A 69,549-nucleotide genomic window follows, 5' to 3' on the forward strand; every position below is an offset into this window, starting at 1 on the left:
TATTATTCAGACTTATTCACAATTATTATTCACAATTTTGTCAATATTAATTACATGAAAATGAAAATTTTGATTCCTCAAACTAAAGCCATACCTCTGCAGACTCCTTTCCCTGCATCCTTCCCCATCTCAGTAAATGGCTCTCTTACCTACTAACCATTCACCACAGACACTTGATTCCTCACTCTCTCCCTCACCCCACATCCTGTCCCTTTGAGGTTCTGCCATATCTACTTCTAAAACGAATCTAGAGTCCAACCACCTGCATTTGTGGCTGCTGCCACCACCCTAGGATAAGCCATCTCTTGCCTGAAATACTACAACAACCCTCTAATTTTTCTCTTTTCTTCAATTCCTGACTTTTACTACTCTATTCTCTATAATTTGTCCAGATTTCAAAAACGCACAAAGCAAAACATAGTATCTTCCTGCTTTAATACACACTGATAGTTTTGTATCTCATGTGGAATAAAATCCAAATTCCTTTTTAAGATTTATAAGGCCCCTCTTAAAGCACATCCCACTCTGATCTCTGTACCACCATGTTCTAGCCACACTGGCCTCCTCATGGTTCTTTAACTGGCCCAAGCTCCACTTCTCATATATGCCTCCTCTGCCTGAAACTCTTTCTCCAACTCTTCTCTAACTAAATCCTTGTCATCTTTTTTGTTCTCATCTGAATTGTCTCCTCAGAGGAGACTCCCCATACAACCCCACATAATTAGGATCCTCCCCACCCTGTCTTACACACATTTTTCTCGACCATCTCACCCCTTTACATACTCTTCATATACTTATCACTACTGGTAATTACTCAGTTCAGTCCAGTTCAGTTGCTCAGTCATGTCCGACTCTTTGTGACCCCACAGACTGCAGCACACCAGGCCTCCCTGTCCATTACCAACTCCCAGAGTTTACTCAAACTCATATCCGTTGAGTTGGTGATGCCATCCAACCATCTCATCCTCTGTCGTCCCCTTCTCTTCCCAACTTCAATCTTTCCCAGCCTCAGGGTCTTTTCAAATGAGTCAGTTCTTCGCATCAGGTGGCCAAAGTAATGGAGTTTCAGCTTCAACATTAGTCCTTCCAATGAACACCCAGGACTGATCTCCTTTATGATGGACTGGTTGGATCTCCTTGCAATCCAAGGGACTGTCAAGAGTCTTCTCCAATGGCACAGTTCAAAAGCATCAATTCTTCGGTGCTCAGCTTTCTTCACAATCCAACTCTCGCATCCATACACGACTACTGGAAAAACCATAGCCTTGACTAGATGGACCTTTGTTGGCAAAGTAATGTCTCTGCTTTTTAATAAGCTGTCTAGGTTGGTCATAACTTTCCTGCCAAGGAGCAAACGTCTCAGTTATTTATATTATTCATCTTTTCTGCCAGATTTTTCATTCCATGAAGGCAGGGCCATTTCTGTTTCATTCATTGTTGGATGTAAGGCTCCATCAGTATCTGGCACTTAGTAGGCATGGCATACTGTTTGTATACCATCCTTTCTCTGACTTTATCTTATGTTTTTGCTTTGATTTTTCTTTTGTTTTCATTTTCTACAACTTTCTGTTGTAGCAAGAGGAAAACTCACAAGTCCCAGGATCTACTCACAGTTGGGGAGGTGGAGCTGTCTCTGCCTTCCCCGTGTATATCGTGTGTATTGTGTGTCATGGGTAAAAGAAATGTTTTCTACTAGTAGTATCTCCTCAGGGAAAGTGGGAATTCACCTCAGAATGCCAGATAGGCCACAAACTATTGAAGGGGAAAGCCAGAATGCCTTTCTGGATTTAAGATTACAATTGCATAATAAGGTAACAAGCTTATTTTTCAATCACTGGGGACAGAGTGTTTCCTTAGATTAATATGGTGCTAGAAGGATTTTTTCTCCTCTGGCTAGGATTGGAAATGAGAAATATTTGGGCTGTGGATACTAGGGAGGAGGAGCAATGTTCAGCGCTCTTCTGCTTGTGGGAAGCAATGAGGGACCTTGAGATGAGCAGGAGACTACACCTTGAGAGGTCTTTAGGATCCTTCAGGAGAGAGATGGCTAGTAAGGGATATCCTGGGAGAATGAAGTCCTTAGCTCTTTTCTCCTGATTTCTGATCCTTGAGTGGATGGCACACAGAGCATCTTCCTTCCTTTTGTGGTACAGTTGTCATATTCCTTGGCACAACGCCCTTGGCCTTCCATATATTCTATTCTATTCAGAGCTAGTGGTTAGGTTCTCAACTGTGTCAGGAAATCCTGTATTGGCATCAAGGTTTCCGATGCTTCTTTTTCCCTATAGATACCACAAGCCATGATTTAGACACAAATGTGATTTGCCTGATTGTTACAGTCTGGGCCCACAACAATTTTAATTAACTGGAAAATGGTCCTCAATACACCGATTAGACCTCTTCAGGTACAGCAAGATAAAAGCCTGATAATTTGGATGGAGTACCCTTCTTAAATATCTACTCTATACACAGCAGCCAATGGGAAAGCCAGGCTTTCTCCCACCTGATCCAGTGAGTAATTAAGAGAGGGCTTTTTCTTCCCCACCTCTCCCTTCCACCCACCCCCAACTAAAGCTTAACAGGTTGGTGGTATAATCTGTAGACTTTCAGGGTGTCATGCTAGGAGCTTAGGCAAGAGACTAGGCATCTCTTCCCCAGCTTCCCAGGCACTGTCCAGCTGGATTTGAAAAGCAGGCAAGTGACAGGAGGAAAGAGGTGGAAGCCGGCAAAGTAACTACCATTTCTCAGCAAAGTTTGAGAGGGGCCTGTGGCCATGAGTGAGTTGGACACTCAGAAGACCTGTGATGGAACTGTTTCTCGTCTGCTCAATGTGGTGGAAAGTGAGCTTCAGGCAGGGAGGGAAAAAGGCGACCCTACAGAGAAGCAACTTCAGATCATTCTGGAGGATGCCCCTCTCTGGCAGAGGTTCAAGGAAGTCACTAACGAAATGATCGTGACCAAGAACGGCAGGTGAGATTATCTGTGGCTCTACTTGGGCTGGCGGGGCTTGGCAAGGGAGGCAAGGCCCCTTGAACATAGAAAAGGCTGCAGCTCTTCACTCAGAGGTAGCGGGGTCTGATTAAACACTCCCGAGGACAGTCTCCTACGGCTTTCCCCCAGCCAACCTAATTAATTTCTCTGAGATAGTCAGAGAAGTGGAGCATGAAGCCACCTGTTTTGCCTGCATTTTAAATGAAGAAATACTTTGAAATTACTGTAAAGGGGGGCATGTCCTGTGGGTTTGGAAAATGAACTCAAATGTCAGAAAATAATGTTAATTTTTGACTGACTGTACATCCTGGGGGCTTCCCTGGTGGCTCAGATGGTAGCAGATTACTATTCTTTGAACCCCAATTCCATTCAGATAAGATAAAAATAAAAGGCAACTTTCTCTGGAAGCTGGGTGATCTTGTCTGAAGTATAGCAAACTTGCAAGACATTTCTGACAAGCTGAAGATTCAGAGGCTAAAAGGCAAATTTAATCTCATTTCCTCTTACTACACTTGCTTCTTCCTGTGTGTTTGTGGTGAGTGTTCATTTGAAACTGTGTGTGTTTGTGACAGTATGAAAGCCATTGGAGTAATAGTAAATGAACCCATAATATACTGACTGAGAAAAGAGAAGATGCCTTCTGTTTTTTTCATTGCAACAAATTAGGGATTAACGGAAATGGAGTCTCTGTTGGCATTTCTTGGATTATATTAAATCTATTTCTGCCAAGTGACTATCTAAGGTAATATTAGGGGTTTCTGTTTAGTAAAGGAGATAAAAATATTTAGAAAGAAAGTATTGTTCCCAAGCTTAGCCAAACAGCTCTCAATATTAATGTGATACTGATCTTTCTGTTCACATGGTCAAAAAAGTACATTGAAAGGTATTTTCAATATGGTTAGTTTCAGCACAATCTCAAAGGTTGTGACTTTTGAGAGAAATTCTGCTTTCCAATGAGAGAACAGTACCAGCTAGCTGAAATTCTGGCAGGCTTTTGTCCTTGTGAAAAGCACTTTCATTTCTGACTTCTCACTTTTCCATTTCTGAATAAAATGCATGGCATAGAGAATGAACCATTCTATCTGGGAAAATTATGAACTTGAGTGTTGTTGTGTGACATTACAGTGCTTCGTAAATAAAAACTGTTCTAGAGATAATAGCCTTTCAATAAATTGTGATTACTAATAGTAGCAAGAATATCAATCTTGCTTGATGCTTATATTTTCTCTCTCTAAATGGGTCCCATATTTATTTCATATATAGAATTTGTTATTTTTAATAATTTTAATTGTAATTTCACCTCTTCTTACTCTTGATCTGTATTGACGCATTATATTCTGTAAAAAGAAATAGAAAACATGTTTGTCATTTCAAAGAAATATCCCCAATTCCTAAAACTAGATATACTTTCTTTCCTTTTAAAGATGAGTGATGATACAATTTTAAAAGTTTTATGATGTCTGATGACAGGTAAACCTTTCTGTTTATTATTCTTTTAGTTACACTAATACTTAGCCTCATACTATTTATTTGGCTGTCAAAGTGGTCATATATGATATTAAAATAAGTATAATCATCAAGTAAAAATAGAGCCCATATATTTGAATGAGGAATAAATAAAAAATTTGAAAACCATTATAAGATTCAACGTAATAATATGTCATATTGGTATATTCTTTTACAATTTTAGAAGAGCATTCTCTTGCCTTTCTGCACCTATATAATTTTCTCCATATTTAACGTTGAGAAGTCTGCACATATTTAAAGTCATTAACTATGTGAAAATTATTCTCTGTAGAAAAAGTCTAATTATGATCAATGTGATTATTCTTATTTTCTGTGGAGGTCCTGCTGACATGTTACCTCCTTGGTGAATTAAATCTTTTCTTAGGATCTCTGAACCCCTCCTGGTCAAGATTTTGCCAAGAGATAGTTCCCTTTGTATTTCGGATAAAGAAGGGAAGAGAAATCTCTAAGAAATGAATGCAGTTGGCAATGAATGAGTGTGATCTGGAATTACTCTCAGTCTGTTTAGTTTCTCAGAAAAAAACTGTTAACAACACTTTTCTGCTCTTGATATAGGCACATCTTTCTTGTTTTGCTGTCTTCTTTATTCTCCTCTTCATCTCTCTTTTCCCTCTCTTTTTCTCCTGTGTCACTCCTTTGGATCCATTTTCTTCTGTCAGTAGACCCACAATGTCTCCTCCAGATGCCCCATCCTTATCTTTCATACCAACTCCTGAGCCTAAGGCAGATGGAACTGTGGCCCTTCTCTGGAAAGAAGAACATTCCTGGTAGTTAATACCCAGTCTTGGCCCTTTTCATTCATGTTACCCTCCTGCCCCTGTAGTCAGTTAACTTTCTGACTTTTCTAAATCTTTGATGGGGTTAATCAGATATCTCCTGTACTCTAGAGCATAATTGTCCTCTGTAATAGCAAATTTTAAAATAGCATAGATGGGATGATGAATGAAAAGGCTCATTTTCAAATGAGCATCTATTTATATGCATATAGAGATTTTCCCTGAAAAACAGTGAATTATCCTCAGAAACTGGGATTATGATGGTTCTTCATTCCTTCCTCTCCTGTCCCTTCCTCGTGCTGTTTGACTGCTTCTTTTCTCTCTCCTCTCTTTTCTTCCCCTCCTTTTTTATTGACAATGCTTAGTTATTAGTATTCAATAGCCTTCCAGACATAATAATAACAATTATAATACCTCCTTAGAGCTCATTTGAATCATCTCTAGTGCATCAGCTTGTAAATACTTCCTTTCATTTCCATCCTTTAAGCTAGGAACTTGTATTTTAGGTTGCACAAAAAGATTTATTTCAGATTTCAGTGGCAAATAAGTGAAATCTCTTGTAACTTTTGTTTTCTCTACAGTAACATATTTGCCTTGGGGGGAAAGCTATATTTCATGTGTATTTCCATGCAGTTGAATAATTTGATTTCATTCAGATTAAATTTGCCTTGAGAAGATTTTAATAAACTGGAAGAATTTCTGATGTAATTGGTGTATCCATTTATTATCATAAAATGTTAGGATCACTAAGTTGAACTTCCCAGTGATTTAGAGATGTTGGTTCGGTGAGCTAATGCTCATAGTGGGAGGCAACAAGGGCCCTGAAGGTATAGTGGTGCAAGAGGAGAGAAAACCAATGTTGCACATCAGGAAAGAATTGTCCATGTCCCTGTAGTCTATGGAGGTTTTTCTCTGAAGTTTACAATTGCGGTTTATGAGGATCATATGTTTTTGTGTGATCTGCCTCTAACCAGGCTACTTTGGTTACTTGCTCCTTCTCTCATCTTCACATAAGTCTAAACATCCATGCCCAATGTGTCTGCATAAACACACACTCCAAAACCCTGATGAATGCTTTATGATTATTAAAATTTTGTGGGGGGAAAGAGAGAGTTTACTTCCTGAATTTTGCCTTTAACCATCTCTGCTGTTTCCCCACCTAGGAAATCTGCCTTGTTTGCCCTCTCTCTTCCTATAGATCTCAGTCCTCACAGCCTCTTTCAGCAGTGCTGGCTCTCAAGATCCCCTGTAAGATAAATAAAAACTGAGAAACTAGCCTCATAGCTAAACACTACAGAGTTCATGGCCAATCTTGAGTGTGCATGGTTCCTCAAGCACGGTTTTGGGCAGTGCTTATATTCCCTACTGCATTTGCTTCTCTCTCTCTGCTATAGGGATTGGTTTACATATTTCTCAGCTTCTCAAAGATTCTTGGCCATCTCTGCGGTTAGCCACAGAGATGGAAGAAAAGGGAGAAAAGATCAAAGAAGTGCAGCTCATCCCTGAAAACAGCCTGGTCATGAGTGTTGCCCACAAGTAAAGAGATATCACATCCCAGTCCTTGTGAGGCTGGAGAAAGAGGCAGAGGCGAGCAGGAGGTGCTGAACTTGGCTTGGAGTCAGGGTGGCTTCAAGTGCTAGTTATAAGACTTTGGGCAAGTTGACATTTATTTACATTGGTGACATTTATGACATCATTGGTATAAAGAAGATAAAAATACATAGCGTATCAGTTCATTTCTGTAGTGATAGAAAAGAAAAATAATGACAAAATTCTCAGCAAATGAAGTATTAGAGATTAAAGCAACAAATGGTCCTACCATGTTTTACATGTGTTCTTCTAAGAACCAGGATGCTTCTTTACTTTTTTACTTTTTCTTTATTTACTTTTTTTGTTAACAGCTTTATTGTGATAATTTACATACTATACAATCCAAAAAAACTTGTTTAAACTATACCATAATGTCTTCATGGTTCAACTGTGTTGTAGCATTTTTATTGACAAATAACAATTCACTGTATAAATATACTTCATTTTATTTATTCACCCATCAATGGACATGTGGTTGTTTCCAATTTTCAACTGTAATGAATAATGCCACTATGAATGTCTGTATATAAGTTTTTATGTGGTGTATGTTTTCATTCAGTTCAGTTCAGTTCAGTTGCTCTGTCGTGTCTGACTCTTTGCGACCCCAAGAATCGCAGCATGCCAGGCTTCCCTGTCCATCACCAACTCCCAGACTTCACTCAGACTCGTGTCCATCAAGTCAGTGATGCCATCCAGCCATCTCATCCTCTGTCGTCTCCCTCAACATTCAGAAGACGAAGATCATAGCATCTGGTCCCATCACTTCATGGGAAATAGATGGGGAAACAGCGGAAACAGTGTCAGACTTTATTTTTGGGGGCTCCAAAATCACTTCAGATGGTGACTGCAGCCATGAAATTAAAAGATGCTTACTCCTTGGAAGAAAAGTTATGACCAATCGAGATAGCATATTCAAAAGCAAAGACATTACTTTGCCAACAAAGGTCCGTCTAGTCAAGGCTATGGTTTTTCCAGTGGTCATGTATGCATGGGAGAGTTGGACTGCGAAGAAAGCTGAGTGCTGAAGAATTGATGCTTTTGAACTGTGGTGTTGGAGAAGACTCTTGAGAGTCCCTTGGACTGCAAGGCGATCCAACCAGTCCATTCTGAAGGAGATCAGTCCTGGGTGTTCTTTGGAAGGAATGATGCTAAAGGTGAAACTCCAGTACTTTGGCCACCTCATGTGAAGAGCTGACTCATTGGAAAAGACTCTGATGCTGGGAAGGATTGGGGGCAGGAGGAGAAGGGGACAACAGAGGATGAGATGGCTGGATGGCATCACTGACTTGAAAATTCTGAAAGAGATGGAAATACCAGACCACCTGACCTGCCTCTTGAGAAAACTATATGCACGTCAGGAAGCAACAGTTAGAACTGGACATGGAACAACAGACTGGTTCCAAATAGGAAAAGGAGCACGTCAAGGCTGTATATTGTCACCCTGCTTATTTAACTTCTATGCAGAGTACATCATGAGAAACGCTGGGCTGGGAGAAGCACAAGCTGGAATCAAGATTGTCGGGAGAAATATCAATAACCTCAGATATGCAGATGATACTACCCTTGTGGCAGAAAGTGAAGAGGAGCTAAAAAGCCTCTTGATGAAAGTGAAAGAGGAGAGTGAAAAAGTTGGCTTACTCATGTACATAACACCCAGGTGTGGAATTGCAGGGTCATATGGTAACTCTGTATTTTAACTTGTTAGAGGAATTGCAAGACTCACATTTTTTCCAGAGTGGCTGGTCCATTGTATATTCCACCAGCAACGTATGAGTGTTCCAATTTCTCCACATCCTCACCTATGCTTGTTGTTATTCACTTTTTATTCTTATTATAGCCATCTAGTGAGTATGAGGAATGATTTCAAATGTAGGTTATAATTCAGTTTGTTAGGTGTCAACTCTCACTCTTCCTGAATACATGGACTTAAGTTTGTTTACTTAAACTCACCAAGCTTCATTTTCATTATCTTATCCAGCCTCTGGTACTCAAAGGTACTATCTATTTGCTATCTATTAAATGCTTGCTAGGAGCCATACTGTGGTATAAACCTTGGTTGGTGTAAACTCCCCCAGGTTCTTTGTATTTTGCCATGAGTTTTGAAGTGGTCTCTAAGACAGGGCATTTAGAAAAGAGGGGCTACTGAGAACAGATCCCTGTTATTCATACACAGCTGGAGGACTAAGTTGGAAGAGGACCCAGCAAAGGAGTTGGAAGGAAGTATTGATGAAGTGATGAGCCAAGGGGAAAAATATCCTGTCTGTCCAGAGTGTTCAGGGAGCCCATGTAATTTAAGCTCAGAAGACTGAGGAGCCTGGATGGCTTGAGTCCATCTCTAGATCCAGCCCTTGTTATCTGTTGGTCAGTTTCTTCGCTTTCCATATGTGACAGTTCTTATTGTACCTCCTTTCAAAACTAGGCACTACTGGGCACAGGAGGATTCCCTTGGTGACCCTCCAGTCCCTCATCTATACCCATTATGCTTTTAATATTTCCATACCTGGCGTCCTTGGACTCCTTCTTTTAGCAATGGACATACTCAGTTTTCCCTTTTTTATTCTCTTCCCAACCTTAATGGAAGCACAAATCCTCCAAGTGACTCCCCTTACTCCCTTGGATGTCTCCTTAGTTGCTATCTTAAAAGCTAAAGATACCCTAGACCAGTACATTTTAAGCCATAAAGTTCTGGTGACTTAACTGGAGATTTTGAAAAGCACAGATTTTGATTATGTATGTCTGGAGTTTGATCTGAGCTGCTGCATTTCTGATTACTGCTGCTGCTGAGTCATGAACCGACTCTGAGTAGCAAGTGTTTGGACCCTAGTTCGTTAGCTTCTCAACTTGGAGACTCAGATTTTCAAAGATGAATTGACAAATAAGATAGCTTCTGGGGCAATCGGGAGGTGGTAGGGGTGTCTGTATGGAAACTAGGTCTTTTGAGGAGATTGGAGCAATGTAGAGAGCTTGGTGAAGGAAAAATAAGCTAAAGAGAATCAGAAGCCAGGTGAGATGGCTTCTCCAAATATTTGTGAGAGTAAGCTTGCTGGTATTTTCTTGGAGCATAGGAGCTGCTGCTGCAGCTGTTTAGGCTCTACCACATGTCCGGCTCTTTCAGGGACCTGTGGACTGTAGCCAGCTAGGCTCCTCTGGCCGTGGGATTTCCCAGGCAAGAATATTGGAGTGGGTTGCCATTTTCTTCTCCAGGGGATCTTCCCAACCCAGGGATCAAACCCACGTCTCCTGCATTGGCAGGCAGATTCTTTATCACCGAGCCACCTGGGAATCCCCCAGAGGGTGGGAGAAGGACCAATAAATTCAGATCATCATGTCTTAAAGTATACATCTTCCTTTAAAAATTATTTATTTATTTTTGGCTGCACTGGGTCTTTGTTGCTGCGTGCAGGTTTTCTCTAGTTGTGCTGAGTTGGGGCTACTCTCTAGTTGCGGTTTGAGGGCTCTATAGCATGCAGGCTTCAGTAGCTGTGGCTCATGGGCCTATAGCATGTGGAATCTTCCAAGACCAGGGATGGAACCCAAGGAATCCCATTGGCAGGCAGATTCTTAACCACTGGACCACCAGGGAAGTCCTCAAAGTGTATTTCTTGAACACAAATTCCCATAAGATGCTCAGTGAGAAGATCGTTGCACTGGTACACAAGTGCAGAATGCGGAATCCCTCTTCCCTTCTCAAAGTGCACACAGGTGAATTAAAGCCTCTGACAACTCCTGCAGGGAAGGAACTGGTCTAAATATGTAGAGTCAAGGGTCCCCTTCACTGCCTTTACCACAAACCGTGTTTTCCGTATTAATACTGTTACTATTACTTAGAACTGTTTTGTGATACAGAGAAGGTCTGCTCTGTGGCAATAGTGTGAAAATCTGACGTATGCTGAGAGAAAACCTTTGAAGGAAGCTCTGTGAAGACCTGGTACCTGCCTGTCTATAATACCTCAAATTTCAGGAGGAATTTCATTCTAGTCAAATGGCTAGATCAATGATTTTCAGATTTTAAAACAGAGCACAACGTTTAAAAGTAAAACCTCAATATACACGTGTTCCCCATCCTGAACCCCCCTCCCGCCTCCCTCCCTGTACCATCCCTCTGGGTCATCTTACCTCCAAGTAAAATAAATAAATTTATATTTAAAAAACCTCAATATAAAATACATTGGTAAAAAGAGGCTTGGCTGACTTCGAGGTTGCTGGCCTGGCCCCTCTTTAATTTGGCTTCCCCCTGTACATTCTCTGCACCACCAGAGCCCTCCAAGGACAGTCTCCTCTGAGCAGAGAGAGGGCTGGACAACTAGAGAGATGTTCCTAACATTCTAATATCCTTCTTGTGGCTCAATTTCTGCCTTTTCTTTTAGACGGATGTTCCCAGTCCTAAAGATTAGCATCACAGGGCTGGACCCCAATGCCATGTACTCACTCCTTCTGGACTTTGTCCCAACGGACAGTCATCGCTGGAAGTATGTCAATGGAGAATGGGTGCCTGCAGGCAAGCCAGAGGTCTCCAGCCACAGCTGTGTCTACATCCACCCAGACTCCCCCAACTTCGGTGCCCATTGGATGAAGGCACCCATCTCCTTCAGCAAAGTGAAGCTGACCAATAAGCTCAACGGAGGTGGGCAGGTATGCTCGGTAGCCTGGCCACCCGGCTGCCCCACAACACCCATCAAGAAATATCAAGGGTGCATTTAGGCAATTAGGGGGTCCTCACCGACCTCTTCTCTCACAGAAGCCAATTATTCCCCAGAGTCCAAATGTGAACAGGAATAAACAGCTCTTAATTGGTGCTTTCAGTTTTTAATGGACTTCCTGATGTTAAGAGAGAGTGAGAGAGTGCAGTAGTTTACTTAATCATCAGGGGCCTTTCAGAGTTTTGCCTTGTGTGCGGTGCTTTTTACCAAGCCTGGGAGGAGGGAGATGTTTGTGGGTACCAGGGTTTTATTATTCCCTCCCCCCCCCCGCCTTTTTTTTTTTTTGGTGTAAGTGGCATCTTAATAAAAAGCTGCTCCTAAATGAAATAATTGCTCCCTCTACTTGGGCATTATGATAATTATCAATAGAATGAATCAGCTTTGGGTTTTCAGAAAAAGAATCCAAACAAACCTTAAATGAAGAGGGTTTTATTTAAGGTCTCCAATTAGAGTAAACAAGATTTTGAGGCTTTTTGCTCTTTTGTTTTCTCTGGTAGGATTGTACATACTAGTGTGCTGTGCAAGGTTGCTATTTGCTTTATAAAATGTAGACTGTTTGGAGGGATTAGACCCAAATGGGGAAAGAGGTCTTATTCCCTCAGATTGCACTTTGGTCAGTCTCATAAGCCCTTAGACGTTTCACCCCTTCTCTGATCTCTGTGCTTATCCAGCTGGGATGTAGGGGTTCTTGTTTTAAGAATGGTAAGTCATTTTCCTAAGTCTCTGCAATATTCAGAAGTTTCCAGTTCTTTACTGAATCAGGAAATTGAAAAGTAAACTATTATTCTCTCCCAGTTTTCACGACAGGAGACTTTCAATAAACCTTTGATTTGAATCACAAAGAGTGGATGTTATATAACCAGCAGATGTCAGCTATCATTACTTTTTAGGTAATTCAGCCCTTTGTCAGGATTTTGAGACAATTAGGAATTCTTACTAGGGGGCTTCCATGGTGGCTCAGATGGTAAAGAATCTGCCTGCGATTCAGAAGACCCAGGTTTGATCCCTGGATCAGGAAGATCCCCTGGAGAAGGGAATGGCAACCCTGTCCAGTATTATTGCCTGGAGAATTCCATGGACAGAGGAGCTTGGTGGGCTAGATTGGTTGCAAAGATTCAGGCATGACTGAGCTTCTAACACTAACACACTTTCTTTTTAAAAAAAATTTTTATTTTTACTTTATTTTACTTTATAATACTGTATTGGTTTTGCCATATTTATCAGCATGAATCCACCACGGGTGTACATGAGTTCCCAAACATGAACCCCCCTCCCACCTCCCACCCCATATCATCTCTCTGGATCATCCCCATGCACCAGCCCCAAGCATCCTGTATCCTGCATCAAACATAGACTGGCACTTTCTCATAGGAAGAAAAACAGTATGTTTTAACAGAGCAAAATTCATATCGTTGTGCTGAAAATAGGAGGAAAAAAAAAAGGAAGCCAGGATTTTGGCAGAAAACCGAACACTGTTTAGACCAGCTCTTCTCTGGCAGCCCACCCTTCACCCTCTTATGTGTGTATGTGCCTAGTCACCCTCACAAGCAGCTCCGAAGTTATTCTCCTTAAGAGTTTCTAAAAAAATCTCCCTTCAATAATTTCTCAGAGAGACAGTGGCAGCTCAGATGACTGGGGATCAATATGTGTGGCCCTAAATGAGGTGGGTGTTAACCTTAGGACTAATCAGAGATGCTGAGTCATCTGTAACCTGTGATGCCCCAGGCTTTGTGTGTTCTCTCTCTTCTTCCACCTAAACAGATAATGTTGAATTCTCTGCATAAATATGAACCCCAGGTTCACATAGTGCGTGTTGGAGATGCCCATCGAATGGTGATGAACTGCTCCTTCCCTGAAACCCAGTTCATAGCTGTGACTGCCTATCAGAACGAGGAGGTGAGTGTGTGTGTGTATGTATGTGTAAATGTCACCTGGGGGAGTGTAGTGGGACTAGGGGGTGGTGCTTTTATTGCTAGGACCAAACTTGGATGAAAGGTAGGTTTTCTAACATTCAGATACACTCAGATAGACTTGGTAGAGACAAAGTTAAACAGTGTGGTAATCACTTTCCACCTCCTTCTCCCTGCTTGCCAAAGCTCCATCAGTGTTTCTTCTCTTGGTGCCAATAAGGCACAGTGGTGTATTGTAATACAACCAGCAGAAATGCAGGAGTCTTTGTTTCCAGGCCCTGGACCTGACAAAGCTCGGCGTCTCTCCTGCTCTAGAGCAAGTCTGTGGGAATTGATCCAACCGTGCACCCTCTGGGTTTGTGTTATACTATCTGTCCCACTTGTTAGCTCTTTTGGGGCCATATGTAGATCTTTTCCTGCCTAACTTGGGCCACACTAATGGTTACAGCTAAGGAGCCAGCATCTGGCCTCTGTAAACTCTGTGGGAGCAAAATATTTTTGGTTCATCCACATACTATAGGAGTTTCCAGGACTGCTGGTCACCAGGATACCTGATCAGTTGGATTCTTTTTGCTTAAACTTTAAAAGATTATTAAAAATTGAAGTATAGTTGCTTTACAATGTTTTTATTTTCTGCTGTACAGCAAAGTGATTCAGTTATACATAGATATATACATATTCTCTTTTAATGTTCTTTTTTTATGGTTTATCTCAGAATATTGAATATAGTTCCCCATCCTATACAGAAGTATCTTGCTGCTTTTCCATTCTATATATTTAATAGTTTGCATTTAAGCCTAAACTCCCAGTTCATCCCTCCTCCACCCTTAAAAATTTTTTAAATGGTAATGATACATGTTTATTAAAAAAACTTCACATGATAAACAAATAGTATGGAAGTATATACAACGAAATGAAAAGTTAGAGGCAAAAATTTACTCTTTCCCTATTTTGTGAATCCTACACCCCAGGTACACTACAAATAATAGCTTAGACTGTGCTTTTTTCCCACGCATATTCTGTTCATTTATAAATATGCACAGGGTATAGATTTCCTCACACAAATTGGCTCATGTTCATAATAGTATGCAATTTCTCCCCACCCCCTGTATTTAAGAGTACGTTATGAATATCTTTCTATGTAAATTGGATTAGGATTTATCTCCTTTTCTGAAATTATTGCAGAGGATACACTATATTTCAGGCAATCAGTTTCCCACCTAAATGACGTTTAGGTCATTTCCAGTTGTTTTATTTTCTATGATAAATAATACTGCAAAGAATATTAAGCACTCAGAAATGGAATTGTTCTGTCAAGGATGGAATTGTTCTGTCAAGGAGAGTGTATGTTTAGAACTATGATAGACAAAGCCCCATTGCCTTCCTCCAAAGAACGTATCCATTTATAATTCCCACACCAGTTTCAACACTGGTGATTACCTACATTTTCAGCTTTGATAATTCAATAGGGTAGGAAAAATGGTATCTTACTGTTGCTTTAATTTGCATTTCTTTATTTGGAAGCTTTATAAGATTTTTAGGCTCCCATCCAGCTAACTGAGTCAGAATCTCCAGGGAGAATACCCAGAATCCAGTTTTAATAGTCTTCTTAAAGGATTCTGATGATCATCCAGGTTTGGAAACTACTGCCTTAGTGCCTACAGATGATGTGCAGGGAAATGTAATTTCTTTTCTATAGCTAATCTGGTCTCTCAGCTGAACCCTTTAGCAGGTCAGTGGAAAGAAAAATTAACCAAATATCTGAAAATTTAAACAGGCCCTCAAATACTGTTCAGTTTTTATAGGCTGACACATTTTGTTTCTCAGATTGCCTTTCATCCCCTTTTACGCTCTGTAGGATGGCCTCTGGGTTTATGAAGGGAGAGTGGGCTTTTGCAACTTTGGAAAGTGAGGAGGAGTTGGGGGCCACATCCTGGCCTACTCTGTTCTCTGGATAATGTCCCTTATCCACTGACGTGCTGCCTGCTCTCTCAGTCCATGGCAGGTGGAAACTGTCATCTCGTTGCCCTCTGGCTAAGTGCTCAGATTTTCCTGGACACATGCAGGAGGGTTCCCTCTGAACTAGCAACAAGGCTAAGGCTATGTTTTCAACAGGCTACTAGCCTGATGCTGTAATTCTGGTCTTGGACATGCCGCAAGGGAATCAAACCTGGGAAACTCTAACCTCGGAGCCTCTGTCTCCTGACAACGTATCTCTGCCAATGTAAATGCACCCTGAGAGTGGGTACAGGGGTGGATGAGGGAGCCAAAAATCTTCTTTTATCCAGCAAATATTTGTTGGGTATTACTACAGGCTGGATGTTTTCCTACAGGCTGGTAATGCTGCACTGTACTCAAGGCACTTGCATCCCGGTGAGAAGAGATGAAAATGATAAATATATGTTTGGTCAGATGGCTCTGAAGGAATATGAAGTAGGCTAAGCCTAGGGGAGATAAAGGGTGAAAGTAGGTGGAATTGATAGTTTGTGTGTGTGTGTGCGTGTGTGTAAACATGGCCCAAAGGGTAAGTGATTATTTAAGAGGTCAGGGAGTTGATTCTAGTCTGTACTTGAGAGTCTAGAGACAGGTGTTCATCAGTATACTCTCCTTTGTGTCCCAGTGACTAGAAAAGTAACTGACAGATGGTGGGTGTTCAATTACTGTTGAAAAAAATGAATGAATAATAGAATAAATGCTAGATTTAGCACATCAGGTTTGTGCAATTTTGTTGCTTTATTTCTTTGCTCACTTTATGCTGCATTTGCCATTTTCACCATATGTGACAATACAATGCTTCTTGTTGGACAGTGCAATAGTGATTTTGTGCAGAAGGAAGCAAAGAAACGTGGAGAGGGAGAAAAAAAGAGAGAGGAGAATTATTCTGATTTTACAGAAATTCACAGGTGAAGATAAAGTGTTCTGTTCCCCATGCATATTCTACTTTCACTAACACTTCTTGTCTTTGTAAATACAAGATAACAGCTCTCAAAATCAAGTACAACCCTTTTGCCAAAGCCTTCTTGGATGCTAAGGAAAGGTGAGTAGAGAAATTTCAGGGAAATCTTATGATCTTTGCAAATATGAAGTTTATAATAATCTTGGAAGGAACCATTTGCATTACCTTTGATAGAAACATGTTTTTAATATTTAATTCAGTGTCCAACAAAATCAGCAAGATAAAACAAATTTATAATTACTTGCCATTTATAATAGGGGTCCAGGAGAAACTGGGGCTTCCCAGGTGGCTCAGGGTTAAATAATTCGCTTGCCAATGCAGGAACTGTGATTTGATCCCTGAGTCAGGAAGATTCCCTGAAGAAGGAAATGACAACCGACGCCAGTATTCTTGCCTGGGAAATCCCATGGGCAGAGCAGCCTCGTGGGCTACAGTCTATGGGGTCACAAGGAGTTGGACACGGCTCAGCAGCTAAACAGCAGGAGGACCTGGAGCTGGCCGTGTTTCATCTGCCCTGTCTTATGATAGATTCTTAAAACTAACATGATCACATTAAAAAAAAACTAAGGGATTTAAATTTTAAATAATTCAATCTTCCTGTACCACAGTTGTCTGAGTAGTACGATTTCAAAAAATTTTTTAAAGCTAGATTTCACCCAGGAAAGGTGAGTAATTCATAAATGTGAGAGGCTCATGTCTTTCAGAAGTCAGAGACTTCTGGGGGTTGTGAATGATTTCCTTTGAAGTGTTGGGATTTTGTTGTTTCTGTTTCAAATCTTTACACTAATTCCGATAACTTTCGAATCTTTCCTTTTCATCATAAGGGCTCTATACTAATGGACAGGTATTTATAATAATGTCACAGGGGTCTGTCCTGTCAATATTTGACTTAATTTTGATGATGTAGAAGAAATGCCTTTTTTCAGATAAGAAAAGTCATATAATAAAAATATTTAAGACTTTGAGAGAGAGAGATCCTGGCTTTTGAGTCCTGGCTTTACCATTTCCTGACTTGCATAAGTCAGTTTGCTTTTCTGGGACCCACTTTCTAAATCTGCGAAAGCATGTAGTAATATTCTATCATAGGATAATTGGTGGACCTAGCCTGTCACAGATGTGACTGTGCCCTGAAGTTCTATGCAAATCTTAGCTGCTGTAATCATTGCTTGAATTTTGGCAAGCAGAAACACTAACCACAAATCAGTAAGATCAAGCTGCATAGTGATAGGTGTAAATAAGGTAAATTGGATTGACTATAAAGTTGCAATTCAAAGAGCAATTGCACAAGAACATAAAGTAGGAGGAGAATGGGGGAAAGATAGTAGTTTGAGGGGAAAAAAGTGTTTTATTTTCTTATTTCAAGAAATTTATTGCTCTCCAAAGACAATCTTGGGTGTACTTGATGCTGGATGTGAATGGTAAGCTGGACAGCTATGGTGCACTTTCATTGCTCTTTCAGGAACCACCTCAAGGATATTCCAGAAGCTATGTCTGAAAGCCAGCATGTGACCTATTCTCACTGTGAGTTGGGTGAACCCTGGATAGGAGGGGCCTGGGGCTACACTAGGAGCATCTCCACCATGCTCAGACTTTTTACCTGTCATGACTGCTTCAGGCTTGTTTCCAATATTCTATCAAGACCCAACAGTTATTTCTTCCACTCAAGACAAGTATACGCCCTTTCACGAATTCCCAGAGAGAACCACTGCTCCTGGGGGAGTGTACACAAATCCAAGGCAGGAGAGAAAAATGGAAATTGTGGATTTCTTTGACTCCCATTTTTGTGTCAGGGAAGCTAAAGAGCTCATCAAAGTGCATTCTGGTTTTAGGCTTTACCCTGATACTCCACTCCTGCTTCGGGGTTTCCTTTTTCTTAGTACTTTCTGGTTTTTGAGTTTATCACCATTGCCACGCCTCAGAAAGGCCACAGCTTTGCACATGAAGGAACTTCTGTATTTGTTGACTGGAAAGCTATAGTATTAGTGGAGTCATATACCTGGAATTCTGCAGGTGGACTGGATGCACCTGATAGGGTGCCACCCTCTCCATGTCTCAGAGCAGAGAGGAGGCTCCACAGTGGAGCAAGTCCTCTAAAGCTGCAGCAGTAATCCAAGGGCAGTAGCATCAGTGTCTGAGATACCCTTTAATTTAGAGTATAATGGTTTGCTAAGATCCCTTCTGCAGTTTTCCAGCTATGAAATTCTTTACTCCCTCCTTCCCCTAAAGTTCGCTGCATTTTTCATTACAGAAGTGGCAGTACAGCCACATAAAGAGAAACAACTCTCAGAAAATAACTTTAAAAAAACCTTTTCTCAGAAGTCTTTTTTTTTCCTTTGTCTAGTTACCATCTGTCACCATACAAAGTTATTACAATATTATTGACTATATTCCCCATACTGCACATTTCATCCTCATGACTCATTTGTGACTGGAATTTTGTACCTCTTAATCTCCCTCACCTGTTTATTTCCTCCCCACCATCTGGTAACTACTTGTTTGTTCTCTATATCTATGAGTCTGTTCTGTTTTGTTATGTTTGTTCATGCGGCTTGTTTTTTAGATTCCATGTATAAGTGAAATCATATGGTATTTATATTTTTCTACCTGACTTATTTCACTTAGTATAATACCCTCTAAGTCCATCCATGATTTTGAAAATGGCATGATTATTTTTTATGGCTGAATAATATTCCATTGTATGTGTGTGTGTGTGTGTGTGTGTATATATATATATATATATACCTTCTTTATTCATTTATCTCTTGGTGGTTTGCTTCATTTCCTTGGCTATTGTAAGTAGTGCTGCAATGTTATTTTTTGTTTTGCTTTGTAACTTTCTTTTTGTGGTGCTGTTGTCTGGTTTTGGTATGATGGTGATGCTGGCCTCATAGAATGCATTCAGGAGCATTCCTTCCTCTTCAGTTTTTGGCATAGTTTGAGAAGGATAGATGTTTACTTCTTAAAACATTTGGTAGAATTCAACTTTTGTTTGTTGGGAGTTTTTTGATTATTGATTAAATTTCATTGTTGGTAATCAATTTGTTCATATTTTCTATTTCTTCCTGATTCAGTTGTGGGAGATGGCACATTTCTAACAATTTATCCAGGAAAAGCACTTTTTAACTGACCTGGAATGAAAAGCTATTTTGCATAGGATAGGATCACATGTGGAACCACACCGTTTCAAGTTCATGTGTTGCAACCTTCTCAGTAAACATCCTTATATGTGGCAAACTTCATGAATAAAAGTCTGGTTCTGCCTGGCTTTGCTTACTGAGCACCTGAATCTTGATTCTGTCATTCAGATAGTGATCCCTTGTGCCACATGTCTATACAATAAAGAGAAAATGAAGATAACAAAATGATTTATTGAGAATGACTGACCTACATTTTGTAATATGAATTCTGTACAATTTGTTTACTTATACTTAAAAAGTATTAAGCAAATGGTTTTAATAAAAGTTCTATTTCCATATCACAAAAGTGTTGGTGACAATCCCTAGTCAATATTCTTAAGAACATTTCTGGTCCTGTCTGAATCTTTATCTGTGGGCCCCTCAGTTGAGAGATGGTTGGCCAAAGGATGTGCTTCTTTTTCTAGGGCCTCTCTGTCCTTTCCCATGAATTCACCTGAAGTAAAGCCTTTTCCTCATAATACTTATTACATTTTTTATTGTGGCTTAAAACCATAATATAAAATGCACCTTCACAAGAATTGTATGTATAGTACAATATTGTCAATCACATGCACATTTTGGTTCAAAAGATTCCCAGAACCACCTGATTGCCCCCTCTACCCCGATTCCTGCATGTTAAAACTACATATACTCACCAAACTTCATCTCTTCACATCTCCCTCCCCACAAAGCCCTTGGCCACCACCATTCTACTCTATACCTCTGTATCCATAGCCTTTAGATACCTAGTATGAGGAATCATGCTAGGTATATATATTTTATGACTGGCTGCTTCTGCTTATCCTAATGTTCCTCAAGGCTCATCTGTATAGTACCATACGACAGGATCTCCGTCTTTTTAAGGATGAAATAATATTCACTTGCATGTATATACCAAATTTGCCTATCCCATAATCTGTTGATGGTCATTTAGGTTACTTATACCTCTTGGCAACTGTGAATAATGCTGCAATGAACATAAATGTGCAAATGTCTTTAATTCTCCTGGATATATAGCCAGAAACGAAATTGATGGATCATGCAGCACTTCTATTTTTAATTTTTTAGGGAAACTCCATAGTGTTCCCATGCCAGTCGCACGGTTTTACATCCCCATGGACAGTTCACAAGGGTTCCAATTTCTCCACATTCTCACCAACACTTACTATTTCCTAATCTTTTTTGGATAATGGCCATCCTGGTGGCTCAGAGGTTAAAGCATCTGCCTGCAATGTGGGAGACCTGGGTTCGATCCCTGGGTTGAGAAGTTCCTCTGGAGAAGGAAATGGCAACCCACTCCAGTATTCTTGCCTGAAGAACCCCAAGGATGGAGGAGCCTGGTGGGCTACAGTTCACGGGGTCGCAAAGAGTCGGACACAACTGAGAGACTTCACTTCACTTCAATAGTATGAGGTGATATCTTGTTTTGATTTGTGTTTTGCTAATGAATAGTGATGTTGAACATCTTTTCATATACATATTGTCTTTTTTAATATCTTTGAAGAAGTGTCTGTCTGTCCTTTGCTTGTTTTAATTAGGATTTTTGTTGTTTTATTGTTGAGTTATAAGAGATCTTTACATATTCTAGATGTTAATTCCTTTTATAGTTCTATAGTTTATCGATATTCTCTTCCATCCTATAGATTTCCCTTTCACTCCGTTGATTGCTTCTTTTGCTGCGCAGAAGTTTTAAAGTTTGAAGCAGTTTGTCTATTTTTGCTTTTGTTGTCTGTGCTTTTGGTGTCATATCTAAGAAATCACTGCCAAATCCAATTTCATGAAGTTTTCCCCTGTATTTCTTATAGGAGTTTTATAGGTCTTACATTTATTTATTTAAAGTTAAAATTTTTGTATGGTGTAATATGAGTTTATTTCTAATACTGTTCACTGAAGAGACTATCCTTTCCCCATCGTGTAGTCATGGCACCATTGTTGAAGATTATTTGACCGTATAAGTGGAATTTATCTATCTATTTTTTGCCATTGGTCTATATGTCTTTATGCCAGCACCATACTAATTAAGGGGCTTCCCAGGTGGTTCAGTGGTAAACTATCTGCCTGTCAGTGCAGACACAGGAGATTGAGTTTGATCCCTGGTCAGGAAGATCCCCTGAAATAGGAAATGGCAACCCACTCCAGTATTCTTGCCTGGAAAATTCCATGGACAGAGGAGCCTGGCAGGCTACAGTCCATGGGGTTGCAAAGAGTCAGACACAAATGGGCAGCTGAACACATACTATTTACTGTATTGGAGCTTTGTAATGTGTTTTGAAATCAGGAACTAAGAGGCCTCCAGCTTTATTTTTATTTCTCAGGATTGTTCTATTTGGAGTTCTTTGAGAATCTATATGAATTTTAGTATTGCTTTACGTTTCTGACAAAAGTGTCTTATGGATTTTGATAGAGATTTCTTTGGGTAGTATGAACATTTTAATAATACTAAGCCTTTCAATCCATGAACATAGGATGTCTTTCCATTTATTTATGTCTTCTTCAATTTCTTTCATCTATATTTTATTGGAGAAGGAAATGGCAACCCACTCCAGTATTCTTGCCTGGAGAATCCCATGGATGGAGGGGTTGCAAAGAGTCAGACACGACTGAGTGACTTCACGGAATTTTAGTATTGCTTTGTGTTTCTGACAAAAGTGTCTTATGGATTTTGATAGAGATTTCTTTGGGTAGTATGAACATTTTAATAATATTAAGCCTTCAATCCATGAATGTAGGATGTCTCTCCATTCGTTTATATCTTCTTTAATTTCTTTCATCTATATTTTATAGTTTTCAGTGTATGAGTCTTTGCCATGTAGGTATATTTTGTTCCAAGGTGCTTTATTAACTGTGGTGCTATTCTAAATTGGATTGTTTCCTTAGTTACTTTTTGGATTGTTCATTGTTAGTGTATAGAAATGCAACTGATTTTTGTGTGTTGATTTTGTATCCTGCAACTGCTGAATTTGTTTATTATAAAAGTTTTTTGTGGAATATTTAGAGTTTTCTACATATAAGATTGTGTCATCTATGAACAGAGATAATTTTATTTTGTCATTTCCAATTTGGATGCCTTTTCTTTCTTTCTTTTTCTTTATTCCTAATTGCTCTGACTAGGGCTTCTAGTGGAGAAGGCAATGGCAGCCCACTCCAGTACTCTTGCCTGGAGAATCCCATGGATGGAGGAGCCTGGTGGGCTGCAGTTCATGGGGTTGTTAAGAGTCAGACACAACTGAACGACTTCACTTTGGCTTTTCACTCTCGTGCATTGGAGAAGGAAATGGCAACCCACTCCAGTATTCTTGCCTGGAGAGTCCCAGGGACAGGGAGCCTGATGGGCTGCTGTCTATGGGGTAGCAAAGAGTTGGACACGACTGAAGCGACTTAGCAGCAGCAGGGCTTCTAGTACAATGCTGAATGGAAATGGTAAGAGTGGATATTCTTGTCCTGCTCATGATCTTGGAGGAAAAGCTTTCAGTTTTTTTACCATTGAGTATGGTGGTGAAATGGCAACCCACTCCAGTATTCTTGCCTGGAGAATCCCAGGGATGGGGCAGCCTGGTGGGCTGCCATCTATGGGGTCACACAGAGTCAGACATGACTGAAGTGACTTAGCAGCAGCAGCATGGTGTTAACTGTGGGCTTGTCCTATATGGCCTTTATTATGTTGAGGCAATTTTCCTATATTCTTTATTGAATGCTTTTATTATGATAGGGTATTAAATTTTGTCATATGCTTTTTCTGCATCAATTGAGATGGTCTTTCACAAACACATTTCTGTGAAATATTTCGCAGTTTTCCAAAATGTTTTGCAAGATTCTTATCAATTTGTGCTAGCCATCTCCCTCTCTTTTTCCCTTCAGAATCCTTTTTGTTGAGTGGTGATGGGAGGCATCATGTCTCCTCTTGCTTGGAGCGAGAACTAAAGATATTTTCTCACTTGGCAGAAACAGGGAGGGCTCTATTCTTTCTGGGTAACCAAATTAAACATTCCCTAGTAGCTATTAATTAATGATTAACATATCATCTGACACCTCCTTCTTGGACTGACTTTTAATCCAATTAAGTCAGAAGCAACTTAACTTTTGTATTTTCTGTTAACTTATACATTCAAATAATATTTTATATAGCTGTGATTCCAGCATTTCTTAAGAGATTTTCCAAACTTGATAGGACCTGTCATCCATCTCCAAAGAAGCCAACTTTGCTGCTAACGTGGAAGGGGAGTAGCAGCAGAGGTGGTAGTATCTAACTCCACACAGGTAGACATTGTCATTCACACAGAAATATAACTATGCAAAGTGGCTGGTAACCTGATTTTTGGTGTGGAAGTTCACAGAGTCTTCCTCTGTGTCTTCCTCTTATCTCTTCCAGTGGGAGGCTGGATCTTTTCCAATCCGGATGGAGTGTGCACTGCAGGAAACACCAGTTACCAGTATACTGCTCCTTTGCCTCTGTCTGCTCCCCACACCCACCATGGCTGTGAGCACTATCCTGGCATCCGAGGACACCACCGGCAGGCTCCCTACCCTTCTGCGTACATGCATAGAAATCATTCTCCCTCAGGTGTGTGATTCTGCTAACAATACCCTTGGGGGGTGTGGATGGTGGTAAGAAGTAGATAAACAACTAGTAGAAGTGAATATCTGAAGATAGAATCCATCTTATCTAATCTATGTAATATTATTATATATTAAAATTTTGATGTTTATATACTAATAGTTAACTATGTCGTTATAGCATTATTAGTGTTTTAGAATTATTTCAAATAATTACAAAAGCTGAGAGACAACCAGTCTCCCAATTTCTAATGGGTGTGAAAGTCCTCCTCCCAGGGCACTGGTGTACTAAGCAGTTTCAGGCTGCATCTCTAAAAGCCAAGTTAAGTCGTGGAGTTCTGAGACCCTCAGCTCATTCCCCTCACATGACTCTTTTCTACAGTTGTAATACATGGCTCAGTCCAGAAAATACTGGGCCCAGTTCGAAGAGCCATTAGGAAGTTTTGGGAAGCTAGCTCACTCTACATCCAGGCTTTGGTCTGATTCGGCAAATATTTATCAAGGGTTGACTTTGTGCCAGGTTTTGTCCATGAACAAAATAGATTACAGCGCCAATCATCTCACAGAGATTCTATTCTCATATGGGGACACTAACACTAAAGGAAACAAGTAAAGTTCATGGTATGGGAGACAGAGGAGTGTGTTAGGATACCAGGGACATCCTGAGCTTTGTACCTGCAGATGACTTTGCTGGTCATCAGCTACCTGTCCCTGTGCTCCATCACTGGCTACTCCTAGAAACCTTGAAGCAAGCTGCTTCCAGGAAGGGAGAAAATGGAGCTTAATGATATCAGAAACTGAGCAGGGTTCTCATTTACTTCTTGATTCTTTCCTGGGGTCAGCACACAAAACACATCTGAGTATTTCCTATGCACCAGGCACTCTTCTAGGCAGGGGGGTAAGGAAGGTGATTAAGGTTTAATTTATTCCCTGGAGGATCTCAGGGTTATGCAAACACATATAATTAATCTTAATACAGTATAGTGAGAGCTCTAATGTGGTCCTCAGACCTGTAGCATTCCCCGGGAACTTGTTAGAAATGTAGACTCTCAGGTTCTCCTTCTGAAAGAGTTTGCAGTTTAACAAAATCCCCAGGTGATTCTTATGCACATTAAAGTTAGAGAAACATTCTATAAAGCACACAAGCCATGGTGCTATGGGAATGAAAGAAAAGGGCAGCTAGGCTTAATGCTTAAGTTGAGATTTGGAGGTTTGGAGAAAAGGATAATGGTTGGAGTGGGCAGGGGTGAAAGATGGATGACATGGGACACAGGCAGAAGTGAAGGGCATTCCATGTGAGAGAGTGCTATGAGCAAAGGTAAAGAAGGAGGAGAGAACCTAGGTTGTCTGGGAATGGTTTGGGAAAAGAGAGGAGAAGGAGGGAGGCAATGTGGTGAATGCAGGAGTTGAGGCTGAGGGCCACACCATGAAAAGGAGTGGCTTGGCCAGGGATGTACATGAACTCCTCTTCCTATCTTTCCCCTCCTTCCTTCCCTTTTTCCTCTCTACTATTTATGCACTATTTGTGCAAATGAAGATTCAAATACATAGAAGACACTATTCCTGAAATGTTTAAATCTTCCTGGCGTTGCTGAGAAAAATAGGTCCTGATCCTCAGAAATTTCATCTGGAGCACTGGTGGCCTTAGGCTTGTTTTGAGGGGATGATGACATGGCCCATTTTAAAGGGGATGTAAGCATGGTGACCTGAGTTAGATCTGTGTCAAAAAGGGAAAATCATCCCACCTGTCTGAGCCTCATCTATAAAATGGAGGTGAGAAGTTGTTATAAAGATTAAAAGATGAACAGTACACGACCCAGCTGGTAAAGAATCTGCCTGCAATGCAGGAGACCTGGGTTGGGAAGATCCTCTGGAGAAGGGAAACACTACCCACTCTGATATTCTGGCCTGGAGAATTCCATGGACTGTATAGTTCATTGGATCGCAAAGAGTTGGACATGACTGAGAAACTTTCACTTTCAGTATGTGGTTGACATATGGTTGACATTCAATAAACTTCAATAACCCAAGTTCCTCCCTCCTGTTTCCTTCAGAAAGTATCAACACACGGTTGGCACGTGTGGCACAAGCTATGGTTGTATTTTGACCTAGGATAATGTCATTGGTCACCATCTTTATAGTTTCCATGCTTCATAAATTGAACTGTTGTTATTTCCCCAAAGTGAATTTGATAGAAAACTCCAGCAATAATCTGCAAGTTTTCTCTGGAGCTGACAATTGGACTTCCTTATCCTCCACACCCCACGCCAGCATCCTGTCTGTACCCCACACCAGCGGACCAGTCAATCCAGGGCCTAGGTAAGACCAACACAAGCAGCTTGCTCATTATTCTTGGAGGTTTACTTTTTAGCATGGGGCCTCAAATTCATATTTTTTTCCTGGGGTGCCTTGGTCTAAGCTCTTGTCCTGACTTCTAAGCCACTAAGAAGTGAAAATAACAAGGTCAACTCTTCGCCCCTGGAAAAAGTATGGTGAGAAAGCTCTACTCAGTCATGTACTCTTTTCATTTGTAACTTTGGTATTTTTTTAAGAGGGAAAAGATATTGTGGCCTGAGATTGTTTATCTCAAGTCAGGAAGAAATACTGTGAACAATGGTGGTAGCAAATAAATACTGAACATCAGGGAATTAAAAGGGAAAAGTGCAAATATGCACTGAAACCTTAAGACCCTTGATTGTCTATATCCTCACAAGCTACTCATTCTAACAGGTGGACAGATTTTGGGCCCCTGGGCCTCAAACCAGGCAATAGGGCTGAGAGGATCTGGTAGGACCCATAGCATAACTCTTATACCAGAGACCAGCATTCAGTTCTGAGTGTTGGAAATCAGTGTGATGAGTAGAAAGGAAAGGGGCCTGGAATCTGACAAATGTGGCCTTTAGTCCCAGTTTCACTTATTGACTCTGTGACTTTAGGAAATTTTCTTAGCCTCACTAAGCTTAAACTTTCTTATCTGTAACATGGCAATAATATGAGCCACTCTGTAGAGTTATGGTGAACACCAAAATTAAAAAGAGCATAATATGTACTGTAAGCAATAACATTGTATCAATATATACATGTCCTGTTAAGTTCAACTTAATTAGGCAGAGTTTTGAGAAGGTCCCAAAAGCAATTCAAGATTAAAAGATGTCCTGTCTTTTTTGGGGGGAGATGTTAGATGACTTATGACTTGCAGGTCTGAACAAGTTTGAGGGTCATAGGACTTTGATTCACATCAATGCTCCTCACTCTTTAATGTGCATTAGAATCACCTGGGATGTTGTTCAACTGCACAATCTGATTAACAGGTCTGGGTTAGGGCCCAAGATTCTGCATTTTTAACAAGCTTCCATGTCTTGCTGTAAACTGTGATCTTGATTTTGATGTTGATGTTGCTATGGCCCTTGAGCAATCTAGTGCTGTGCTGTTAAGGCAACAGCTCCCAACTGCTTTTGGCTCCTGGACTCTTGTAATGCAACTGGTCCAGACTGAGATGGGCTGTAACACACAGAATGTTAAAGACAGTAGATAATAAAGAATAAATTCTTAATAATTTTTTATACTGATGCATGTAAAAATGATATTTTAAATATTTTCAGTTACACAAAATATTATTACGTTCATTTGTTCTTTTTATTCTTTTCTCAAGTGTGGTGTCTCGAAAATTTAGCCTCATATTTGTGGCTCACATTATATTTCTGTCAGACAGTGCTTGACTAGAAGACCTCAGGGAAATGCATTTATTTGTGCTGTGTTGGAAGTGAGGGAAAGGGTGTCCTTGAAGCTATTAGATAAATAATTATGTGCCAAGTTCTGTACTAGATCCTTTATGTAAGCCATTTATAGGATTCAAAGACATCCATGAGGCTGCTTTTAAAATTCCTATTTTCCTGGTGGAGAAACTAAATCTCAGAGGCACTAAAAACTGCCTGAAGCTAAGACAGTAAATAAAGTAACTCAGAGCCCATGGTTTTTGAATCAGTCCAGGAAGCATCAGAAAGGGTCTCTGACTGTTATTGTAGAAGAATTTCTTTTGAAAACTGGGGAATTGGGGACAGAATCCCAGCAAGCTGAGCTGGCTAAAAAACCCAACAACCCCCATGGCCTATCTAGGTTTTTGCAGGTTTCATATGGTCCAAGGAGGTCTGTGAATCTGAAATATGGCAGAGTGCAGGGTGGCATTTCTACCTCTGGTTTCATCGGTGGCATGTTTAACCCATTGCTGACTCTAAATATTTTTCTAGAGAAAAGCAAAATGTGTTCAGTACTGTCATTGGGTAATGAGCCTATTATCAAGCAAAGTAGGGACTCTGAAAAGTGATGATGAAAATACTGGAAGTTATTTTGCCTGTGTTGATTGCAGTCATTTTAATCCAGGTTCTATGTTAGGGTGCAAAACTGGCTGCACATCACAGTCAACGGGAAAGCTTTAAAAATTCTGGTACTACATGCCAGACTAATTCGATCAGAATCTCTGGGGGTAGAACTTATGTGTCCGTAGTGTTTTTAATTTGCTAAATGATTTCAGTGTACAGTCAAGTTCGTGACCCAGTGATGTTGGATAGAAAAGTCTAAGAAAGTGGTCCAGTTCACTGCCTTTCTACCAGGGACCAGAACTGACAGGTAGAAACCTGGAATGAAAGAATTAATTATAACAATCACCATTTACTGAGTGCTGTGTTTTGGATTTCAAGTACTCATTTCCTTATTCAATCCTCATAAAAATATTTAGTAAGATATGTTTAATTATCACTCCAAATCTTGAAGCTAAGGAAGCTGAGGCTTACCTATTAAATAATTTGTACAAAGTCACAGAGCTAATAAGCAGTAATGCTAGGATTTAAACCTAGATTTCTGTCCTGGTTATCAGGCCACATCACCTCTCTTGGCCAGTGAGAGATCTTACTCACAGATTATATTACCCAAATAGCCTCCTTTCAACTCCCCTGCACATTTACTCAGGTAGCAAGGGAAGCCTAGAGAAATAAAATGCTGTGTTAAAACTGAACAACTTGCTAGAGGCAAGGGCCAGCATCAAAATGCAGGTCTCAGGACACCTGATTGTATGCTTATTCTACTACATCTTGCTGCTTCTCTGCAGAAATGGGACCAGTGTGTGTCAGAGCTGGAAATAAAGCCATGACTAGATACTGTCTTTCTAACTTGTGTCCCTCTCAGCCCTGTGTATGTGCTAATCAGAAGGCAATCCTGTCTGGGAGTATCATCACCATTCTCTCTCTCTCTCTCTCTCTGTGTTTCTGCAGCCCATACCCATGCCTGTGGACCATCAACAACAGTGGCGGGGGCCCTGCTGGGTCGGGCTCAGAGGTGCATGCCAACTCTCCGGGAGCATTTCTCCTGGGTAACCCAGCTGTGACTTCGCCTGTCTCCACCCAGACACCCACTTCGGTTAGTGTGGAGGTTCTGGGGGAGCCTTCGCTGACCAGCATCGCCATGTCCACCTGGACAGCAGTGGCTTCACATTCCTTTACAGGCTGGGGTAGCCCAGGTAGGGGTGGGCACCATTCTCCCTCCTCACTGCATAGTTAAGCAGGATCCTAGTGAAGGTGTCAGTAGAGAATCTGCTAGATGTAGAGCTCTTAGAAGAATCACCTACTGACCCCAGTGAGTCAGACTGCAGAGTCTCCCCACCCAATGAAGTGGGTTGTAGCAGAAGCCTCCTAGGAAACGGTTTGGTTTAGATGACACTGATTTTGTCACCTGCATCTCTCTACCATTTTCTCTTTGTGCTCCCATCTTTTTCTGCAGCTTATCCATGCCATGCTTAGGCAACAAAAGTTCGTTGAGTACCTTCCTTGTGCCCTGACCCTTACTCTCAAATGATTCTAGAAGGCTGCCCCTCCTGTTCTGTGGACATAGTGTAAAGCTGGTAAGTGAGCTCAAAATTTACCTAGCCTAAGGCTAATGCTTCATAACTTTGTACAGTCCTAAAGGTATGTGTAGCCACAGAGCTTCTGCTTTGAGACCAAGAGAGGGTGTGAGGCCATGGAGTGAAGTTAACAGAAGTCGAGTTAATTACATGTTATAGCTTTGAGAATTGAGGAAATGAAATCATGTTGCTCCTTGGCTCAGAAACTTTGGATGACTCAGCATCACCTACAGATCAAAGTTGATCTCTGCCATCTGCCCTCAAAACATTTCTCCAGCTTTATCTCCATGTTACCCCCTTGGCATCCTCTGTTTCAGTCAAGGCATACATTCTGCCTCTATCTTGTGAACATTCAGTGTTCTTTCCCACCTCTGTACCTTCTCTCCTGCCTGAAATTTCCTTCTCTGCTCAGTTCCACCTGTGCGAATCCTGCTTATCTCCCATGGACTGACCAGAGCATCACCTGCTGCACCAAGCATTTGATCTGCCTGGGTTCCCTGCCTTCCCACTGGTTTTGCCTCTGTTATAGAGCTCATCTCATGCTCCCTTGTATTTTTAGTACCTGTGTCTCTCTTCCACTAGATTGTGAGCCCCTTGAGGGAAAGACCCAGCCTTCTCTTCTCTGTTCCCCACAGCAGCACCTGGTTCTGTGCCTTGCCTATAGGAGGTGCCCAATAAACTCTGGCTGAACTGCATGGATGTGAAGTGCATATGTGAAAAGGACAGCTATAGAACTCACTGGGGGGCAGAGCTCAGAGATATATGTCTCAGAATGGGCAGCGGGTCAAAGTGGGAGATCGGGGACACTCTGGGTGTTACATTTGCAGTGCAGCCCTTTCTCAGTGATTGGTTGTATAAGGAGATGGTGTGGGCTAGGGTGATTGTTCCTCAACTCTGGTCCTTGGATCCCCTCCTCTGAACCACATGGAACACTGAGAAATAAATTCTTTGGCACACTCCACACCTCTTGAATCAGAATCTTTGGAGGTGGAGTCCAGGAATCCGCATTTCATACAAGTGTTCCAGACAATGGTCTCAGAGCCAAATTTGAAAATGACTTGCCTGGAACAGAGAAACAGAATGATAAATACTCCCGGGATTTCCTCAGATAAGAGTTTCAATCTCTGCACCATTCTAGGCCATTGCTATAGCCAATGAGCAGAATCACGTTTCATTGGTTTTCCTTTTCTACCCCCTACTGGATGTGCTGATGACTGCAGGAGTGAGGTCTCCAGACCTGGGTGATGGCTCTCTCAGCATCAACAGCATGCTGCACTGACTGGGCAGCTTTCTTGGCTCATTACTGAAGGTCTCTGAGAGTCCATTCGGAACCTGGCCATGGCTCAGCTGTTCCCACTGAGGCAGGAGACAGGCATTTATAACTGGTCTCCTGTTTAAATTTCTTGAAGCAAGAAAAAGATGTGCTTCAGGCCAGACATTTACAGCTAGCCACCTGTTCATTTCTTGAAATAGACGATAGGTAGGCTCCAGGTTAGATATCTACAACCAGCCTCCTGTTTGCTCTTCTAAATGGAACTAACAAATGAAACAGGATAAATAGTCAAGTTTTGTCTCCTGTGGACACCCTAAGGGAACAGTCATGGCAGGAACATAGAGGAGCTAAACCCTGTTTGAGTAAAGAATCAAGAGGTTATATATTTGCCATCCTTGGGGCAAGAGAGACATTTCACATGTGCAGAAAGGCTCCTTGGGGTCAAAAAGAATGGTGTACTGCCCCATAATATGTGATGTTAATATGTGATTCCATGGGCCTCTCAACTGGAATCCATCTTGGAAAACAATTGTGTGTGCATGTTGGGAAGGGCTCTAGGGTAGGCCAGGTGTGGAAAAAGAAGCCAGATAATTGGCAGAAGATAAACAAAGATTGGAAGAACTGTCATATATAAATGACTTAAACGCTTCTTTATTGTGTTCCTCCTCTCTGGGGGGTACACCTATACCCTTTCTCTTTGGGTATGTCTTTCTCCCTTGCTTCCATCTTAAGAAACCATTCCTCTGTGTGCTGGCCCACTTGTTGTTGTGCTGTGCCTCTAATAATAAACTTTGAACCTGCATTTACAGTTTTTGCCTCCATAATAAATGCATTTTTCACTGGAGGAAAGAGTCCAGAAAAATTGCTGGTCTGGTGGCTCAGTCTTCTAGTTTTCATCCAGGCTATCCAGGTTCAATTCCTGGGCAGGGAATTAAGTTCTCATTTCATGCCACCACTCACTGCTGGATACCAAGATCACTGCCACAGTTCCATCAGTAGAGCCCATGCAAACCCACCCATGCCAACTCTTAGCCTGGGGCATCCCAACACAGCACTGTTGAGTCCTTGGCTCTTTCTACAGAGCAGGATCTTTTAACATGTAGTAGTTAGTCTGTTTTCTGGTGCCATTCCATTTTTGGACCTGAATCTCTGGCAATGATGCCACTCCAAACACGTGGTGACCTTCAGTCAGTTCAGTTCAGTTCAGTCGCTCAGTCGTGTCCAACTCTTTGGGACCCCATGAACCGCAGCATGCCAGGCCTCCCTGTCCATCACCAACTCCCAGAGTTTACCAAACCCATGTCCATTGAGTCGGTGATGCCATCTAGCCATCTCATCCTCTGTCGTCCCCTACTTCTTCTGCCCTCAATGTTTCCCAGCATCAGGGTCTTTTCCAATGAGTCAGCTCATCGCATCTTGTGGCCGAAGTATTGGAGTTTCAGCTTCAACATCAGTCCTTCCAAAGAACACTCAGGACTGATCTCCTTTAGGATGGACTGGTTGGATCTCCTTGCAGTCCAAGGGACTCTCAAGAGTCTTCTCCAACACCACTGTTCAAAAGCATCAATTCTTTGGCGCTCAGCTGTCTTTATAGTCCAACTCTCCCATCTATGCATGAACACTGGAAAAACCATAGCCTTGACTAGATGGACTTTTGTTGGCAAAGTAATGTCTCTGCTTTTGAATATGCTATCTAGGTTGGTCATAACTTTTCTTCCAAGGAGTAAGCGTCTTTTAATATCATGGCTGCGATCACCATCTGCAGTAATTTTGGAGCCCCCCAAAATAAAGTCTCTCACTGTTTCCACTGTTCCCATCTATTTGCCGTGAAGTGATGGGACCAAATGCCATGATCTTCATTTTCTGAATGTTGAGCTTTAAGCCAACTTTTTCACTCTCCTCTTTCACTTTCAGCAAGAGGCTCATTTGTTCTTCCCTTTCTGTCATAAGGGTGGTGTCATCTGCATATCTGAGGTTATTGATATTTCTCCCGACAATCTTAATTCTAGCTTGTGCTACATCTAGCCTGGAATTTCACATGATGTACCACTCTGCATGTAAGTTAAATAAGCAGGGTGACAATATACAGTCTTGACGTACTCCTTTTCCTATTTGGAACCAGTCTGTTGTTCCATGTCCAGTTCTAACTGTTGCTTCCTGACCTGCATACAGATTTTTCAAGAGGCAGGTCAGGTGGTCTGGTATTTCCATCTCTTTCAGAATTTTCCACAGTTTATTGTGATCCACACACTCAAAGGCTTTGGCATAGTCAATAAGGCAGAAATAGATGTTTTTCTGGAACTCTCTTGCTTTTTTGATGATCCAGAGGATGTTGGCAATTTGATCTCTGGTTCCCTTTCCTTTTCTAAATCCATCTTGAACGTCTGGAAGTTCATGGTTCATGTTATTGCTGAAGCCTGGTTTGGAGAATTTTGAGCATTACTTTACTAGCATGTGAGATGAGTGAAATTGTATGGTAGTTTGAGCATTCTTTGGCATTGCCTTTCTTAGGGATTGGAATAAAAACTGACCTTTTCCAGTCCTGTGGCTGCTGCTGAGTTTTCCCAATTTGCTGGCATATTGAGTGTAGCACTTTCACAGCATCATCTTTTAGGATTTGAAATAGCTCAACTGGAATTCCATCACCTCCACTAGCTTTGTTCATAGTGATGCTTCCTAAGGCCCACTTGACTTCACATTCCAGGATGTCTGGCTCTAGGTGAGTGATCACACCTTCATGATAATCTGGGTCATGAAGATCTTTTTTGTACAGTTCTGTGTATTCTTGCCACTTCTTTTCTTTTTTTAAAATAAAATTGTTTATTTATTTTCTTTTTTTGGTAGTAATTTTATTTTTTCTGTTTATTTATATATTTATTTTACTTTACAATATTGTATTGGTTTTGCCATACATTGACTTGAATCCGCCATGAGTATACACGTGTTCCCCATCCTGAACCCCCCTCCCATCTCCCTCCCCATTCCACCCCTCTGGGTCATCCCAGTGCACCAGCCCCGAGCACCCTGTATCATGCACAGAACCTGGACTGGTGATTCGTTTCACATATGACAACTTACATGTTTCAATGCCCGTCTCCCATATCATCCTGCCCTCACCCTCTCCCACAGAGTCCTAAAGACTATTCAATACATCTGTGTCTCTTTTGCTGTCTTGCATACAGTGTTATCATTACCATCTTTCTAAATTCCATATATATGCATTAGTATACTGATTGGTGTGTTTCTTTCTGGGTTACTTCACCTCTTCTTAATATCTTTTGCTTCTGTAAGGTTCCTACCATTTCTGTCCTTTATTGAGCCCATCTTTGCATGAAATGTTCCCTTGGTATCTATCTATAATTTTCTTGGAGAGATCTCTAGTCTTTCCCATTCTGTTGTTTTCCTTTATTTCTTTGCATTGATCGCTGAGGAAGGCTTTCTTATCTCTCCTTGCTATTCTTTGGAACTCTGCATCAAATGGGTATGTCTTTCCTCTTCTCCTTTGCTTTTCACTTCCCTTCCTTTCACAGCTACTTGTAAGGCCTCCTCAGACAGCCATTTTGCTTTTTTTCATTTCTCACTCTACCTACACTTATATCTTCTCCCCATCCTGCAACAAAGATACCCTTGCCATTTCAAGCCACCTCAGAACACCTCTTTGAGCCTTGCTCAATCTCGACCTAATACACACCCACACACGCCACCCTAATCTGCCCCTCCCCAGGCTTTCCACCTCACCCCAACTGCCCTTCCACACATCAACCCAATCCATACCTGTCTTGGCCCAATCCACACCTCCACATATCTACTCGCTCCACTTCACACCTACCCGCCTCACCCCAACCTGCCCTGACACGTGACTACCCCTCCATACTGCAATCTGTCTCACCACATACCCATGAGCCTCAACCCAATGTGCCCCTCCACATACTTACCTGACATACTTTTACCCACCATGTCACATGCTTACCCACTTCAACCCATCCCACTCTGCCACACAACTGCCTGCCATGCCTCAACCTGCCCTGCCATGCAACTAACCAACTCACCACAACCCACCCAGAATACGCCTATTTACCTTGCCTCAACCCAAAGCTACAAATGCTTACTAACATTGTTCCAACTCATCTTGCCACACACCTACAGCCTCGCCCCACTCCAACCCTCCACATGTTTACATGTCTTGCACAAACCCGACTCACCACAAATCTAAGTGCCTTGCCAAACCTGCCTTGCCACACACCTACGTGCCTCACTCAGTCCATCTCACCACATGTCTAATTGCCTCGCGTCAAACTTGCTTTGCCAAATGCATACCTGCTTCTCCCAAATCTGCCCAGGCACATTCCTATTCCTGCCACTTTAAACCTCTCCACCGCATGCCTTCATGCCTTGTCCAAACCCAACAAAATACATGACTGCCCTCCTCACCCTAACCTGCCAAGCCACACACCTTCCTGACTGGTTCAGCCCACTTCACCAGAGGGCTATCTGCCTGTTGTAAACCTGCTCTGACTCACATTCACCTGTCTTATCCCAACCTGCTCTGCCGTATGTCCACCAGTTTTGCACCCAGTTGCTCCACTGCTTACCTCGCTGCCTCATACCAACCTGGACAGCCTCACGTCTACCTGCTTTGCCCCAACCCATCCTATCATGTTCCTATCCACCTCACTCCATTCATGCAACATACACCTACCTGTCTTGCCTCAATGAACCACATGTCTACATGCTGTGCCAAACACCAATTCATCTCACTCCAACCCATACTGCCACACACTTACAGTTTGTCCCTACCAGCCTTGCCACATGCTTATACCCCTTAATGCAAGAAATACCACAACACATCTACCTTTCTCACCTCACCCTGCTTCATCTCATGCTTAAACACCATGCCATACCCTGCCCCACCACGTGTCTACCCACCCTGCCCCAGTGCATCCCACCGTGCAGCTTCACTCTAACCTGCCTTGCTACAGCCCTACCTATCTCACCCCTATGAGGACTTTGAAATGGTTATCCATGTTGCCCAAACCCTACCTTTGAGGGTACTACATGCCTACTCATCTAACCTAACCTGCCCTGACTGTGCTTACCTGCTTCACTGAAATCACCCCACCACACACCTTCCCAACTCACCCCAACCCCACCTGCAAGACGAGTACCCACCTCACTTCAAATTGTCCCACCCATGCCAACGATCTCACACCAACTCACATCACCACACCCCTACCCACCTCACTTCAACCAGCCCTGCGACATGCCAGTTGCCTTGTCCCAATCCTCCTCACTGTACACCAGGCTGCCTTGTCCCAACCCACTGTGTCATGCTTCCTACATACGTTGCACCAACCAGCCCTGCAACATGAACAGCTAGCCACCTTGCCCAGATTGCACAACTTCACTGCTATACACCTCACAACTCACCCTGCCGAACTAATGACCACCTGTCCTTAACCCATTCCGCCACATGTCTACCAGCCTCACCCTAAGCCACACTGCTTCACACCTATAGCCACGCCAAACATGCACCTCCATATGCCTACCCACATTGTCTCAACCTGCCCAACCACACGCTGTTGCACCACTCAACAATCTTCCCTGCCAAACACCTACCCTCCTTTCTTTAACCCACCCATCACATGCCTCCAGACGCCACACTAACCTGCCCCGTAACATGACTACCCACATCCACAAGCCTACCTGTCTTGCCCCAGCCCACTCAATTATACATCTGACTGCCTCACTCAAGCTGCCTTGCTATGCACCATTTTCACCCCAACCTGCCTTGTCACACACCTATCCATCTTGCCCAATTCCTTTGTCAGACACTCACTTGGCTTGCCCAAACAGGCCCCACACATGTGTACCCATCTCATATGGACTCATTCCTCCATACACCTACCCAACTCACCCAACACACCCTGCCACAGGCCTACACACTGTACCCCAACCTGCCTGGCACATGCCTAACTACCTCACCATAAGCCACCCCACCATATGCTCAACTGTTTTGCACCAACCTGCTCAACTACATGTGCACCCTCACCACATGAAATTGCACCTCCACGTGCATATTCAGCCCGCCCAACAAGAACCACTGCAGGCAAAATGCCTCACTCCAAGCCGACCTGCTACAGGTCTACTTTACTTACCTTACTGCCTAAGCACATGCCTACCTACCTGCCTTGTCCCAACTCGGCCCTCCACATGCCTAGCCCCTTATCACAACTCACTCCTTAAAATGTGTACCTGCCTTGCCTCAGAGTACCCCTTGACACACATACCTGCCTTGCTGGTAACCGCCCTACCGTACACCTACCTGCCTCTTGCCAAATCACTCCAACTCATGCCAGCTGCCTCTTCCAACGCTGCCACATATCTAACAGCCTCGCCCCAACCCATCCCACCACACTCCGACGTGCCTCATCCCAACCTGCCCCACTACGCATTTACCCGCCAGCCCCAGCCTACCCTATGATGTGCCTTCATGCCTCGTTCCAACCATCCCCCTACACATGTGCCCATCTCTCTTCAACCTGAGCTGCCACACACCTACTTGCCCATCCCTAACCCACACCACCACATGCCTACACCTGCCACCCTAATTTGCCCCACAATAAGCTTATCCAAATGTTTACCTGCCTCAACCCAGTACTTCCCACATACACCTATGCCCACACCCCCATTTTGCTGTGCCACTCATTTATACCCCTTACCCTTAACCATCCTGCCACATGCCTATCTGTGTCACCCCAATACGCCCAACCACACACCTACCAGCCTTGTCCCAACCTGCCCCTCCATTGGCCTACACACCAAGCCTAAACCTAACCCACTGTCCGCTTCACCACAACTCGCCCTGCCACACACCTACTCTTTCCATCCCAACCCACCGCATGTTTACATGGCTCACCCAAACATGCCTCGCAACAAACCTACATGTGTTGCATGAACTCACAGGTCCTCATGGCTACCAACACACCCTACCTACTCACCTAGTGCTAATGCACCCTGCCCACACACTTACCTGCCTTGTCCCAACCTGCCCCATGACACACCTACCTATTTTGCCCCAACCTGCACCACTACATGCCTAAAACCACCATATGAATTTGCCTGGTCACATGCCTACGCACCTCGCCCAGCCACACACCATCACATGCCTACCTGCCTCATTTCAACTCGCCCCACCACACACCTACCCTCTTCACCCCAACCTGCCCAACCACATGCCTCTCCACCTCATACCAACCTGCTCCACCACATGTTTATCCTTTTGCCCCAACCCGCCCTGCCACATGCTTATTCCTGCCAACCCAAGCCACCCACCACAAACTTATGCACCTCGCCAAAATCCAGTCCTCTTCAACCTACTCTCTTGGCCCTAACCATCCCCATGACATGACCACCAACCTTGTCCCAACATGCCTACCCACATGGATACCCAACTCACCCCAACCTGCACTGCTACATGACTATTTGCCTCACCCAATCTCATTCCACTGCATGACACCTGCCTCACTGTAACCCATCATGCCAATGACCTGGCCACCTCAAGCAAAATGAACTTACCGCACACCTACCTGCCTCACCCAACTCACCTTGCCACACAACTACCCTCCTCCCCCAACTTGCCCCATTGCATGCCTATCCACTTCACCCCAAATTGCCCCACTGCATGCCTATCCATCTGTCCCAACTTGCCTCACCACACGACTAGACACATTTTCCCACTCTGCCCCATGACACACCTACCCCTTTGTTCCCAACCCAGTCTTTGAACAACTAAACTGCCACCCCTTAACTTGCCCCACCAGAAGACTAGCTGCTAGCCCCAGTGGACACTACCACACACCCAGCCACCTCACCCCCAAGTGCCTAACCCCACCATCCTAATCTGCCATGCTACATGCATAACCTGACCACCTCATGTCACCTAGCCACACACCTACTGTCATGCCCCAACCTGCATACCAGAAGCCTATCCACCTTGTCCAAACCCACACCACAACCAACCACCTGCCTTGATCCCCCCCACTCTGCTAAATGTCTATCCGCCTCACCTGAATTGGCCCCAACACAAACCTACACATCTCAACTTAACTCACCTTGCCACATGCCAATCTCTGCATCCTGATTGCAATACCTAACGCCTACCCATTTCAACCCAACTCGCCCCTTCAAATGGCTACCTGCCTTGCACCAAACTGGCCTGCCACACAACTATACCACACCCCAATTCACATCTCCACACTCCTAACCCCGACACCCTTACACCAAGACATGCACTTACATACCTTGCCCAACCCGTACCACCACAGACCTAACTGCTTGACTAACCCACCCAGACCTAACCCGGACCTACCCACCCCACCACATGCCTACCCACTTTACTCTAATCCACCCTCCCACATGCCAACCCACCTTAACCAAATCCACCTGGTCACACCTCTACCTGCCTTGGCTCAACACTTTCCAATTCACCCTGAAAGATGCCTACATGCTCTGCCCTGATCCACTCCACTGCAGGCCTACCAGTCTCATGCCAACCTGCCCAGACAAATGCCTACCCACTTAGTCCCATCCTACCCCACAACATGCCTACCCAACTTGCCTGAGCCCAACCCTCCACATTCTTACACATTCCACTGAACCACACACCACCACAAGCCTAGTGGTTGAGACTCAGTTTACCCTGTCAAAAGCCTACCACCCTCTCCCCAATCTGCCCCACCACTCACCTATTGCCTCACACTAACCCCTACCACATGCCTGCATACCTCTCCTTATCCCACCTCACCCCACACCTACCCTTGCCACCCCAAGTTGCTCAGCCTACACCTACATGCCTCACACCAACTCACCCCTCCAAATGCCTGCCCAACTCATCCCAACCCACCCAGCAACATGCCTAGTGCTTCATTGTACCTATTCAACCAATGCCTATCTGCATCAACCCATCCTGCTGTGCTAAAAGCCTACTCCATTCACCCCAAACCTCCCCTCCCCAAACCTACTCATATCTCAAAATCCACTCTGACTCAGGACTACCTGCCTTGCCCCAGCCCACTCTGCAACACACCTACCCATCTCGTCCCAACCTGCCTCACCACACATTGAGAAACCTCACCTGAACCCACCCCCAAGATGCATAGCCAATTCAACACAACTGGCTCTGCCACATGCCTAGCTGACTCACTCCAAAGGACCCCACCATGGGCCTACCTACTGCACCACAATCCACACTGCCACATGAACATCCTCTCCATATGTCAACTTCCTTCTTAAAACCTGCACTTAAACTTGCCCACCCACTTCATCGCAACCTGCCCCACCAAAGGCCTATCCCCCTTGCACTGACTCACCCCTCCATATGTCTACCCATTTTGCCCATCACACCCAGTTACACACCTAACCACCTTTCCCCAACCCACCCCACAGCACACATTCCACTTCATACCAAATAGACCTACCACAAGCCTACCTACCTCACCCCAACACACCCCACCACATAACTATATGCCTCCTGCCAACCCACCTGGTAATAAGCCTACATGTCTCACTTAACATGCCTTGCCACATGCCTACCTACCTCACGCCAACAGATCCCCTATGCACATAGTCACCTAGCCCCAACTGCCCTCACTATATGCATAACTGGCTCATTCCGATAGACCCCACCATAGGCCTACTTGCTCTGCCTCAACCCACACTGAAAAACAAAAACCTGCCTTGCTGTAACCCTCTGAAACACACTGACAGCCATCCCAAACTGCAATGTCACATGCCTACCTCCTTGCCTGAACTTGTCCCACCACACACTTATGTGCCTTGCCCAAACCTTCAAACCCCATGTCTACCACCGCCCCCCTGCCTACCATGAGACCCTATCCTGACCCTCCACTTGCCCAACTTCCTGGCCCCATCCTACTTGACAAGTGCTTATCCCTGTTACCCCTATATGCCCTGCCACATGCTAAACCTTGTTACCCCTACCAGCCCTGCCACTTGCCCACCCACCTCACCACAACATACCTCACCTATATGCATCCTGCCAACCCACCTGGTAACCCTCCAACCCACCTCACTCTAATCCACCCTGTCGCAGGCCTTCTCGCCTTCCAACCAGAAGCCTAACCACCTCATGTGAATCTGTCACTCCACATGCCCACTTGCTCTGCCATATGCTGCACTGCCACAAGCCAGGTGGCCACATCTCAGCTCATTCTGACACAGGTCTGAGAGCCTTGCCCCAGCATGCCCAGAAACATGCCAGTCTCCACCACCTCAATATACCCCACCACTTGTCTACCCACTTCACTACAACCTGCCCCACCATGTGCATACCTGAATCACCTTAACCAGCCCCACCTATCCCCACCACCCTAAACCTCCCAGCCTATGCTTACCCGCCCCACACCAATTTTCCCTCCAAACGCCTACCTGCATTGCCCCAACCCACCCTGACACATGCTTACCTGCCTCGCTGAATCTGTCCAGCCAATGCTTACCCATTTTGCCCCCTTCTACAGTGCCAAATGCCTTACCCTATTCACCACAAAACTCTGCCACACATCCACTTATTGTCAACCCAGTATGACACATGTTTACCCACCTTGCTGCAAGCTGTACTGCCGCACACCTACCCAACTCAACCCAACCCACCTTGCTGTATGCAGACCAGCCTCACATCTCACCTTGTCACATGGCAACACAGCTCACCCCAACATACCCCACAACAATCCTACCCACCTCATATGGACTTAACCCTTGATATGCCTACCTGCTTCAGCCAACATGTCCCATCTCACAGATACACACCCTGCTCCAACACGCCCTACCACATGCTTACTCTCTTCTCCCCAACTTGTGCTTATACGCCCCTACTTACCTTGCCACAATCCACTCCACCACAAACCTATCTTCCATCCCCTCACACACCTACCTGTTTTATTCGTCGCACTCTCCATACACCTAACCATCCAGGCCACCCCACCTTGTACCAAACCACCTCACCACATGCCTACCTGCCTTACTGAACCCATCCAGCCTTCACCAACACATTTGACCCAATCAGCTTCACCAAACTCCTATTTATTCCAAATCTCCCACCTAACACGCCTAACCACCTCTTGCCAACTTGCTCTGACTTGTACCTACCCACCTCACCTCAACTGACCCTGCCACAAACCTACCCACCTCTTACCCACCTGCCTCTCTACATGTTAATCATCCTTCCCCCAACCTGCCTCATGACATGCCAATCCGCCTCACTCCAACCCATCTCCTGCATACATAACCACCTCACCCCAGCTGGGCTCTACATGCTCCTAGGTGCCTCACCTCAATGGACCTGACCAGAGGCCTACATGCCTTGCCTCAACCAACTTCACCACATGAAAATGTGCCTTGCCACAGCTTCCTCCCACAAAACTACACATGCCACCCCAATCTGCAATGCCAAACAGCTGCCAGATTCACTGAAACCTGCCCAGTCACATGCCTACTGCCTCACTCTAACTTGTCCCACCAAATGCCTATTCCCCTTTCCAAACCCACCATGTCACATGGCTATCGACTGGCCCCACCCCGCCCCACCACATGTTTACTGTCTATCCTTAACCTGCCCCACAGTCCACCTACATGTGGAGCCCAAACCTGCCTTTTCACATGCCCACCCACCTTATCCAACCGTCTGACAAATGGCCACTTCACCACCCAATCTGCCCTGCCACATGCTTAACCCCGTCACCCCAACTGCCCTGCCACTTGTCTGCCTGCCTCACCCCAAACTGGCATGCCAGACACTTGTGTAGGCCTCATCCCAACCTGTCCTTCAACATGCTTATGCATCATGCTTTAATCTGCTCTGCCACACGCCTAGCCCCTCACCTCAAGCAGTCCTGCCCCATGCCTACATGCTTCACCCCAATTTGCCCCAAAACACACATACACGAGTTGCTCAAGCATGTTCCTCTACATGCCTACCAGCCTAATTTCAATGCAACCTGCTACAAACCTACCACCACACCATGCCTTGCCCTATAACATGCCTATATGCATCACCCTAAACTATCCCACCACATATCTACTCACCTGGCACCAACCTGCCCAGCAAATGCCTACCTTATATGTCATCTCTCCTTAACACATCCTGCCACATGCTTACACCCACCACCCTAACCTACCCTGCCAGACACCAACACTACCTTTCCAAACCTGCACCTCCTTATGCCTACCCACCTCCCCAAACCCCTCCACCACATGGCTACCCACCCTATCTCAATCCTTTCTGCCACACATCTACCTGCCACACACCAAACCACCACATAACATGCCTACCTGCCTTGCCTAAACTGGCCCAGCCATGTGCATACTTACCTTGCCCCAAGCTGTTCTGCTATATGCCTACCTGCCTATCCTTAACCTGCCTAACCACACATATACACTAGGCAGCCTAACCTACCCCAACACATGTTAACCTGCCTAATCCTGACAGGCCCCTTGGCAGGCCTACCTGTCCTGCCTCTAGCTGCCCCTGTAATGCCTATATTCCTCCTGCCACCCCACCTTGTTACATGCCTACCCACATCACCCAAACCTGTTTCACAAATGCCTATCCCTGACACCCCAGTCTACCCTGCCACAAGCTTAAACCTGTCACCACAACTTGCCTTGCCACACCCCTCCCAACTTGTTCCGTCCCACAGTGTCACATGCCAACACAACTCTCCACAACACCCCACAACACCCCACAACATGCCCACTCATATCTCATGAACTCACACCTCCTCACACCTGCCTACCTCACTCAAATCACACCATCACACTCCTACCTGCCTCTCCACAACCCGCCCAACAATATGCTTACCTACTTCAGCCCACATTGATACACTGGAGGCCTAACAGCCTTGATCCAACCCACCCATTATCATACACACTCACCATGCCTTACCTGTTCTTCAATGACACAAACCTACCTGCCTCAACCTAACCTGTGTTTGCCTAGCTATCTTGCCAGTACTGGCCACATCACACCCCTACCCATTTTACCACAACAACCACACATGCCATCCTCCTCACCCCAGCCCATACCACCTCACATCTGCTCTTGAAAGGTTGTTGACCCATGAAAAGACGCTGGGATTCTTGGCCTCCAGAGGAGAAGAATTCAATCTGGGGCCAGAGACAAGGCTTAACCACTCAGAGCTTTTGTGTAATAAAGTTTTATTAAAGTATAAAGGAGATAGAGAAAGCTTCTGACATAGGCATCAGAAGGGGGCAGAAAGAGTACCCCCCTGCTAGTTTTTAGCTGGATGTTATACAGTCACTAGCAGTCTGTTAATGAAAGAAAAGAATGTCTTAAAATTCAGAATGGCACCAGGCCCCTCATCCATAAGACATATTTTGGGATAATCTTGGCACCAATGAGTCATCCCAGGCAATAAAATCATTGACTTGAATCTTGTAGAAGGGCAGATTACCATATAAATACTTTCATTTACATAGATTAAGGGAACAATGTCTGAGTATAACATAAGGGTTTGCCAAGTGGTTCTGAGCCATTAGGAGGAACTGACTTGAAGAATAGTCTGGGGTAAATGCAAAGTACATTAACATAGCTTAAGACAAACATTTTCATAAGAAAAATGCATTGAAAAAAAAAAAAAGAAAAATGCATTGGTTAACTCAAGGTTTGAGAATACTTAACTTCAGGTGGAACCAGATGTCATTATGGCAACACAGTATTTTAAGAGAAACCTCCTTTTAAATTTGTATAGAGAAGGGGAAAAATACATATCACCAGTTTGTTTCCTCCTGTCACTGAAGAGAGAGATAAAAATATCTGACACTTGCAGCCTATTTTCTCTGTTTGGAGACCCCTGACCTTCCTGCCTGTTACCCTCTCACTCTCTTCATCCCAAACCACCACACTACACATCTACCCACCTCATCCCAACTTGCCTCACCTCATGCCTACCTGTTTTGCCCTAACAGGCCCCTCACTCAATATACCCCTCTACATACCTACTACCCTCATTTCAATACACATGGAAAATGCCTACCCTTGTCACCAATATCTAACCTGCCACACTCAGGTTCACAAATAGCATATTTCCATGCATTTTCAGGGCAGTGGAAAGACACACCAAAGATGCACTGGATCTTTCCATAAGAAAACTTATTTTTGCAGAGCGTTCTGTGAGTGGTGAATGTCATACCTACTATTGCCCTGGTTAGACAAAACTACCGTGAGAAGACCTCCCAGCAAGGAGTTAAAAACAGCCTATTTCTTTTAGAAAAATTATCATTTGACTAAAGGTGTCACTGCAATGAATAGAAGGAAAGAAACCAGAGTGTTTTTCAGGCAGCTTTTAGGCCTCAACTATAATTTCACAGGGGAAAAATACTGCTTTTGCCAGCAAGCACCAATTTCCACACACAGAATATATCCCTTCAGCTTTCAAGCAGTGTAAAGGCCCACATAAGACACATTGGACCCATCCATAAAAATACTTGTTTCCACAGAGTGTTCTGTGAGTGATGCGTGATGAGTGCCATGCATCTCACTATCCTGGTTAGATGAGATTGTAGTGTGAGATGACCTCCTAGGCAGGAGTCGCAAGCAACCTGTTTCTTTCAGAAAATTCAAGGGTTATACTCAAGAAGTTGTTGAACTGAATTAAAAAAAAAAATCCAAAGTGCTTTTCAAGTAACTTTCAGTCTAAAACTATCTAGCTTTCAGAGGCAGAACATAAAGTTTTACCAACAGACTAAGATTTCTAGGTTCATACACAGCATGTTTCTGAATAGTGTAGGGACACAAACAGGACTCACTGGATTCTTCTGTGAGAATGCGTGTTCGAGCAGTGAGTTCTATGATAGTTAGTACTATACCAATAACAACCCTGGTTAGGTGAAAATACATTCTGAGATGGACTAACCAGGAGTTTCAAGAAGCTTGTTTCTTTCAAAAACCTCAAGAATTAGATAAGGAAGTTGTTGAACTGAATAAAAGAAAAGCAAACGAAGTAACTTTGAGTCTAAAACTACCTAGCTTTCATGGGCAGAATATACAACTTTGCCACAGGCTCTGATTTCCAGGTTCACACACAGCATGTTCCTGAGCAGTTCAGAGACACATACAGGACACACTGGATATTTCTGTGTGAACACTTGTTTGAACAGAGTGTTTTGTGATTAGTTATTATTATACCTACAACTAACCTGGTTAAGTGAAAATGCACCCTGAGATGACCTCCTAACAAGGAGTTGCAAGCAGCCTGTTTCTTTAAAAGAACTCAAATGTTAGATAAGGAACTTGTTGAACTGAATAGAAGAAATGCAAGCCAAAAGTTTTTCAACTAAGTTTCTTTTAAAAAAATATATTTATTTTTTAATAGAAAGATAATTACTTTACAGAATTTTTTGTTTTCTGCTGAATATCAACATGAATCAGCCATACGTATACATATGTTCCCTTCCTCTTAAATCTTCCTCCCCATCCTACCCTTCTAGGTTGTTACAGAGCCTGTGTTTGAGTCCCTTGAGTCATACAGCAAATTCCCATTGGTTATCTATTTTACATATGGTAATGTAAGTTTATGTGTTACTCTCTCTATACATCTTACCCTTTCTTTCCTCCCCCTGCACTGCCCTCATGTCCATAAGTCTATTTTCTATGTCTGAGTCTTCATGGTTGCCCTGCAAATAAATTCATCAGTACCATCTTTCTAGATTCCATATACATGTGTTAGTATATAATATCTATCTTTGTATTTCCGACTTACTTCACTCTGTATAATAGGCTCCAGGTTCATCATCTCATTAAAACTGACTCAAATGCATTCCTTTTTATGACTAATATTCCATTGTATATATATACCACAGCTTTTCTATCCATTCATCTGTTGATGGACATCTAAGTTGCTTCCATGTTCTAACTATTGTAAATAGTGCTACAGTGAACATTGGGGTACATGTATCTTTTCAGTTTTGGTTTCCTCAGGGTATAAGCCCAGTAGTGGGATTGCTGTGTCATATGGTGGCTTTATTTCTAGTTTTTAAATGAATCTCCTTACCATTTCCATAGTGGCTGTATCAATTTACATTCCCACCAACAGTGGAAGAGGGTTCCCTTTTCTCCATGTCCTCTCCAGCATTTATCATTTGTAGAATTTTTGATGATGGCCATTCTGATTGGTGTGAGGTAGTTGTAGTTTTGATTTGTGTTTCTCTAATAATGAACGATGTTGAGCACCTTTTCATGTTTGTTAGCCATCTGTATGTCTTCTTTATAGAAATGGCTGTTTAGGCCTTTTTTCCCCACTTTTTGATTGGGTTGTGTGTTTTTCTAGTATTGACTTGTATGAGCTGCTTGTATATTTTGGAAATTAATCCTTTGTCAGTTGTTTCATTTCAGTTTTCTTCTTACTATTTTCTCCCATTCTTTTCACCTGCTTTATAGTTTCCTTTGCTGTGCAAAAGCTTTTAGGTTTAATTAGGTCCCACTTGTTTATTGCTGTTTTTATTTCCATTACTCTAAGAGGTTTGTCATGGAGGATCTTGCTTTGATTTATGTCATCTAATGTTCTACCTATGTTCTCCTTGAAGAGTTTTATAGTTTTTCATCTTATATTTAAGTCTTTAATCCATTTTGAGTTTATCTTTGTGTAAGGTGTTAGGAGTATTCTAATTTCATTGCTTTATACATAGCTGTCCAGTTTTCCTAGCACCACTTACTGAAGAGGCTCTCTTTGCCCCATTGTATATTCTTGCATCCTTTGTCAAAAATAAGGCACCCATAGATGCATGGTTTCATCTTTGGGCTCTATCTTGGTCCACTGGTCTATATTTCTGTTTTTGTGCCATTACTATACTGCCTTGATGACTGTAGCTTTGTAGTACAGTCTGAAGTCAGGAAGGTTGATTCCTTCAGCTCCATTCTTCTTGCTCAAAACTCCTTTGTCTATTTGGGGTCTTTTGTGTTTCCATATGCATTGCAAAATTCTTTGTTCTAGTTCAAGACCTTCCTGGTAGCTCAATCAGTAAAGAATCTGCCTGCAGTGCAGGAGACCAGGGTTCAATCCCCAGGTCAGGCAGATCTCCTGGAGAAGGAAATGGCAACTCACTCCAGTATTCTTGTCTGGAAAATCCTATGGACAGAGGAACCTGGCAGGCTACAATCCATGGGGTTGAAAGAGTTGGACACGACTTAGCATTGGACACGACCAATAAAGACCTTATTTGACTTCTAGTAAAAATTGTTTTAGTTCTGTGAAAGATGCTGTTGGTAATTTTTTAGGGATTGCGTTGAATCTGTAGATTGCATTTGGTAGTATGGTCATTTTTCCAATATTGAGTCTTTTAGCATGGGCTAGCTCTCCATCTGTTTATGTCATCTTTGATTTCTTTCTTCAGTGTGTGTGTGTGTTAGTCACTCAGTCGTGCCCAACTCTTTGCGACCCCATGGACTGCAATCCACCAGGTTCCTCTGTCCATGAGATTTTCCAGGCAAGGATTCTGGAGTGGGTTGCCATTTCCTTCTCGAGGGGATCTTCCCAACCCAGGGATCGAACCTGGGTCTCCTGCACTGCAGGCAGATTCTTTACTGACTGAACTACAAGGGAAGCCCAGTGTTGTATAATTTTCTGCATACAGTTATTTTGTCTCCTTAGGTAGGCTATTGCTAAATATTTTATTCTTTTTGTTGCAATCATGAATGGGATTGATTCTTTAATTTTTCTTTCTCATTTTTCACTGTTAGTATTTTCTGTGTATTGATTTTGTATCCCACTACTTTGCTAAATTCACTGATTAGCTCTAGTAATTTTCTGATAGTATCTTTAGGGTTTTCTATGTATACTATCATGTCATCTGCAAACAGTGAGAGACTGACTTCTTTTCCAGTCTGGATTCCTTTTATTTCTTCTTCTTCTCTGATTGCCATAGCTAGGAATTCCAAAACTATGTTGAATAATAGTGACAAGAGTGGGCACCCTTGTCTTGTTCCTGATCTTAGAGGGAATGCTTTCAGTTTTTCACCATTGAGAATAAGGTTTGCTATGGGTTTATCTTACATGGCCTAGATAGGAGGCATAGGTAGGTTCCACCTATGCCTATTTTTGAAAAAGATTTTTTTTTTAAATCATAAATAGGTGCTGAATTTAATCAGAGGCTTTTCCTGCATCTATTGAGATTATCATATGGTTTGTATGTTTCAATTTGTTAATATGGTGTATCACATTGATTTGTGTATATTGAAGAATCCTTGCATTCCTGGGATAAATCCAACTTGATCGATGTGTATGAACTTTTTAATGTGTTGTTGAATTATGTTTGCTAGAATTTTGTTAAGGATTTTTGCATCTATGTTCGTCAGTGATATTGGTCTATAGTTTTCTTTTTTTGTGTTGATTTTGCCTGGTTTTGGTATCAGGGTGATGGTGACCTCCTAGAATGAGTTTGGAAGTGTTCCTTTCCCTGCAATTTTTTGAAAAAGTTTTAGAAGGATAGGCATTAGCTCTTCTCTAAACGTTTGATAGAATTCACCTGTGTAGTCACTGGGCCCTGGGCTTTTATTTTTTGGGGGGAGATTTTTTTTTTTTATCACAGTTTTGATTTCCGTGCTTGTAATTGGGTTGTTCATAAATTCAATTTCCTCCTGGTTCAGTCTTGGAAGATTGAACATTTCTAAAAATCTTTCCATTACTTTCAGGTTGCCCATTTTATTGCTGTATAGTTGCTCATAATAGCCTCTTATAATTATTTATGTTTCTGCATTGTCTGTTGTAACAACTCCTTTTTTATTTCTAATTTTGTTTATTTGTTTTTCTTCCCTTTTTTTCTTGATGAGTCTGGCTAAAGGTTTGTCTATTTTGTTTATCTTCTCAGAGAACAGGCTTTTAGTTTATTAATCATTACTATTGCTTCTTTCATTTCTTTTTCAATTATTTCTGCTCTGATCATTATGATTTCTTTCCTTCTGCTAACTTTGGGTTTTTTTGTTATTCTTTTTCCAGTTGTTTTAGGTGTCAAGTTAGGGTGTCTATTCAATGTTTTTCTTGTTTATTGAGGTAGGATTTTATTGCTATAAGTTTCCCTCTTAGAACTGGTTTTTCCTGCATCCCATAGGTTTTGAGTTGTCATGCTTTCATTGTCATTTGTTTCTAAGATTTTTAAAATTTTCCTTTTGATTTCTTCAGTAACCTTCTTGTTATTTAGAATGTGTTGTTTCATCTCCAAGTTTTTTTTTTTTTTAAACAGTTATTTTCTTGTAATTGATAGCTAGTCTCTTAGCATTGTGGTCAGAAGAGGTGCTTGATATGATTTCAATTTTCTTAAATTTACCAAGGCTTGATTTGTATGACCTAAGACATGGTAGCCTGTGTCCTGGAGAATGTTCCATGTGCACTTGAGAAGAAAGTGTATTCTTCTGCATTTGGATGGAACATCCTAAGGATATCAATGAGATCCCTCTGGTCTAATATGTCATTTAAGGCTTGTGTTCCCTTATTTTCTGTTTTGATGATCTGTCCATTGCTGTAAGTGGGGTGTTAAATTCTCCTACTATCATTATGTTACTGTCAATTTCTCTTTTTATGTTTGTTAGTACTTGTCTTATGTATTGAGGTGCTCCTATGTAGGGTGTATAGATATTTACAGTTGTTATGTTTTCACTTGGACTGATTTCTTGATCATTATGTAGTGTCATTCCTTTTCTCTTATACTATTCTTTATTTTATGGTCTGTTTTGTCTGATATGAGGATTGCTACTCCAGTTTTCTTTTGATTTCCATTTGGATGGAATATAGTTTTCCACCCTCTCGCTTTTAGTCTATCTGTGTCTATGTCTGAAGTGGGTTTCTTGTAGACTCATATATATGGGTCTCGATTTTGTATTCATTCAGCATTCTGTGTCTTTTGGTTGGAGCATTTAATTTGTTTTCATTTAAAATAATTATTGATATATGTGCTCATATATCATTGAACATATTGATATGTATGTATGATATACTTCATATATCAATATGGAGTATATATGTATATATATATATATATATATAGCCATTTTCTTGAGTTTTTTTAAAGATCTTTTTTTTCTCTTGTATTTCCTGACCATATAAGTCTCTTTAACATTTGATGTAAAGCTGGTTTGGTGGTACTAAATTCTCTTAACTTTTGCTTGTCTGTAAAGCTTTTGATTTCTCCATCAGTTTTGAATGAGATCCTTGCTGGGTATAGTAAGCTTGGTTGAAAAGTTTTCCCTTTCAGTACTTTAAATATATTCTGCCATTCCCTTTCAGAGTTTCTGCTGAAAGATCAGCTGTTAAATGTATGGGGTTTCCCCTGTGTGTTACTTGTTGCTTTTCCTTGCTGCTTTTAGTATTCTTTCTTTGTGTTTAATCTTTGCTAGTTTGATTAGTATGTGGCTTGGAGTGTTTCTCCTTGAGTTTATTTTGTATGGGAGTCTTTAAGCTTCTTGTACTTGATGGACTATTTCTTTTCTCAGGATGGGGAAATTTTCAGCTATAATCTCTTCAAAAATTTTTCATACCTTTTCTATTTCTCTTCTTCTGGGACTCTTATAATTCAAATGTTGCTTCATTTAATATGGTCCCAGAGGTCTCTGAGACTATCCTCAGTTTTTTCATTCTTTTTACTTTATTCTGCTCTTCAACCATTATTTCCACCGTTCAAACTTCCAGTTCACTTATCTGTTCTTCTGCCTCAGATATTCTGCTATTGATTCCTTCTAAAGTATTTTGAATTTCAGTAATTGTGTTGTTTGTCTCTGTTTGTTTATTCTTTATTTCTTCTAGGTCTTTGTTAATTGATTCTTGCATTTTCTCCATTCTGTTTTCAAGGTTTTGGATCATCTTTACTATCATTATTCTGAATTATTTTGCAGGTCATTTTACTATTTCCTTTTTATTTGGACTTGTGTGTTTCTAGATTGTGCCTTCATTTGCACAGTATTTCTCTACCTTTTCATTATTTTTAAAAAATTTGTTGCATTAGAGGTCTCCTTTTTCCAGACTTTGAGGTTGAATTCTTTCATTCTATGAGAAGGGCTGAGTGAGGTTGTAATCCTGTATGCTGATGATTGAGTTTTTATTTTTGTCTTTGCTGTTTGGATGAGGTGTCCTGCACAAAGTGCTGCTGGCAGTTGAGTGATGCTGGGTCTTGTATACAAGCAGTTGCCTTTATGGGAATTCTCACTATATGATACTCCCTAGGGTTAGGAGTTCTATGATGGTCTAGGATCTTGCAGTCAGTTATCCCACTCCAAAGGCTCAGAGCTTGATCTCTGCCCAGGAATGGAGATTCAACAGGTGGTCTGTTATGGTATTAAGATGAAAACAAATATGTAAAAATGAGAAAGAAAAGATGCACCCCAGACAAATGGCAATTACAAAATCTGGCAAATAATAACTAAAACAATGGAATATACACACAAACATATTGACCCATAAGCAAAACCAAAACAGTCCAAAAAAACAAAAAAATTAGTACAACAGATTGACCCAGCAAACAAAGGAAAACAAAAATGATATCCACCAGTTAAGAACAAAACTAACAAAAACACCAACTGAAAAATAAGACTAAAGGAAAGAGACAACTGGGGAATAAAGCAATGAAAGTAAGGCAAACTAACAAATATGATGAGAAAAAGAAAGAAAAGAAAGAAAGAATAGATGCAAAGTTAAATAGAGGTAGATCAAGAAAATTTATATATATTAAAGATTAAGGCAGTGGGAAAAGAACAGTAGGAACAGTAGGAAATGCAAACCAAGGGTGGAAATAAGCAAAATAAGTGTGGAAAAAATAATAAAATTTACAAACTAAAAGTTTAAAAAATAAGAGAGAAAAAAAGAAAAAGAAAAAAGAGAGGAAAAACCTACAGAGCCACAAAAGGCCAATGTAGACACAGAAGTATCTAACAGAAATAAAAAGTGTGATAAATTCTCAAAAGTGTAAATAAATATAATAGTACTAATGAAACTGTGGAAAATTCTTAAAGAGATGGGAATACCAGACCATCTGACCTGCCTCTTGAGGAACCTGTATGCAGGTCTGGAAGTAACAGATAGAACTGGACATGGAACAACAGACTGGTTTCAAATAGGAAAGGGAGTATGTCAAGGCTGTATATTGTCACCCTGTTTATTTAACTTATATGCAGAGTACATCATGAAAAACGCTGGGCTGGAAGAAGCACAAGCTGGAATCAAGATTGCCAAGAGAAATATCAATAACTTCAGATATGCAGATGACACCACCCTTATGACAAGGGAAGAAGAACTAAAGAGCTTCTTGATGGAAGTGAAGGATGAGAGTGAAAAAGTTGGCTTGAAGCTCAACATTCAGAAAACGAAGATCATGGAATCTGGTCCCATCACTTCATGGGAAAGAGATGGGGAAACAGTGAAAACAGTGTCAGACTTTATTTTGGGGGGCTCCAAAATCAATGCAGATGGTGATTGAAGCTATGAAATTAAAAGACGCTTACTCCTTGGAAGGAAAGTTATGACCAACCTAGATAGCATATTCAAAAGCAGAGACATTACTTGCCAACAAAGGTCCGTCTAGTCAGTTCAGCTCAGTCGTGTCCGACTCTTTGCGACCCCATGAATTGCAGCATGCCAGGGTCCCTGTCCATCAACAACTCCCGGAGTTTACCCAAACTCATGTGCATTGAGCTGGTGATTCCACCCAGCTATCTCATCCTCCGTTGTCCCCTTCTCTTCCTGCCCCCAATCCCTCCCAGCATCAGAGTCTTTTCCAATGAGTCAACTCTTCCCATGAGGTGGCCAAAGTATTGGGGTTTCAGCTTCAGCATCAGTCCTTCCAAAGAAATCCCAGGACTGATCTCCTTCAGAATGGACTGGTTGGATCTCCTTGCAGTCCAAGGGACTCTCAAGAGTCTTCTCCAACATCACAGTTCAAAAGCATCAATTCTTTAGCGCTCAGCTTTCTTCACAGTCCAACTTTCACATCCATACATGACCATTGGAAAAACCATAGCCTTGACTAGACAGACCATTGATGGCAAAGTAACGTCTCTGATTTTGAATACGCTATCTAGGTTGGTCATAACTTTTCTTCCAAGAAGTAAGCGTCTTTTAATTTCATGGTTGCAATCACCATCTGCCGTGATTTTGGAGCCCCCCAAAATAAAGTCTGACACTGTTTCCACTGTTTCCCCATCTATTTGCCATGAAGTGATGGGACCAGATGCCATGATCTTCGTTTTCTGAATGTTGAGCTTCAAGCCAACGTTTTCACTCTCCTCTTTCACTTTCATCAAGAGGCTTTTTAGTTCTTCTTCACTTTCTGCCATAAGGGTGGTGTCATCTGCATATCTGAGGTTATTGATATTTCTCCTGGCAATCTTGATTCCAGCTTGTGCTTCTTCCAGCCCAGCGTTTTTCATGATGTACTCTGCATATAAGCAGAGTGACAATATACAGCCTTGACGTACTCCTTTTCCTATTTGGAACCAGTCTGTTGTTCCATGTCCAGTTCTAACTGCTGCTTCTGGATCTGCATACAGGTTTCTCAAGAGGCAGGTCAGGTGGTCTGGTATTCCCATCTCTTTCAGAATTTTCCACAGTTTATTGTGATCCACAGGGTCACAGGCCTTGGCATAGTCAATAAAGCAGAAATAGATGTTTTCTCTGCAACTCTCTTCCTTTTTCCATTATCCAGCAGATGTTGGCAATTTGATTTCTGGTTCCTCTGCCTTTTCTAAAATCAGCTTGAACATCTGGAAGTTCACGGTTCATGTATTGCTGAAGCCTGGCTTGGAGAATTTTGAGCATAACTTTATTAGTGTGTGAGATGAGTGCAATTGTGTGGTAGTTTGATCATTCTTTGGCATTGCCTTTCTTTGGGATTGGAATGAAAACTGCCCTTTTCCAGTCCTGTGGCCACTGCTGAGTTTTCCAAATGTGCTGGCATATTGAGTGCAGCACTTTCTGTCTAGTCAAGGGTATGGTTTTCCCAGTAGTCATGTATGGATGTGAGAGTTGGATGGTGAAGGAAGCGGAGCACTTAAGAGTTGATGGTTTTGAACTGTGGTTTTGTAGAAGACTCTTGAGAGTTCTTTGGACTGCAAGAAGATCTTACCAGTCCATCCTAAAGGAGATGAGTCCTGGGTGTTTATTGGAAGGACTGATGTTGAAGCTGTAATGCTAATATTTTGACCACCTCATGCAAAGAGTTGACTCATTGGAAAAACCCTAATGCTGGGTAGGATTGGGGGCAGGAGGAGAAAGGAACGACAGAGGATAAGATGGCTGGATGGAATCACCAACTAGATGGACATGGGTTTGGGTAGACTCCGGCAGTTGGTGATGGACAAGGAGCCCTGGTGTGCTGTGATTCATGGGGTCTCAAAGAGTCAGACACGACTGAGCGACTGAACTGAACTGAATTAACGAAATGGACAAGTACAACAACAGAGGGGAAAAAAGGAAAAATAAATCCAGAAGCAACTGCAGAACATGTCAAAATATAAGAACAATAAATGTCTTTCTTGAGTCTCTGCTGTCAGTGTCCTTTCCTTACTGAGAGTTGCAGTTCACCTCATTTTCCTAGGATGCCCTCCAACACTGGGCTGGTCTCTGGACCTGCTGTGGGGGCAACTGAGACTCTAAACTTTTCCTACTCCTATGTGTTCTTTCCTCCAAGGTCCACACTGTCAGAACTAGTGCGTTTTCTTTTGTGAGAACTCTCATTGTCCTTTTATATATTCCATAGACACAGAGTCTGCCTAGTTGATCATGTGGATTTAATCTAAGGCTTGTACAGCTGGTGGGAAGGTTTAGGGTCCTCTTCCTTTACCACACTGTCTCTGGGTTTCAACTGTAGTTTTATCACCACCTCTGCACATGGTTTGTTCACAGGGGGTTGCTCCTGAGGCTGTTTTGGAGGCCTTGGGTGTGCCCCAGTGAGGGCCAGTTGTGGAGCTGGTGCAGCTGCTTGGATCATAGGAGCACTGGCAGCAGCAGGTACTCGGGGGAGCCAGTGGCTAAGGCAGCAGGAAATATGGTGCTCTAAGACGCTTATTTGGAGAAGGCAATGGCACCCCACTCCAGTACTCTTGCCTGGAAAATCCTATGGATGGTGGAGCCTGGTGGGCTGCAGTCCATGGGGTCGCTAAGAGTCAGACACGATTGAGCGACTTCACTTTCACTTTTCACTTTCACGCATTGGAGAAGGAAATCGTGACCCACTCCAGTGTTCATGCCTGGAGAATCCCCAGGACAGGGGAGCCTGGTTGGCTGCCATCCATGGGGTTGTACAGAGTCGGACACGACTGAAGCAACTTAGCAGCAGCAGCAGCAGCAGCAAGACACTTATTCCTTGGAAGAAAAGTTATGACCAACCTAGATAGCATATTGAAAAGCAGAAACATTACTTTGCCAACAAAGGTCCGTCTAGTCAAGGCTATGGTTTTTCCAGTGGTCATGTATGGAGAAGGAAATGGCAACCCACTCCAGTATTCTTGCCTGGAAAATCTCATGGATGGTGGAACCTGGCAGGCTACAGTCCATGGGGTTGCAAAGAGTCAGACACTACTGAGCGACTTCACTTTTATGTGTGGATGGGAGAGTAGGACTGTGAAGGAAGCTGAGCACCGAAGAATTGATGCTTTTGAACTGTGGTGTTAGAGAAGACTCTTGAGAGTCCCTTGGACTGCAAGGAGATCCACCCAGTCCATTCTGAAGGAGATCAGCCCTGGGATTCCTTTGGAGGGAATGATGCTGAAGCTGAAACTCCAGTACTTTGGCCACCTCGTGTGAAGAGTTGACTCATTGGAAAAGACTCTGATGCTGAGAGGGATTGGGGGCAGGAGGAGAAGGGGACGACAGAGGATGAGATGGCTGGATGGCATCACTGACTCAATGGGTATGAGCCTGAGTGAACTCTGGGAGTTGGTGGTGGACAAGGAGGCCTGGTGTGCTATGATTCATGGGGTTGCAAAGAGTCGGACATGACTGAGTGACTGAACTGGACTGAACTGAATTTGACTTGTTATCTTGGACCCAACTGATTTTAATCGGTTTATGTTATTCCCTTGCTCTATGCCATTCTTTCAAAAGTTGTGCCCTAACCCCTTCCCTCCTGTTTCATGCTCTTTCCTGAGCCCCATCCAGGCCCACAATATTGCCTCCACAATCTTCTGGAGGGACAGCCAGAAAATAGCTGGCCCCTGGGAGGGAAATACTGTATAATATTCAATTCCTCTAGATAGTCAGGCCTTCATCTTCCATGTTTCCTATAACATGTGCAACGTCAGTATCTCTCAGTGAACCCGCTAGGGTGGGCGACAGGCACACCTGCTAGAAGTCCATCTGTTGGCATCCCTTCTAGGCAATTGGGCTTCCAGGGATAATGTTTGCTACTTTGGGAGTTAGCCCTGCAGGCCGTTTGGGCCCAAACCCTTACCACCCTTCTCTTAAAGTAACAAACATAACCCTGAATCAAAGCTCCATTCCATTTTTATAGAGCATCTGGTCTGTTGCCTCTTACCACTTTGTCCTTAAGCCAATTACTAACTCTTACAACCAGGACCCTGCTCCCTTGTAGGCAACATTACTCCACCCAGTCTATTATTAAAATACTTTAATGCCCCTAACTGGGCCAGATAACTTTGTCATTACTTCTGTTATTACCTAAAGTGGATCTATGACAATGAAATGTTTACCATTGGAAGCACCTTAACTGCTCTTATGGAGGACTAGGGGAGGAAATCACTAACTCACAATCCCTTAGAGCAGTAAGAAGATAAGGCTTATGACTGTTTCACCAGGTTCACAGTCTCAAGGCACAGACTTGGATTGCTTTACATCATATCTATTCCCATCTGCAGTGAACAAACTGGCAATAAGTTAAAATTACAACCCTTTAATCCTACCCAGCACTGGTCACATTGGAGCCCTTGGGGACACCCAACTTCAGTCTGGGGGGTCCCAGTAGGTCAACCTGCCTTGACCTGCCTAGGGATCTGGTCCTTGAAAGGTTGTCATGCCTCAAACTGCTCAGGGATCCACTAGTCTAGAGGTCCCAGTAGGTCGTCACACCTCAACCTGCCCTGGGACCCAATTCTTAGGAGACCAACCTGCCTCGACCTGCCTGGGGATCTGATCTCCAGGAGACTGTCAGGCCTCAGCTTGGCTGGGGATCTGCACCCTGACCCAGGGATGCCTGGCTCTTAGGTTGCAACAGTCCTGGGTAGGATAAGTCTCAAAAAGACTCACCCCTAAGGAAGTCCATCCATGGAAATAGAAGGAAGCCTATTACCTTGTGGGACTGTGCCCAGTCTCAGCAATAACTCAGGAGCCCGCCGATGAGAAACCCATTGCCTTTTTGGAAAGCCTGAAAGAGGCCCTCCAAAAGATTACCAATCTGGACTTCCTGTCCCAATGTGCATCCGACATCAAGATAAAGTTACTACAACCACAGCAGCAGGACCCTGCTGCCTCTTTAGATGAGATGGTCCAGAGAGCCACCAATACCTTTCATAACAGAGAACAGGAGAAGAAGGCCAAGGCCCAGGAGAAGGAGAAAAGGAAAGAGACAAGGCATGTCCAGATGCTGGCCGCCCTCCAGGGAAGCCCTATGGCAAATCCCGAGTCCTTGAAGGACAAGGCATGAGGCAAATGCCTAATCTGTAGACAGGCTGGGCATTGGGCCAAAGAGTGTCCAAACCATGACAAGTCTTCTAAATTACCTTGCTACAAATGCCATCGATTGGGACATTGGGCAGCACTCTGCCCTCGGGACCCAAGAGCCTCAAAGTCTAGCACCAAGCCTTCTCTCACAATGGTTCAATAGGACTGATGCAGCAGTCCACTCCAGCCAACCCACCTGTCACAGATAACCATCACAGGGCTGGAGCCTAGGGTGCAACTGGATGTGGTAGGTAGGTCTGAGAATTTCTTGGTTGACACAGGGGCCACCTACTCTGTCCTGACCTCCTACTCTGGAGCCTTCTCCTCCCAAACCTGTACTACTTGGGGATGCTACAGGGAAAACAATTACAAAAGATTCACCTGAGCACTTTGTTGCTGGGATGGACAAATATTTTCCCAACAGTTTCTAGTGGTTTTTGACTGTCCTCCTCCCTTATTTGGAAGAAATCTCTCCCTGCCTTTGAAACTTTGCAGCTATTGCAATCTTGATAGAAGATGCTTTAAAACTCTCTTTTAAGGGCAAACTATTTTTACCAGCCGCCAAGTGAAACAACTCATAAATGGGAGAGGCCGTTTATGGATGTCTGATCAAAGAATCCTCAGATATCAAGTAGTGCTGATTGAAAATCCAGGCCTCATTACATCCTCTTGTGAGGTTCTTAACCCAGTCACCCTCCTACCTACCCCTGAGGGCTTTCTCCCCTTTCACTCTTGCCTAGAAACCTTGGACCACTGGACAAAACCCCAAGAGAGATTGTTGGAAGATCCTCTGACCAATCCTGAGGAAATCTGGTACATTGATGAAAGCACTTTTGTCTTGGATGGAAAAAGAAGAGCCAGATATGCAGTAATCCCTAATTTTGAGACCATTGAGGCTAAACCTTTGCCACCAGGTACTTCAGCCCAGTTAGCTGAACTTATAGCCTTGACTCAAGCTTTAGAGCTAGGAAAAGGAAAAAGAGTAGCCATTTACATTGACTCCAAGTATGCCTTTCTGGTGCTACATGCACATGCTGCTATTTGGAAAGAAAGAGGCCACTTGACCACCCGAGTGTCCCCAATCAAACTTGGTGATCAAATCCTTAGACTCTTGGAGGCAGTCCATCTGCCTGCTGAGGTCTCAGTCTCCCACTGTAAAGGACACCAAAAAGGGAGCACAGAAGTGGCACGAGGGAACCAGGCAGCCAATCAGGCAGCAAAGAGAGCAGCATTACAGAACAATGATCTAGTAGGGGTTGCCACCTTAGTCCCACAGACTAATTTGCCATAAACTCCTTCATATACTGAAGGTGAGACTCTTAAAGCTAAGAGGGAGGGCTTTCAAGAAGATCATATGGGATGGTTACAAAAGAAGGGACTCCTGTTTCTGCCTGGGAACCTCCAATGGAAGTTGGTTAACTCCTTACGTGCCACCACTCATTTAGAAGAAAAGGCCCTCCAAAGATTCCTTTGGAGAAAGGTCCTTCAGAGGAACAGGCCTCCACATGACTATAAGGCAAGTGGATTCCTCTTGTCCCACTTGCCAATTAAATAACCTCCAAGGAGCTCAAAGACCCCAGAAGGCCCAGCCTATCCAAAGATGTGGGACCTACCCAGGAGAGGACTGGCAGATGGACTTCACCCAGATGCCAGTTTCTCAAGGGTATAAATACCTATTAATCATGATAGATACATTCATAGGATGGACTGAAGTCTTTCCCACCCGGACTGAGAACGCTGAGGAGGTGGTAAAAAAAAAACTGCTTCATGAAATCATTCTGAGATTTGGTCTGCCCAGGTCATTTCAAAGTGACAATGGGACATCATTTACTTCTAAGGTCACCCAAGGGGTCTCTAAAGCATTGGGCATTACTTATTATCTCCATTGTGCCTGGGGGCCTTAGTCTTCAGGAAAAGTAGAAAGAGCCAACCAATTCTTAAAATCAGTGATAAAAAAGATAACCCAGGGGACCTCCCTGGGATGGAAGGAGGCTTTAGCAATAGCTTTCCTCTGCACCAGTGTTGCAGCTAAGGAAGAGACCTTCTGTTTATGTCAATGACCTCTTTCTAGATCCAGAGGCTCAGACCATCCAGTCTTATACTATGGCCATTGGTCAATTCCAGCAGGGTATATGCTTGTGTGGTGTCAACTAGGACCCAAAAGATTTTAAGGAATCACTACTATATGCTCCAGGGACTCAAGTCCTAATTAAAGTCTTGGTGGGTCCCCAAAGGCTCAACTCCAGCCCACATGGAAGGGCCCCTACCCTGTAATACTTTCTACCCCCACAGCAGTTCATGAGTCAAGCCATGGAAGAAAACAAGAGGACACTCAATATACCTGTGAGCCCCTGGGAGATCTCAGATACCTATTCAGAACTACAAATGAGAGCCATCCTAATGAACACCTTGAGCAAAATCAAGTTTCTGGGGATAATATTTTTCAGGACAACTCTAAGGAGCCAACATAGCTTGGCAGGGATTGTACTCCAAAACAGATAGGAGATAGAGCTTTTGATCCTTGAACAAAGAGGGATTTGAGCCATCCTGGTGATGGAAATTTGGAGTTGGCTAATGCCCCTACTAGTCCTTGTTAAACTGAAAGGTCAGTTTTCATTCCAATCCCAAAGAAAGGCAATGCCAAAGAATGCTCAAACTACCGCACAATTGCACTCATCTCACTTGCTAGTAAAGTAATGCTCAAAATTCTCCAAGCCAGGCTTCAGCAATACGTGAACTGTGAACTTCCTGATGTTCAAGCTGGTTTTCAAAAAGGCAGAGGAACCAGAGATCAAATTGCCAACATCTGCTGGATCATCAAAAAAGCAAGAGAGTTCCAGAAAAATATCTATTTCTGCTTTATTGACTATGTCAAGGCCTTTGAGTGTGTGGATCACAATAAACTGTGGAAAATTCTGAGAGAGATAGGAATACTAAACCACCTGACCTGCCTCTTGAGAAACCTGTATGCAGGTCAGGAGGCAACAGTTAGAACGGGACATGGAACAACAGACTGGTTTCAAATAGGAAAAGGAGTGTGTCAAGGCTGTATATTGTCACCCTGCTTATTTAACTTATATGCAGAGTACATCATGAGAAACGCTGGACTGGAAGAAACACAAGCTGGAATCAAAATTGCCTGGAGAAATATCAATAACCTCAGATATGCAGATGACCCCACCTTTATGGCAGAAAGTGAAGAGGAACTAAAAAGCCTCTTGATGAAAGTGAAAGAGGAGGGTGAAAAAGTTGGCTTAAAGCTCAACGTTCAGAAAACAAAGATCATGGCATGCGGTCCCATCACTTCATGGCAAATAGATGGGGAAACAGTGGAAACAGTGTCAGACTTTATTTTGGGGGACTCCAAAATCACTGCAGATGGTGACTGCAGCCATGAAATTAAAAGACGCTTACTCCTTGGAAGAAAAATTATGACCAACCTAGATAGCATATTCAAAAGCAGAGACCTTAGTTTGCCGACTAAGGTCCATCTAGTCAAGGCTATGGTTTTTCCAGTAGTCATGTATGGATGTGAGAGTTGGACTGTGAAGAAGGCTGAGCGCTGAAGAATTGATGCTTTTGAACTGTGGTGTTGGAGAAGACTCTTGAGAGTCCCTTGGACTGCAAGGCGATCCACCCAGTCCATTCTGAAGGAGATCAGCCCTGGGTGTTCTTTGGAAGGGCTGATGCTAAAGCCGAAACTCCAGTACTTTGGCCACCTCATGGGAAGAGCTGACTCATTGGAAAAGACTCTGATGCTGGGAGAGATTGGGGGCAGGAGGAAAAGGGGACGACAGAGGATGAGATGGCTGGATGGCATCACTGACTCAATGGACATGAGTCTGAGTGAACTCTGGGAGATGGTGATGGACAGGGAGGCCTGGTGTGCTGCGATTCATGGGGTCACAAAGAGTCAGACATGACTGAACGACTGAACTGAAGTGATGATTGCTCCATATATTATCAATTGTTTAACCCGTTTTGTCTCTGCCCAGGTCAACAAGTTACAGCATGCAGTACCAGTTCAACAAAGATATATAAAACTACAGCTGACCATGGAAAATATCATTCACCTTTAGATAGACACTGCTATAAGGACTCTGAACTGTCCCAGTTCAGCAGGAAGTAGCCAGAAAGACCTCAATGCTCCTATTTCCAAAGATTTGGGCCTCCCATCTCTTGAAGGGGGAATGTTAGGTAGTTAGAATAGGAAAAAGTAGTCCAGAATGGCAGTGGCTAAATGACAAAGAAGGGAAAACCCCATGAAAATAGAACAAAGGAGAGTCCGAGGACCAGAGTTAGGACCTCAGGTAGAACAAACAGCACTCCTGGCTGACCCAATTTACATAGGACAGGTCCAGGGGGAGGAAAAAAATAACATATAAAAAGAGGAAGCAAAGGGCCAGGAGTGTGTAATTTCCTTGGTTCTGTCTCGTCACAACAAAAATTTGAAGCGACCGATGTTTAAGCCCTCGAAGTGCCACAGCTCTCGGACAGACCATATTTCAGCTCTTGGATAGATCAGTGTTACAGCTCTCAGACAGATCCGTGTTACAGCTCAGTTTTATTTAGAAAATAAAGGAAAACACATCCTCGGGGTGTGAGGGCATGCCGACCCAAAAGACACAAAGAGAAGAAAGAGAGAGAGTGCATGCCTGCAAGAGAGCCCCGGCCCTTTGGCTCCTCTTTTTATATGTTTTTTTTTTTCCTCCCCCTGGACCTGTCCTATGTAAATTGGGTTAGCCAGGAGTGCTGTTTGTTCTACCTGAGGTCCTCACTCTGGTCCTTGGACCTTCCTTTGTTCTATTTTCATGGGCTTTCCCCTTCCTTGTCTTTTAGCCACCGCCATTCTGGACTCCTTTTTCCTATTCTACCTACCTAACAATAATAAGTTAAGTAAGCTAGAAAGAGAAAGACAAATACCATTTTTAGAGGATAACAGGCAGGAAGGCCAGGGCTCTCCAAATGGAGGAAATAGGCTGCAAGTGTCAGACATTTTTTATCTCTCTTAAGCAGCAGGAGGAAACAAACTACAAGTGTTAAGATTTTTCCCCCTTCTCTATACAAATTTAAAAAGAGGTTTCTTTTAAAATTCTGTGTTGCCTGAGGACACATGGTTTCACCAACTTAACTTTCCTCAAACCTTGAGCTAACCAACGCATTTTTCTTATGGAAATGTCTGTCTTAAGCTATGTTAATGAGCTACATACCCTAGTCTCTGTCTTCCGGTTGGCTCACCTAAGGCTCAGAACGGACTTGACAAATCAGTATGTTTTACTCATGCAAATGTTTTCTTAAGCAATGTTGATGAAACTGTATTTGCTTGGAAACCTGCCTTTCTTCAAGATTCATGTCAATCATTTTATGGCCTGGGATAACTCACCTTGTACCAATGTCGTCTCAAAATTCATGTTATGGGTGAGGGGCCTGATGCCAGTCTCTGAGTTTTGAGACATTTCCTTTGTCTAATTAGCAGACTGTTAGTAGCTATATAACATCCAGTGAAAGACTAGCAGGGGGCACTATTTTTGCCCCCTTCTGATGTCTATGTCAGAAGATTTCTCTATCTCTTTTATACTTTAATAAAACTTAAAAAGCTTACACAAAAGCTTACACTTACACAAAAGCTCTGAGCGATCAACCCTTGTCATTGGCCCCAGATTGAATTCTCCTCCAGAGGCCAAGAATCCTGGCCTTTCGTGATTCAGCAAAAACCTTTCAATTTGATATCTCTTATATAAGCAATCTAAAATACGGCATAAATAAACCTATCTATACAACAAAAACAGACTCATCAACATAGAGAAGAGACTTGTGGTCGCCAAGGTGGAGAGGGGATGGGAGAGAGATGAAATGGGAGTCTGGGGTTGGTAGTATTACATTTGGAATGGATAAGAAATAAGATCCTAACATATAGCACAGGGAACTATATTTAATATTCTGTGATAAACCATAATGGAAAATAATATAAAAAGTGAATGCATAAAAAATAAAATCAATGGCTCCTACCTTGGCTATATTTTTTATCACTTTGAGATGTTTATAAATATTCAGTTCAGTCGCTCAGTCGTGTCTGACTCTTTGTGACCCCATGAATCACAGCACGCCAGGCCTCCCTGTCCATCACCAACTCCCAGAGTTCACTCAGACTCACATCCATCGAGTTGGTGATGCCATACAGCCATCTCATCCTCTGTCATCCCCTTTCCCTCCTGCCCCCAATTCCTCCCAGCATCAGAGTCTTTTCCAATGAATCAACTTTTTGCATGAGGTGGCCAAAGTACTGGAGTTTCGGCTTTGGCATCAGTCCTTCCAAAGAACACCCAGGGCTGATCTCCTTTAGAATGGACTGGTTGGATCTCTTTGCAGTTCAAGGGACTCTCCAAGAGTCTTCTCCAACACCACCGTTCAAAAGCATCAATTCTTTGGCACTCAGCCTTCTTCACAGTCCAACTCTCACATCCATTCATGACCACAGGAAAAACCATAGCCTTAACTAGACAGACTTTTTTTTGGCAAAGTAATGTCTCTATTTCTCAATATGCTATCTAAGTTGGTCATAACTTTTCTCCCAAGGAGTAAATGTCTTTTAATTTCATGGCTGCAATCACCATCTACAGTGATTTTGGAGTCCAAAAAATAAAGTTTGACACTGTTTTCACTGTTTCCCCATCTATTTGCCATGAAGTGATGGGACCAGATGCCGTGATCTTCGTTTTCTGAATGTTGAGCTTTAAGCCAACTTTTTCGCTCTCTTTCACTTTCATCAAGAGGCTTTTTAGCTCCTCTTCACTTTCTGCCATAAGGGTGGTGTCATCTGCATATCTGAGGTTATTGATATTTCTCCTGGCAATCTTGATTCCAGCTTGTGTTTCTTCCAGTCCAGCATTTCTCATGATGTACTCTGCATATAAGTTAAATAAGCAGGGTGACAATATATAGCCTTGACACACTCCTTTTCCCATTTGGAACCAGTCTGTTGTTCCATGTCCCGTTCTAACTGTTGCCTCCTGACCTGCATACAGGTTTCTCAAGAGGCAGGTCAGGTGGTCTGGTATTCCCATCTATCTCAGAATTTTCCACAGTTTATTGTGATCCACACAGTCAAAGGCTTTGGCATAGTCAATAAAGCAGAAATAGACGTTTTTCTGGAGCTCTCTTGCTTTTTCGATGTTCCAGTGAATGCTGGCAATTTGATCTCTGGTTCCTCTGCCTTTTTGAAAACCAGCTTGAACATCAGGAAGTTCACAGTTCACGTATTGCTGTAGTAATAGCTAATAATACCTAACTGCTTACTGTGAGTACAGGCACTCCATTATATACACATATATGTTCTATTAATACATATATGTGACATATATGTATAAATATATATGTATTCATAATATGCTATACAGTATATATAGTTTATGCCATTATATGTATATAGTAGTTTATATATATATACACATATATATATATTTCTATATGATTTCAAGTCCAATGAAGTAGATATTATTCTCACCCTTGTTTTATAAATGTAACATTCTTTGACCTCAATGAGATCTCATACATGTCCATTTGATTATAGATGCCTAAATCAAAATTATACTGGAACATAGCTGCTAAGGAATCTGAGAAATGTAGATTTTAGCTTGCCAGCCTCTGAAGAACAGTGAAGCAGATTAGTAAGAGGTTGAACTGGATGCTGAGCAAACAAATCGCCAGTAATCACCAAAGAATCTTCATGTTAGACATCAGAACTTCCTTCCTTCCTTCCTTTAAGTAACATACACTTGAGGAATAAAGTGAAATTTCTGCGTGCATCTCCAGCCCCATTGACAGCAATGATGGTCAGAGGGTGCTCCCTGAAAGAGGTAACCAATTTTGACGTTTAAGACCCATTAGACTGTATTTAGTAGGACTTTCCTGGTGGATCGGATGGTAAAGCATCTGCCTACAATGTGAGAAACCTGGGTTCAACCCCTGGGTAAGGAAGATCTTCCGGAGAGGGTAATGGCAACCTACTCCAGAATTCTTGCCTGGAAAATCTTATGGGCAGGGGAGTCTGGTGGGCTACAGTCCATGGGGTCGCAAAGAGTTGGACATGACTGAGTGACTAAACTTTCACTTTAAATTCACCTGAACTTAGGAAAACCCTGTGGAAGCCTCACATTTCATCTCCTCTAGGACAGGTACAGAGAAGAAACCTCGAGGTGCAGAAGGGCAGCTAATCCTTTCAGCTCAGCTCTGCCTCGGGTGAAAGTGACCCTGCTTCATCCACCACAGTTGCCTAAGGGAAGCACTAGTTTAACGCTCCAAAACAAGGAAACTGCATATATTTTTCATGGTTCACCAATACAAACTGTGGTGTGGGATGGGAAATGAATATAGAGACCCTGAGAATGGACAACCAGATTACAAATTCTTGTTCATTATCCATGTCTTGATTTCCATCTATAATCCATAGAGTGCAGGATTCATTCTTATGTCCTATCACCACCCAACTCTCTACCAAGCACTCTCAAAGGATATTTTAAACTAGAGAATTGTTTTCCTTCCTTTTAACTTTAACCTTCTCCCTATCATTCAAACTTCCTTGGTGGCTCAGATGGTAAAGAATCTGCCTGCAATGCAGGAGACCTGGGTTCAATCCCTGGGTTAGGAAGATCCCTTGGTGAAGGAAATAGCAACCCATTCCAGTACTCTTGCCTGGAGAATCCCATGGATGGAGGAATCTAGGTCACAAAGAATTGAACACAACTGAATGGCACACAACTATCATGCAAGCAGTCTGAGAACTTTCTATATATATTGCTTTAGGAGGCATACATACAGCTTGGAATAAGTAGAGAAAATGAAAATACATATGTATTGAAACAAAAAAGATGTGTTTTCTATTGCATTCAAATCAAGAAATTAAGACTAGGACAAATAAAAACACTTAAAAACCCAAGAGATAACAAAGAGAAAACAATACATTTAAAAAATGAAACTGATAAAGTAGTGCATCCAAGAGCTGATTATCTGAGACAAAAATAACAAAATGGATGAAAGAAGACTGTTCAGAAAACATTAACTGAGAAGTAAAAGAACGTATATTACAACTGAGGAGAGAGTTCATTTAAGGAAATGGTGGAAATGAAATATACAAATGTTGCTTTATACCTCAATGAAATAACAGATTTTCCAGGACATAGCTTAAAAGTTACACACACCAAAATAGATTCATAAGAAAGAATCTAAGAAACTGAAAAAAGCTATTAAATTTTTATCTTTCAAAATGAATTCTACCTTAGATAGCTCTATGAATGATTTCTTTAAAACTTTTGAGGAATAAATAATTCCCAGGTACCAGACATACCAACTTGTTTTCATCCCACAAATAGACCAGATTTATTCCTTCCTCTGGACTACTGAATTTTCAGATATCTGTGGTTAGAAATCTTTTCCCCTAGATCTTCATATCTTTCTCATCATTCAAGTTGCAACTTGAATATCACATTTCTAAAACCTAGCATTCTTCTTGACTCTCTGTTACACTACTTATTTTCTTTTAAAGACTTCACTTTTAAGGCAGTTTTAGTTTCTCCCATTATCCCCACTGTCATGGTCTGGGCACAAGTTGGAAAGGAATTACCAGACATGAGACAGAATGAGAGGAAAATAAAGTTTATTAGAGTGGGAGATGCTGTTAGAACAGTGAGCCAGCTCAAGGGAGAACCAACATTGAACAAGGGTTCTTAGTCCACTTTTATGCCCAGGGTACAAGGAGTGGGATAGGGGTCTTGTGGGTCTTTTGCTGATTGGGTGAGGCACATATACTGGGTGGGGGTTGGGGGAGAGTAAGGCAAATATCTTCTCCCTATGGGGTAGGAAGGGAGACAGGTTATACTGTTCAGGAGAACCCGAAATCTGTTAATAGTTACAACAGGGGGAGGGAAGGACGATAAGGGTCTGGTTTTTCCATTCCTGCATTCCAAGACCCTTCTTGGTTTTATCTGCTTTTTTGACCTTGAGTCACCACACCCAAAATGTGGTTCATTCCTTATAACTGATGGGCCGTCATTGACACATCATCACCTCCAAAATCCAGTTTACATAATAATTCACTAAAAACAAAATTTTAACTCTTTTAGGTAAATATCAAGGAACACAACTGCTGGATTTTACAGTAAGAATATATTTACTTTTGTAAGAAAATGCCAACCTGTTTTTCAAAGTGGCTACCATTTTACAAGGCCCAGTTTCCCACTCAGTCAGCCTCTCCCATCAGGGAGCTTCCATAAACCTCTTATCTTTCTCCAGCAGAGAGCAGACAGACTGAAAACCACAATCACAGAAAACTAACCCATCTGATCACATGGACCACAGCCTTGTCTAACTCAATAAAACTATGAGCCATGCCATGTAGGGCCACCCAAGATGGCCAGGTCATGGTGGAGAGTTCTGACAAAACGTGGTACACTGGAGAAGGGAATGGCAAACACTTCAGTATTCTTGCCTTCAGAACCCCATGAACAGTATGAAAAGGCAAA

At 42.6% G+C, this 69,549-nt stretch overlaps 1 protein-coding gene across 1 annotated transcript; it reads left to right on the forward strand.

The window, feature by feature from the left end:
- Positions 2,774-30,766, forward strand: TBX19 (T-box 19). The gene is made up of 9 exons (XM_005677071.3): positions 2,774-2,970; positions 11,252-11,516; positions 13,346-13,480; positions 16,470-16,531; positions 17,910-17,971; positions 23,996-24,187; positions 26,364-26,499; positions 29,448-29,592; positions 29,953-30,766. The coding sequence occupies exons 1-9, from the start codon at positions 2,774-2,776 to the stop codon at positions 30,025-30,027; spliced, it is 1,269 nt and encodes a 422-aa protein (XP_005677128.1). The 3' UTR covers positions 30,028-30,766.

Source organism: Capra hircus, chromosome 3 (assembly GCF_001704415.2).
Source record: "Capra hircus breed San Clemente chromosome 3, ASM170441v1, whole genome shotgun sequence".
Lineage (NCBI taxonomy): Eukaryota > Metazoa > Chordata > Mammalia > Artiodactyla > Bovidae > Capra > Capra hircus.

Excerpts from the sequence above, each read along its gene's own strand:
- TBX19 (XM_005677071.3), top strand. The coding sequence starts at position 2,774 with ATGAGTGAGTTGGACACTCAGAAGACCTGTGATGGAACTGTTTCTCGT. Across the intron at positions 17,972-23,995 it reads GCATGTGACCTATTCTCACT|TGGGAGGCTGGATCTTTTCC; the intron begins GTGAGTTGGGTG and ends TATCTCTTCCAG. Across the intron at positions 24,188-26,363 it reads TAGAAATCATTCTCCCTCAG|TGAATTTGATAGAAAACTCC; the intron begins GTGTGTGATTCT and ends ATTTCCCCAAAG.